At 36.1% G+C, this 52,673-nt stretch overlaps 3 protein-coding genes and 1 long non-coding RNA gene across 4 annotated transcripts; 2 read left to right on the forward strand and 2 right to left on the reverse strand.

The window, feature by feature from the left end:
* Window positions 1–444: 444 nt before the first annotated feature.
* On the reverse strand, window positions 445–13,600 carry LOC127871278 (alpha-glucosidase-like). The gene is made up of 9 exons (XM_052414038.1): window positions 13,045–13,600; window positions 11,953–12,135; window positions 11,520–11,665; window positions 8,774–8,899; window positions 7,899–8,098; window positions 6,057–6,234; window positions 3,718–3,885; window positions 3,160–3,282; window positions 445–1,409 (listed from the first exon to the last, which is right to left on the reverse strand). The coding sequence occupies exons 1-9, from the start codon at window positions 13,463–13,465 to the stop codon at window positions 1,080–1,082; spliced, it is 1,875 nt and encodes a 624-aa protein (XP_052269998.1). The 5' UTR covers window positions 13,466–13,600; the 3' UTR covers window positions 445–1,079.
* LOC127871280 (uncharacterized) lies at window positions 9,724–10,723 on the forward strand. Its single transcript, XR_008045249.1, has 2 exons — window positions 9,724–9,884; window positions 10,304–10,723. It is a non-coding gene; the product is annotated as an uncharacterized LOC127871280 (long non-coding RNA).
* A 4,662-nt stretch (window positions 13,601–18,262) lies between the features above and the next one.
* Window positions 18,263–34,267, reverse strand: LOC127871279 (nucleic acid dioxygenase ALKBH1-like). Its single transcript, XM_052414040.1, has 6 exons — window positions 34,102–34,267; window positions 31,312–31,408; window positions 30,807–30,963; window positions 26,780–26,858; window positions 19,724–19,917; window positions 18,263–19,108 (listed from the first exon to the last, which is right to left on the reverse strand). The coding sequence occupies exons 1-6, from the start codon at window positions 34,231–34,233 to the stop codon at window positions 18,544–18,546; spliced, it is 1,224 nt and encodes a 407-aa protein (XP_052270000.1). The 5' UTR covers window positions 34,234–34,267; the 3' UTR covers window positions 18,263–18,543.
* An 8,495-nt stretch (window positions 34,268–42,762) lies between these two features.
* Window positions 42,763–50,183, forward strand: LOC127871284 (uncharacterized). Its single transcript, XM_052414051.1, has 5 exons — window positions 42,763–42,898; window positions 44,565–44,623; window positions 47,225–47,335; window positions 47,802–47,849; window positions 50,061–50,183. Exons 1-5 carry the CDS (start codon window positions 42,841–42,843, stop codon window positions 50,139–50,141), a joined length of 357 nt encoding a protein of 118 aa, XP_052270011.1. The 5' UTR covers window positions 42,763–42,840; the 3' UTR covers window positions 50,142–50,183.
* The last annotated feature ends 2,490 nt before the right edge of the window (window positions 50,184–52,673 follow it).

Consider the following 52,673-nt stretch of genomic DNA (forward strand, 5'->3'; position numbering starts at 1 on the left):
ACCGAATAGTTTAATAAAGTAATAACAATGCGCACTTTCATAAAGAAAAGTAATTATCCAGTGTGACAAATTGCCAATTACGTCATTATATTTTTTTTACTGTTGGATATTATATTAGGCCGTCATGACCCTCACTCAACTTGAATGTTCGCAGTGGATATGGTGTCCACCTAGCAATCGGGAGGTCACGTGTTCGATCCCCGACCACTGTGGGAGCATTTTGTTTTATTTCCCCAAAATACACAATACAGGTTCTGGTCCTTGTTAACGGAGCCGAGAGCGTTTCAAATAAGCCTTAGGCTTCTATGCAATCCAGCGAACATAAATAGGTTTAAACTAACTAGAACGTTATATAACGACATGCACCTATGTCTGCGCGCCCCTCTTCTTTAAAGTGCTTAGTTCTGGTCAGTTTATATCATTTAGAAATAAATAAACAACAACTTTTGAAAGTTCTACAATTTATTGTTCAAAACGAATTCCTTGCAAGAAAATGTCAGAATTAAGTTTACCAAAGTAAGCCTAAATGGAAATTCGTGCGCACAATTTGTGAATAATTTTGATATGACCGAAGTATTTTGACTATCAGGTCAGATTTCACACCTTGCTGGTATGGGAACCAGGTTATTTTGTTATCGTGACATACTGGCTATCCTCAAATGAAATACATCATACTACACCAGCGACCGAAATGTACATGTATATATCTTCTGTTATGTAAACTTGTAAGCAGGGTTGAAAGATTACATCAACAAAAAACATCAACATACCAATACAAGCATTGAAAACCATTAACAACAAAAGAACAATGTATTTTTTAGGGTTTTTGTAGGAATTTGGCAGGCACCCAAGTTAAATGTTAAAGCTTCCCTAACAAATGTATGTAGATGTTATCTAATCTTCTTCAGTTACAACTAACTATTGAATATACCAAAACAATACAAAGATATAAGAATTTTTGCCAGTGCTATCGTTAGAAAACTGAACTTAACAATTATTGTGTGTTCAAGTCAGTTATTAAGTGTTCTAGTTAAATGTGTTTTCGTCGATGTTTTGCAAGTTAAATTTTGGCGATAAGATTAATATTCAAAGACGTAAATCTCTCCATCATTAAACCCAAGGGGAGCCTCCTTCAAGTTGAAGGTCTCCGGGGTTTTCAGCTGGCGCTTGGAGTCAAACACCAGGGTCAAGGTATCGGCGATGTCATCAAAACCTGTGGTCTTTGCGCCATTGTTCATCACTACCAGGTAGCTGGGGAAGCCCTTGGCCTTGCGGATGAAATAGAGGATGTCCTTGCTGTAGGTTTTGAACTCCACAGAGCCAAACTGGAAGGCCTCTTTCTTTCGCAGGTTCACGAGGTCTTGGAAGGATTCCAGTGTCGAGTAGGGCAGCAGGTGGGCCTTGTTGTACTGGAATTGGAAACATCCACAGTTATGGCCCACTTACATATTAAATAATTGCCTATTAGTACCAGTGAAAATGCTAAAGGACGCATTTTCTGCTCACACTTTTTAAATCATATATGCAGTCTTAAGTGTTCTGCCTCGCCATTTAATGACATTTGCGATTGATAATTTATCAATGTTTCATGTAAAATCATTCACCTTGAGCCAATCTATTGGTATTTTTATCTGTTCTTGTCACTTTTAACAAATGAAGAAAACTTAAATTACTTTTTTCACATATTTAAACAAGAGGGCATTGATGGCCCTGAATCGCTCACCTGACTAACTTGGCTACACCAACTTAAATTCTATCAGACTATGGCTAGCTTTATTATGAAGTACGAATGGGCCAAATAAAATTTCATTAAGACGTGATAAAAAGTGTGACCTCTTTCATCTACACAAGGTTTTACAAGAACTGGCCCGGTGACCTTACTATTGACCCCAGATGACCCATATACGATTCAACATCAGATATTATCAAGATAAACTTTCATTATTCATTAAGATCAGATGAAAACTATTACCTCTATTGTCTACACAAGGTTTTTCTACGATTTGACCTAGTGACCTAGTTTCTGACCCCATGTGACCCAAATACAATCCCAATCCAGATTTCATCAAGATAAACATTCTGATAATATTGCATAAAGATCTGATGGAAAATGTGACCTCTATTGTCTACACAAGGTTTTTCTAAGATTTGACCAAGATTTCATCAAGATTAACATTATGGAATTTTTTTATTAAGATTGGATGAAAACTGTGACCTCTACTGTCTACAAAAGTTTCTTTTTAAACTTTGACCTAGTGACCTAGTTTTTGACCCTAGATGCCCCAAATTCGATCCCAGCCCAGATTTTTAACAAGACAAACATTCTGACCATATTTTTTATAAAGTTCTGATGAAAACTGTGACCTCTATTGTCAACACATGGTATTTCGATGATTTGACCTAGTTTCTCACCCAAAATGACCCAAATACAATCCCAATCCAGATTTCATCAAGCTAAACATTCTGACAAAATTTCATAAAGATTGGATGGAAACTGTAACCTCTATTGTCTACACAAGGTTTTTCTATGATTTGACCTAGTGACCTAGTTTTTGACCCCAGATGACCCAGATACAATCCCAACCCAGATTTCATCAAGATAAACAATCTGACCAAATTTCACCATAAAGATTGGATGAAAACTGTGACCTCTACTGTCTACACAAACAAATTGTTGACGGACGCAGGACATCACACGGTCACATAAGCTCACCATGTCACTTCGTGACAGGTGAGCTAAAAAACAAACAAACTAACTTTAATATTGTGTAGCTTTAAAGGATGAAAACTGTGACCTCTACTGTCTACACAAACAAATTGTTGACGGACGCAGGACATCACACGGTCACATAAGCTCACCATGTCACTTCGTGACAGGTGAGCTAAAAAACAAACAAACTAACTTTAATATTGTGTAGCTTTAAAAAATTATAATTACACAGAAAGAAAAGAAAATATGCACCTTCCCTTGGTCTTGAACCCCGAACCAAAAGCAAAAGAATTCCACATAAAAAAAATTAATATATATGACTTTATTAAAAAAATATTTAGCCGAATTCTGAACAAGTCCCTTTAAGTATGAAGATACTTTTTCACAAATGAAAAACAATGAACTGTGCTTTCATTGATTTCCCCCAGTGGTATACACCCCTCATATACCTCCACACTAGTTGACTGGTAGTCCGCATTCACTGGCAGCCATGGGGCTATATCAGCAGCGCAGAACCCTGCATTCTCCTTCCTGGACCACAACATTGGTGTGCGATACTCATCTCTCTTACCCTGCAGTATAATGGAGGCCGTTGTCTTTATTGATTTTTTTTATACTTTACAACTTTGACAGTAAAATTAATGAAACAAGGTGCAGCTAGCAAAAAATGCAATTGTGATCAAATCAACAATGAACACATACACATATGCAACTGCTAAAACAAACAAACAGTTTGTCCTTAATGGCAGAACTTAGATGACTTCATTATAAACCTTTTCCTTCTACTTGTCACAAATAAATGCATTAAAACTTGTTAACAACTATTGACCACAAATATTTTCATGCATCAAGCATCCTGAACACAAAATTAATACAGGTACTATCTAACAAAGCTGAACACTTACAAAATTACTTTTAACCCTGCATATACCATGTGATATGAGAGTACAAAGTCAAAGTCTACTTTACAAATATGATTTGTTTAAGATTGGCACAACAGTACTCACAAGTGGGTCTTTCTTCTGGTTGGCTGCCACATTGCCGTTGGTCATAGCGATCTCATCACCGTAGTAGACGATGGGAGTGCCTGGCAACAGCAGGTGGAACACTTGCCACGCCTTTTGTTTGGCCTCATTCCACTTAGTGGCATAGCGCTCTGTGTTCTCATTGTCCAGCTGATGAAACCAACATCAGAGCACACATTATATGGAAGGATTATTATTCATACAACTATAAAACTGTTTAGACTGATTAAACAACCATGTAATTATATAGGCATACACACTTTTGTGAACTTGTCAAAAATATTCACTGTTCATTTTGGAACTTAAAGAAAGTAAATGAAAAAGGAAACCACGAGGTTAAGATTTGACTCACAATTTTGTAATTGCATCTTCACAAACTTTCCTGATCGTCTTTTCAGTAAAAATTTTGTTCTTAAGTTAAACAAGAGGGCCATGATGGCCCTGAATCGTTCACCTGACTAACCAAATACAATCCCAACCCAGATTTCATCAAGATAAACATTCTGACCGAATTTCATAAAGATTGGATGAAAACTGTGACCTCTACTGTCTACACAAACAAATTGTTGATGGTTTTTCTATTATTTGACCTAGTGACCTAGTTTTTGACCTCAGATGACCCAAATACAATCTCAACCCAGATTTCATCAAGATAAACATTCTGACCAAATTTCATAAAGATTGGATAAAAACTGCGACCTCTATTGTCTACACAAGGTTTTTCTATTATTTGACCTAATTTTTGGCCTAGTCAGGCTTCCTGAAAAGGCCGGACTTGTCCGGCAAAATTCTTTACGGTCCGGCGAAGTTTCTAATATTGCCGGTCCTTGTGACAGGCCAAACAAAATTTGACTAAATACAGAAAAGTCTAATATTTGCAAAAAGAACGACTACATCCAATTGGAATCACTCTTTTAGTGAATTTCGAGCCTTTTTGTCATTAAGAACACTAATGCGTTACTAGTTCTTAAGAGTACTCTCCCTTTGTTGTTGTTTTTCAAAAACATCAATGTCATTGTTCCGACATATAACCATCTATCCAATTACAAAGGTTGTAACAAAAAACTACAAATGAAAAAAATTCTTATACAAATGATCGAAATTGTCAAATTTGAAGTTGTCATCATCATATATAAGCAAAGTTTTGCTTTATGTATGGTCGGAACGCATGAAATAACACAGAAATGTGCTTATATCAGTGTAATGTTGCATAATGCCATTATCATTTTATTTTTGATAATATAAAACAGATAGTTTTGTAAAATATTGATATTGTACGGAGAATATATAAGAGTATATTTTGTACAAGTTGACTACATAATTACATATTATATTGAATGAATCCCATATTTTAATATTAAAGTGTGTTACATTTGCATAAGAACACATAATGATTTGATGTTATATGTTCCAAAATCAATTACTTATAGTTGTCCAATACTTATACACAGACTGCACATTGCAATAAATATGAGTTAAACATTACTAAATTCTTCAGTTATAAACTCACGCTGTTCGGTCAGGTGAATTTTTGTCCGGACAGGCTTACTTTTCCATCAGCCTGTCTGGTTGACAGGCACTGTTTGGGACTTTTCAGGAAGCCTGCCTAGTGACCTAGTTTTTGACCCCAAATGACCCAAATACAATCCCAACCCAGCTTTTATCAAGATAAACATTCTGACCAAATTTCATAAAGATTGGATGAAAACTGTGACCTCTACTGTCTACCCAAGGTTTTTCTTTTATTTGACCTAGTTTTTGACCTAGTGACCTAGTTTTTGACCCCAGATGACCCAAATACAATACCAACCCAGATTTTATCAAGATAAACATTCTGACCAAATTTCATTAAGATTGGATGAAAACTGACCTCTACTGTCTACACAAGGTTTTTCTATTATTTGACCTAGTTTTTGACCCCAGATGACCCAAATACAATCCCAACCCAGTTTTCATCAAGATAAACATTCTGACCAAATTTCATAGGCTGGATGAAAACTGCGACCTCTATTGTCTACACAAGGTTTTTCTATTATTTGACCTATTATGTGACCTAGTTTTTGACCCCAGATGACCCAAATACAATCCCAACCCAGATTTCATCAAGATAAACATTCTGACCAAATTTCATAAAGATTGGCTGAAAACTGTGACCTCTACTATCTACACAAACAAATTGTTGACGGACGCACACACACACACACAACGGACGCCGGACATCACACGGTCACATAAGCTCACCATGTCACTTCGTGACAGGTGAGCTAAAAACACAGCAAAAATGCTACAAAATATATATGCATCACATTGTATTGCCTTACCATCCAACCCCTCCAGCCATTGCTGTCTTCGGTGGCAGAAACCAGTTTCTCTACGATACAGGTGTTATCACATGAGCTACTGGTGGCAACTAGCACATCCGAAATGGTGATGTGGATACCAGCGTTCTTGTACTCTGTGGTGATGTTGGTGGTACCAGACACCATACCAATCAAAACCCTATGAAGAATGAACACAATTGACTTGCTCATAAAAAACTGTTAAGAGGATTGTTTTGATGCTATGAATTATTTCTCAATTCTTTATTAAGACTTAGCAGATACTTCATGAAAATAATAATCCAGCATAAATCATATTTAACCCTTTACCCCTTAGAAAGATAAAAATAATTAAAGACTTTTCTTACTATATTTAAGTTTTAAAGGCTCCATTTCCAACCCTTAAATTCTGCTGAGCAGCAAACAGCATAAAACCAGAACAGACTGCGAGTTACTCGCTGTTCTGGTTTTATGCGCTTTGCACATACACTGTAACTCCAATATAACGCGCTCCGTTATAACGCTGAATCCAATATAACGCGGGGGGTGCTTGGATACCATTTTTTTCTCCAACCTTCCATTTGATTTCTGATTTAAATCTGTATTATGCAACTTCATGTATTTTCAGACAATTCAAAGATGGCGGCAATCACATGTTGATTGCTTTATTCAACCGTCCGTTGAACCGATTATAATCGCCTCGAGGTTAAACAACACCGACAGCTAATTGGTGTTAATCTGTTGTGTAATGTCAATAAAGGTGTGAAAAACTCGCGTGTCAGTGTTTATTACATGTATTTCTCATCAGAGCGGTTCAGTGCGTTAATTTCCATAAGTTAAGTGCAAGCGGGATAGTTATACAATTAAAGTAATTCAAAACGATTGAAACATTCTTACTTTGATATGGTTGCAGTTTGACTATATTACATGAGCGGCTGTGAAATATACTGCCCACTGTATAAAACAACTTTTTCTGTCATTTCATTATCATTCTAGTATTATGTCATTTAATCTTCCAGTTTGTGTAAAAGAAATTAAATAATGCAGACGATTTATTTACATGCGAACGCAGTGTACCGGTAATTGTTTACAGAGTTTCACTTTCATTTTTGCGCGGTATCAGAAAGTCCTCGGGAAACACGTTTTTTGCATGCGTATGACGCAATAAAACAATTTTTTGTACATGAATCGTATTGCATTCAATCTAAATTTAAAGTCGCTCTGCACCATAATGCACTGTACTCTTTAACACTTCTGAAAATGGCATATATGAATACGGTTGTGTTTACGAATTTCTTAAACATATATCGTCATTAATGTTCAAGATTATTATTTTTTAAGTGATGTTGCAATTTTATTGGATTATCGGATAAATGTGCACATAAGAAAAGCGGTATGTATACTGTTATCGATACGATTCGGTTTATATGCATGTATTTGCGTCAACACAGCATGGCAATATACATGACCTACATTATAGGCTATTCTATACCTGTTTTTTTTTATAGCGCCCTGCAGTAAATGAGCTCAAAACTTATAACGCGGATCCGTTATAACGCTGTTTCGCGGCTTGGATCCCAATGACCGCGCTATATTGGAGTTACAGTGTAGCCATTTTCAATTTGCTTTTAAGTGGGAAAGGGTCAATACAGATTGCCAAACAGTCCAGCTATAGCCTTTTTTGTTGCATGTGCACTGTAAACGCCATGAAGACATTGCCTAAGTATTATCTCAAATATTGAATTACAATAAGTAACATATGTATAACACATTAATACTGTGAACATCATAATTGAAATGTTATCTATTGTTGTTAAATTCTTATACTTGACATCATATATTCACCTTTCTCTGCCTGGTTTATCTGAGAAGGAGTCTGCAATGGCTCTCCACCGCTTGACCAAGTTCAAGTTGTCAGCCTGGTCCATTGTGTGCTGACCGGCTGTGTTCTCATTCAGCAATGTGTCATTGCCCTCAACGAGATGCTGTAGCCCCTGCACTGCAAACCCGTCCACACCTTTCTCAAACCAGAACCTCAGGATACCCTACAGGGAGAATCCTGGTTAAATATTATTGTTTCTAGATAAATATTAATATATATATATATATATATATATATATATATATATATATACATATATATATATATATATATATATATATATATACATGTAAACAAATACATAAATTATAATCTGTCAAAAGATCATGAAGGATGCAATTATCTAAAATTAACCAAGAATAATTCAACATTTTGCTAAGCAAAATTAAACACACATTTATTTACTGAGTGGTGTAATTAAGCTTTTTTCAATTTTCACTTGACTGAATGCGGATGGAAATTAGCAGGTACCAACAAGCCAATGGAGCATATATGGTGTGGGGGAAAAAACTCAAGATTTCTCATAACATGTTTATGAAGTATTGGGAGAACAACAGTAGGATAACATAGAAAATGATAAGCCTAGTTCCCGGAAAACCAGCGAAAAGCATGTGCGTTTAGTGTCGTCCTTGATTAGCCTGTCCAGTTCCTACAGGCAAATCAAGGACGACACCTTCTACCCAGACTGGATTTTCAATTAGAAGAGACTTCCTTTGGAGTATAATGTCTAGAAAAAGCAGAAGTGTCTTCTCTAATCTGGAAAGATTCTTTGCATGTTAAGTTTAGTTTTCCAAGAGAATGCTCAAATGACTGTGCTAATTTCAAGCAATGTACTTACATCAAGTTCAGCCAGGACTGTCTCATTGCGGAGGTTGAGCTCAGGGTACTTGAGGCTGGAGGAGTGGTAGTACCATTGCTTCCTCACATTGGAGTACGTCCATGCTGGCTGATTATCAACAGTCACCTGCAGAACAGTAAAATAACATTGTACATGGGACTTTTTTAAATGCAGATGACATGGACTATCATAAAGGTAATATAACATTTGCTTGAGTATTAATACTTTAACAACATTTGAAACTAGAAATGGCGCGGCAGAGGCCGACGCGTATCACCAAGCCGCATGTTTGACCCAGGGGCGCCCAGGGTTGGTAATGGGGCCATGCATAGTTGAGATTGACCGTATTGTCATAAGAGAAGTTCAGTATCAATTAGAAGTGAGTCGGTGTAGAAATGAAGAAATTATAGTAAAAGGCAATTTTGGGTGGGCGTGGCCTATGTGGGCGGGGTGCCCCAGGGTTGGTAATGGGGCCATACATAGTTGAGATGGACTGTATTGTCATAAAAGAGGTTCAGTATCAATTTGAAGTAAATGGATGTAGAAATGAAGAAATTATACTTAAAGGCAATTTTGGGTGGGCGTGGCCTATGTGGGTGGGGCGCCCCAGGGTTGGTAATGGGGCAATGCATAGTTGAGATTGACTGTATTGTCATAAGAGAGGTTCAGTATCAATTTGAAGTGAATCTATGTAGAAATGAAGAAATTATAGTAAAAGGCTATTTTGGGTGGGTGTGGCCTATGTGGGCGAGGCGCCCCAGGGTTGGTAATGGGGCCATGCATAGTTGAGATAAACCTTATTTTCATAAGAGAGGTTCAGTATCAATTTGAAGTGAATCAGTGTAGAAATGAAGAAATTGTAGTAAAAGGCAATTTTAGTTGGGCGTGGCCTATGAGGGTGGGGCGCCCCAGGGTTGGTAATGGGGACATGCATAGCTGAGACTGACCAGGGTTCGCCAAAACCGTCGGTCCGCCGGTCCTGACCGGCAAATTTTTCTAAGGACCGACAAGTGATTTAAGATAATCGGTCCGACTGACCGACACAATCCGATGAAAAATGGTTTCCAAAAAATCACTCAAAGTGTATAATATGCTATTGGATTAATAGAAGGTAAATGCTTTTTGTTCAACTTCTGTCAAAATCCTTTTTTCTTACCTACATTTTGATGTTTTGATAATTAAAGTTGGATTAAAATTAAATATCACATGCGAGTTCAAAATCAACGGTCTTTGTTAAAAAAAGGACGAGTGCGTCCGCCATTTTATTTGTTCCATTTAATTTATCCACAACAAAAACCGCATGAAAATTTGTTTCAACAGGTATTTGTGAGCATTTCTGTTAAATAATTTCATTATTATATTGTTCTGGGAAGGATATATTTTAATTTACACACCAACAGTTTCTGAAATCAAAATTAGATTTTTCACCTGGTTTACTATATTTCGGATAGTTTAAAATTTGGACATATGGATATTTATGTTTTGATTTGTTGTTGATAGTTTGTAGCAATATGTTTTGTGTTATTTCAGACAACAAGAATGGATGGTGGTAACTATCATGGGCCTTTCTATCAAGAAATAGGTGTGAAAGACATTCATTTAATTGAACCTGGAAATCAACCACCTCAGCTAAGAGAAAATATTTTAACAATAGGTGTTTTTTTAGAACTTGTGAAATCGGCTAATAAACAGAAATTGAAGTTATCCAAAGTGGTGTGAATGGGTGTGTGCAATTAAGTCAAACTTGATTGGATGTCACCCTAACTTTTCGAGAACACGGATTTGTAGAGCTGTGCAGGCTAAAAAACAGTTTTACAACAAGAAGTTTTAAAAGAATACCTTTGGTGAATATGTGGTTTATTATTAATATAATAATTGTTTAATTATATCGACTTTGGGCATGTTTTTATTGTATTTATGTGATTAAAACCAATAAACATAAAAAAGGTACTCTCTTTTGTTGTGTTTTGCTGTTATAGTTTAGTCGGACAGTGGGACTGACAGAAACTGATTCGGACTGACAAAAATTTCAAGTCTGTCAGTCCGAATGACTGACAGATTTTTCAAGTTTTGGCGAACTCTGACTGACCATATTTTCATAAGAGAAGTTCAGTATCAATTTGAAGTGAATCGGTGTAGAAAAAAAGAAATTATAGTAAAATGCAATTTTGGGTGGGTGTGGCCTATGTGGGCGGTGCGCCCCAGGGTTGGTAATGGGGCCATGCATAGTTGAGATTGACCGTATTGTCATAAGAGAGATTCAGTATCAATTTGAAGACAATCAGTGTAGAAATGAAGAAATTATAGTAAAATAACCTTAAAAAAAATGAGTAGAAATCTCTGACCCAGCCCCACCCCAACCCCCATAACTTTTGACCCAGGGGTCAGATCAAAATTCCAAACAGTGTAGGGTCGCTCATATTCTCATAGCTACCATGTATGTAAGTTTCAAGGTTCTAGTGCTAATAGTGTAGGAGGAGATAGTGGCCAGGATGGACAGACAGACAGACGGCGGGGATAACCACAACATCCCCACGCTTTTCAAAAAGCGTGGGGGATAATAAAAGCTAGGAATTAAAAGGATGTCTTAATAAGACTGCTGCCAAATAATAAACGATCAAAGCATTCACTGAATGTAAAGCAAAAAATAATTTAGTTTTCGTCAAGTAACACTTTGAAAACATGGCATTTTTTACTTTTATGAATTATCAAAAATGATGCCAATTTGTAATGCCTCACCACATACCCAGTTGTTTGGTGGAGATGTTGAGCTCTTTCCATCCGCCCAGATGTAGTAGTCGGCATAGTCAGCGTCCCTAGTTTCACTCTTGTTGAACCACTGGTGGGTCTTGCCAGTGTAGTTTGGAATGAAGTCCAAGATCAGTTTCATACCTGCAGAGAACAATCAAAACAGGAGCAATTTTTCAAACAAATCAATACTGGATGTAAAAAAATGGTTTTAAGTTTATAAGCAAGTATTTAAAAGTAAATGTATATAAGGGAACAGACACTAGGGTTAGAATTAGATGTCCTTATTCATAAATGCTACATAGGATCAAGTAAGAAGTATATATTTGCACCAAATTGTTCTAAAATGTGCCAGTATTTCATAAATGATTTGTGTTAAAGAGGTAAGCGCTTTTAATATCAAACAGCGAATATGCAAGTGGATATATTACCCTTCTTCTTCGTGTTCTTTCTAAGATCATCAAATGCAGCCATTCCACCGAGGATCTCAGAGACTTTCTTGTGATCGACAACATCTTGTCCTTCGTATGAGTCTTTACCAGCCTCATAGATGGAGTTGATCCACAGTGCATTTACTCCGATATCCTCGAAGTAGCTAATCTTTGCATTGATACCTTTAATAAACAGATTCTAACAATTATGCAACAAAGACAGAGTAACGAGTAGATAAAAGATCAATTATCATGGACGAACCATCTTTTGAACCTTTTAAATTTTGACACATCAAATATAGTGACAATTTAGATTGAAAATAGTAAAACATATTAATAGGAACTCTTTTTGATAAATAACTTGTTTCCACATGGCTGGCAACTTTAATTGTTATGTTAGTCCTCTTTTGATAACCGATTTTTTTAAGTTTCCAGCACCACCATATCATGTAAAACTTTCAATGCCGCCCAAACAACTAGAACCTTATTTCAAACCCTTCAGTGTACACCATTAAAAATTGATTCGCCCCATGATTTGACTATGGCGACGTGACTTATTACAGCAGCCGATTTGTGTAAATTGTGAAAAGTTAAGAAAGAAAATAAGACCATGTTTTTATAAGTTTTTTTAATGAAAATCATTACATTTGTAAAAAGCATTTAGGAATAATAGGAGTGTTACGTGTTTTATGATAAATCCACCTATTCTACAGGTTTTTGAAGCATTTTCGTTGATTTGCCGCTATGTGAGAGTCAGCATAAACAAATAACTTATTAACAAAAAAAGGTGACGAAGTGCGTGTGCGTAAGAAATGTAAGCAAATGACGGGTTCGAAAAGAGGTGAGGTTCGAGAAGAGATACTTTCACGATATTTCGCAACAGTTTAATTTAAAGCAACCTTTCGGGTGATTGTCTGGCAGTTTGTGGCAGTGGTCTCTGTTTGACAACACTTGACCATCAACAAGTAAAATGGTGCCTGCTTAAGATTTTTTTTTTGCACACATGTTTCTCTCTTATACTTAACATATGTTTACCTTAATTTACAAGTTAAAAACTCCTATTATAAGTAAAGTTGACTGTTAATTGCTTACCATGAAGATCTCCAATTCCAGCGCCGGCGTCGTTCTTGTCGGTTGTGGTGTCGAGGAAGGACTTTGGTTGCACCTGATAGATCACGTCCTTTTGGTACCATTTCAGGTTAGGTCGCTCTGGACACTTGGGCGCGAACACGATGATCAACACCGCGGCCACCAGCATCGCCAGCCAGCCGACCCAGAATAGGATGAACAAGATCTTCCTGGTGCGCACCCAGAACGGGTCGTCGGCATATTTCATTAACTCCTCCTTGCCGAGTCCATTGAACGAAGCCTCTGAACTTGAGCCGACCTCCACCACGACGTGCGAATCGTCGCCATTTTGAATGAACTTCGCTTTCGAATCGTCAAGTTCGGTCGTGTAGAAGTCATCTTTATCTTTCTCTGGCAAAGGATGGTTAGCGTTTTCGTTCGCCATTTTGTAACGTCCAAACTAACTGTTGAATCTTATTTAATACGTGTATGCTTTAATAATTTGCGTTTACCATCTAAGCGTCCGCCTTCTGTTCTGACGCAACACACCTATCATACGGGGACTTGGATCGTTTGGAATAGACTCATATTTATCGCGGGGGTTTAATATCCTATCGAATGAATAATTGTATAAGTCTTTTACATGTTTAGCGTTTTCAACAAAATTTCTACTTTTAATGGACATATTTTATTCAACTGCATAAATAGCTATATAAATTAATAAAATAAACATGTAAAAATGAATTAAATTTACACACACATCGGCCAAATAAAAAGTATTGGTATCGCCCATTTCCAATGGAATCCGGTTTCGTCAGCTGCGGTGCGCATGGTTACTTCTTCTCAACGACCGACTAAGCAAGCACGTGTTACCAATTTGATGTTGCGTCATCGAAGCCTATCTACTTGATCAACTCAAGCGACACAGTGAGCACGTGCTCCCCAAACACACGGGGTACAACCGCATAAATATATCTACATATTTACAATTACACACATGAATAGATCTAATGCTTAATTAACAAAATAGTGTTCTCATATCAATGGCTTGGACAGGATGGATTTCACTCGAACTTTCACATATTAAAGCAAAGACCTATATCTATAGGTCTTTGATTAAAGGGGCCTTTTCACGTTTTGGTAAATTGACAAAATTGAAAAATGTTATTTCAGATTCGAAAATTTTCGTTTTAGTTACATTTGTGAGGAAATAGTAATACTGAACATTTAACATGCTCTAAAATAGCCATTATATGCATCTTCTGACGATTTAAAAACATGAAAATTATAAAGCGTTGCAGCGCGAAACGCGAGAGTTCTGTTGTTGTTGTTATATTTTATGAAACTACGAGGATTGCTTATAAAACTTGTGTCAAGCCGAAATGAATATTTTGGGAAATGTTATGAAGAACAACTATGGCCTTTTTATGGCAACTTCATGTTTGTCATAGTCAGCAAAACCCCAGAAAAACTTGTCAGATATTGTTATATGGGATTGGAGTCTTGTCATAAATTCGGTCAATCAGTCAGACATGCACACATACATGCAATTCATATTTCTGGTCAGACTTTGTGTCAGACACTCATTGTTTTGTGAGATTTAAAATAAATAAATACAATAACTGTAGATCTAATATAAGCTTTTTCTAATTAACGGTAAGCACGTTCATAAATGTAACAATACATAACTTGAGGCTAGCATTTGTAACAATGTCACCTCATAGACATTTGATGTTTACATGTAAAGGACTGCAAATTAATCCTCTGCAACATTTTTACTTGGAGAAACTCTGCGTTTGTTGTCAGTAAAGCTTGTCTAAAGTGCATATACAACAAATAACCGAGAAAACACTAAATATGTATAAAAAAGCAACATTTTCAATCAAAGCAAATTTGGGGAAAATGTCCGAAACTTTCCTGTTGATTTGAGTGTATGTCATATTGTTCTTTTTTCATTTATGTGAAACTTCAACTACTGTTCAATGCAAGATGTTTTAAAAAAGATCATAAAAAGCACGTCTCCCCTTTATTTTACTGTTAAAAGAATGGTTATCAGTGTTCGACACTAACGGGAGTCCGGTATCCGAGCCTCGTGGGAATGAGACTCAGACTCCTTGTTTTTGTGTCAAGGAAGTCCGTCGGACTCCTTCAAAATCATCTTTCAATTATAAAATAATCCCTTCATTTACTTATTCGTTTCGCAAAATCAGAATGCTTGCACAAAGAACATTTTACTCAGAATAGTCATTGTCGATCACTGTCTATAAAAACGTTTAGTTATATTTCTTTCTTGTCACATTAAAATTGTTTTTTTTTTAATATTCACCCTCTACCTATCGCAGAAGGAAGTTTTTAATACCAATACCAAGTCATGACCTCACACTTCAACCACTGCTTGAAAACTGTAAGAGTTCTTCTTAACAAGGAAGATTATAGACCGCTGGTCTATTGTTAGTGAAAAGTGTTCAATAAAAACTAAGTAATATCGGAAGCAGATGCAAAACAAGAAAAATACCATCATTTGGAATATGTACTTTAATAAGTATTTTGCTTTTTTTCCTATGAAAACCGCTGTCTGGTCAACAAGTTTGTTATCAGAGGATGCATTGTGTATACTTAACTATTATTGTATCTTTATGATGAAAATACGTTGTAAATTTTATAGTGAATGTAAGCAAAAAAAAAGAAATTCCATTTACAAGTTTTAGTGAAAAGACTTGGAACGCAAAGGACCCAAGTCTGTTAACAAAATCGTTGAATAAAAACCCTGTTCACAGTGCTCCAGTCCAATATTCACGAAACATTTATGAAATCAGTCTTTAGAAATGACAATTGGGTAAATTACAAAACTGCGTTCAAAAACTAGGTTGCTATGTCAAATTAAATAAAAAAAGTTTCTAAACTTCACAGCAGTTACATGTTTACCCAATCCCCACAAAACTTGATCAGAACGCTTTTTCTAATGGTTATACATTTTTTGTATATCAGCAGAGTTTGAAAGCGGTTCAGGTCTACTGAAAAATATGACTGCCAGTGGGCTAAGAGGTTTTCCTTATTAACAATCAACAAGTCAAATCATAATGAAACTATTAGTACAATTGTAATGTGATGTTTCAACTGAAATTAAAATTGCTTCTGTCTGTTCCAAAATACGACTTATGTAAAAGTAGTTTAGGAAGGGATTATATATAGAAGTCGTTCTTGTTGATCGTTCGGATTGCCCGAAGTTTTAAAGTTTTTCGAAATAATCCCCGAGTTGAAAATTGGCCCCTCCCTGAGGGTAACTTGCTGTTTATGTTTGGAGCAAACACTTTGAAAATGTCATCTCTAAAACCGCAAGGCCAAGAGGTTGTTTTTTTGGCATGTATCATTTTATTCATTTGTTAAATATTGCCCCTTGTGTAAAAAACTGGCCACGCCTTATTATGAAAAAATGTTTGAAGACTGACATATTAAAAATGTTGTCTCTCAAAACGTTAGGGCATTAGTTTTTGTTTGACATCTTATTCTGGTCCTGTTACAACTATGTTAAAATCATCCCTCTGGGGTCAAATTGACCCCGCCCTATGGGTTACCTGTTAAATTATATATTTTTAGTGAAAACTTTGGAAGTATTCTTTTCTGAAACAGCAGTGCCAAGACGCTTGTTAGTTGGCATGCTACGGTAAGTCTTATAGTAGTCCTCTGCTACAGTTGTTCAAATCATGCCCCCATGGGTAAAAACTTGCCACAGCCCGGCAAAAAAATTATTTATAAAGAGTAGTTAATATCGATAACTTCAAAAATCTTTTTTGAAACCGCAAGGGTCAGGGGTTTGATATTTGGTGTGTAACTTAAAATAGTTTTCCTCTTTTATTCTCATAAGTTCTCTCAAATAATGTGTCTGGGTTTAAAACTAACAACACGGAAGTCTGTTGGACTCCTTCACTTCAAAATCATATTTGAATTATAAAACAAACTGAATGCCTGCACTTTTGAACATCTGAAAAATATGGCACTCATTATTCTGCTTAAACACATCGAAAACACAAAACAATCCGAAATTATTTATTTTGGTTTCTTGTCGCAGTGCTTGCGAGTAGTGATAGTGGAAACTTTCGAACCCTGCCGATCTTTGTCGTTTTTTCTCTCAGAGATTTTCGCTTATAAAATAGCTTTCGCTAAACAGTGTCTAATCACTATAAAAATCATCACAATACCTTTATTGTTTACATAATCCTCTTTTTACGGTCCCAATGCACTGAAGATGGGAACGACTGTGAATCAGTTGTGTGTAAATAAACCCATGTCACTAGCAATCGATAATTTCAAGGGCTTTGCTGCAGTTTGTTGGCTTTGTCATATTATGTTAAATATTATGGGGAAAATGTATAAAGCAATGAGCTGTAACGACCAATCCAGAGGATCAACAAGCAAGCATATATATAAATGCATCATAAAAATAATATTTTTTAAACTTAAAATAATTAACTTAAATATAAATGACATCTGGTAAATAATTTTGCAATCTGAGATAACAAATGACAACAAATATTGAACAGCTGTCACTTTGAATTTTGATCTGAAACCAAACATGAAAGAGGATTTATAAATTTATGGTTAACATGTGTTATAATCCCATAAATACGATATATAAAAACTTAAAAAGTGTCATATTTTTGGCCTACATGAAGTATGATTGGGCTCCTAAATTTCAGAAGAGAGTCCAAAGAACTCCTTACCCAGAACAGTTAGTGTCGAACACTGGTAATTCATAGATAGCATTGAGCATAAGAAAATCAGCAAAGTTAAACATTTTTCATTTAAGGCATTAGCAACAAAAACATTCATTTTCTAAAACCAGTATTTATATTTTTTATCTCCATAGATATAGAAGTGTAATAGAATAGTACACTTACACTGTTTTTATTACAGAGGCATTAATCCACTATATAACAGCTTCCTTATATCTTTTAATAATGTTATCTTTAAATGTATACAAGTCAATACAATTTTTCACCAGGGTAAAACAGTTTTAATTCTTAGAAGTCATCTTAAAAATAACAAACATATTTATTCAATTACTGAATAAAACTAGAAACGTGTCCAACAGAAACCAAAGTCCACACCCAGACTTATTTACCATGTACTTTAATGAAGCCATGCAGTGTTTTCTTTAGTCAAACATATTTTGAGGTGATATTGTAACCCTTCTTAAAAATCTAGTGGTAAACACTCATTTGTTTTGAAAACTTACAAATAATGTCAGTCTTAAATGTATTTTATTTAAATATTGAATGGTCTTAACAGGGATTTGGAAAGATGCAGACATATGGTAGTTTTTAAAATGATAAATGAATAAAAGGTCCAAGGTTGACCCATGATTTTGGTTGGCATGGAAACTTTCTTTCTACATTGTGTGTATTTATATTAATGTTCAAATATGCACACTTATATTCAGAGACATGGTAAACTCTAAATGACTCATTTTAATTCTCGATGTAGCATACAAACTGTGCATATCAGTAACAATAAACTGTGTCACTATTTTTGTGTGTAGTTCCTATCACAAGGTTTTATCTCTGCTAAAGAAAGTCCCAGCTCAGCTCCAGCCTTCAATACCTGTCTCACGTTTACATTCACACGAGAAACGTTCAAATATTCATGAAACGGAGCCCAATCCAGCCCTTGTAACACTTCATCCATGATCACACCCAGTTCATCAACACTGCAATTGTTCCCTTTCATGGTTGGTGTTTCAACCACATCCTCCTTGTGAGACGCTGAATCTGATTGGACAATATTTATGTGAGGGGGCTTCTGATTGGCTGTGTCACTGTATGGATCAATTTCATTGGAATCCCCAGAACTTTCCACATATTGCTGAATAGACTTATCCCCCTGTGATTCAGTGATGATGACATCATCATCACCATAGAAACAGTTATGGAGATGTTCCGGATTGCCAGGAAGTATTCTGGGTACTGCGTGGTAGCTCAGTCGGGCCTGTTTCGTCATCAGAACAATGTCCCCACTGTGCAGAAACACTGCTGTCGGTGTTGTCGCCTTTGTTGGTCCTCCAATCAGGAATATACAGGATTGACCAAAGCTGAAAATTATTTTTAAATATTAGAAACTTTTTTTTCCAAGTCACTCATTCACATCTTATATAAATACTTTTCCGTATCAAAAGACTGCTTCTTGTTCATGGGGAATTTAAATAACATCAACTTTGATAACAAACGTTACGCAAAGCTTTGAGCAAGTAATACTTAATTGAAAACAAGAGCACTGCAGAGCGGTTGCCAACGCTCGGATGCGGGTGCAGTTTTGAATTAATGAAAGCTTGTCAGAAGATTTTTTTTAAGAGGTCAGTGACCTTGACCTTTGACCTAGTGACCCAAAAATGGGTATGGCATGTAGAACTCGTCAAGTTGCAGCTACATATGAAGTTTCAAAGTTGAAGGTGGAAGCACTTTGATTTTAGAGCCAATGTTAAGGTTTAAGAACGACACGGACAGCCTGGCTATGACAATACCTCTGGTTTTCTCTGAAAACAGCTGAGCTAATAAAATATGACCAGATAACTAATGTAGATTTTGTAAAAGGCATATATTTCATAAAACTTAGAACATATTGATATGTGTTTAACGTAAAAATATGATAATGATTCACCTAGAAATTAGAATCTACTATGTTACTTATGATAACATTAATGTGTAACCTAAAGGAAATGATAGGTGCAGCATGGTCTAGCTCCGAGACATCAGTGTGACCCATCAACGAGGAGTCCATTCTGTAGAAGTTGACAATTCCTGCCTCAGACGAGTAGCTTGAGTAACCAAGCGTCTCTGCTATGTAGCCACACAAATGACTCAGATCTGTGGGGAACTCTTGCACACGGTCAGAGAAGTATTCCTTAAACAGGAAAGCAATCCATGTAATATTGATTTGAGCCAGACTCTTGGAAAACCAGGCTAATCAGGGACGAGACTTTAGGCACATTTATTAAGGCCGGTTTTCAGAGTGAGGTCCATTTAAAGCCTAGTACACAAAGTATTTAAACACAAATTTATAAACGAGAAAATAATTTGCAATATATTGATTCAAAAGCTTGTTTTAGAAACACTTGTTAAACAACATCTCTGCACAGGAACAATTAAAGAAGGCTTGCTCAGTGTTCTATGAAAAATGGCTGATAAAAATTTCACCGACTTTTTCCTGGCCAAATTTCCCAGACCAAAATCAAATTTCCTAGACCAAAATCAAATTGCCCTGACCAATAATAATGGGCTCAAAGCAGCTAATGCATGTAATCTAATATGCATAGAATGCAAATACAATTACTACTCTTCATATTAGTCAACTCTTACTAAGTTTTTATTGTACAAGAGGAACATGATCGCCCTGAAGTACATGGTTCACTTATGTCGGTGAATTAGCTACCGGTAAATGACCAACTTTTTGGCCAAATGACCCAGATTCAAAATGACCTTTAATATTGTTTAAGTTAAATGTTCTGATACAGTAATGTTTCATCAAGTCATAAATGTGACCTCTAGGTTGGTAATTAGGTTTTTCCTGGATTTGACCTGGTGACTAAATTTGTGGATGAATGTGACCCTGATTCAAACCTGACCTAGATATTTTCAAAATAAACATTACGATTCAGTGTCATCAAAATTGAGTGAAAAATGTGGCCTCTAAAGTGGTACAAAGTTTTCTTAGATTTGAGTTTGTTACCTAGTTTTTGATACAGATTCGCGATCGGGATAGATATTGTTAAAACAAGAGATTGCCTAGCAATATTGTCCCCTACCGGTGAAACTCCACCATTGTCAGATTTATTTTTTATTTGTTGCCAAAACAACCAGAATTCTTGACCTAGGAACAAAATTAAATGACGTGCATAATCTCCATATTGCCATCTATCCATGGTTCAAGTTGCATGAAAAAATATGAAAAAAATATGAAGAACTTTCAAAGTTATCACAGGATCCAAACAAGAGGGCCTGAAAGGCCCAAAGTCGCTCATCTGAGATAACAAGATATTAATGGGATAAATCTTCTGACCAAGTTTCACGAAGATCGGAAAATAAATGTGGCCTCTAGTGTTAACAAGGTTTTACTATAGCCATATAAGAAAAATGCCCTGCCCCCTGGCAGCCATGTTTTTCAACCAACTGGCATTATTTTTGAACTCGTCCAAGATATTATTGGGATGAATCTTCTGACCAAGTTTCATGAAGATCGGACAGTAAATGTGGCCTCTAGAGTGTTAACAAGATTTTACTAAAGCCATATAAGGAAAAATGCCCCACCCCTTGGAAGCCATTTTTTTCAAGCAAACATAATTATTTTCAAACTCATCCAAGATATCATTGAGACCAATCTTCAGACCAAATTTCATGAAAATTGGACAATAAATGTGGCCTCTAGAGTGTTAACAAGGTTTTACAATAGCCATATATAGCCATATTAGGAAAAATGCCCCACCCCTGTTGGCCATGTTTTTAAAACAACCAAATCCATTTTCAAACTCATCCAAGATATCATTGGGACAAATCTTCTGACCAAGTTTCATGATGATCGGAAAATAAATGTGACCTCTAGAGTGTTAACAAGGTTTTACAATAGCCATATAAGGAACATAGCCCCGCCCCCGTGGTTGCCATGTTTTTCAACCGACCGGCATCATTTTTGAACTATTCCAAGATATTATTGGGATGAATCTTCTGACTGAGTTTCATGAAGATCGGACTATAAATGTGGCCTCTAGAGTGTTAACAAGATTTTAATATGGCCTTATATATAGCCATTTAAGGAAAAATGCCCCGCCCCTTGGCGGCCATGTTTTTCAAGCAAACGTTACCATTTCTGAACTCATCCAAGATATCATTAAGACTAATTTTCTGACCAAATTTCATCAAGATTGGACAATAAATGTGGCCTCTAGAGTGTTAACAAGGTTTTACTATAGCCATATAAGGAAAAAGGCCCCGCTCCCTGGCGGCCATGTTTTTCAACCAACCGGCATCATTTTCGAACTCGTCCAAGATATTATTGGGATGAATCTTCTGACCAAGTTTCATGAAGATTGGAGAATAAATGTGGCCTCTAGAGCGTTATCAAGATTTTACTATAGTCATATATAGCCATATAAGGAAAAATGCCCCGCCCCTTGGCAGCCATGTTTTTCAAGCAAAGGTTACCATTTCTGAACTCATCCAAGATATCAGTGGGAAAAATCTTCTGAGCAAGTTTCATGAAGATCGGAAAATATATGTGGCCTCTAGAGAGTTAACAAGGTTTTACTATAGCCATACATGTATAAGGAAAATAGCCCTGCCCCCTGGCGGCCATGTTTTTCAACCAACCGGCATCATTTTTGAACTCGTCCAAGATATTATTGGGACGAATCTTCTGACCAAGTTTCATGAAGATTGGACAATAAATGTGGCCTCTAGAGTGTTAACAAGATTTTACTATAGTCATATATAGCCATATAAGGAACAAGAGCTGTCAGAGGACAGCGCGCTGGACTATTCAAGTGCTTGACAGTATAATGTAAGCCATCATGGGGAAATTGTTCATATTCAATAATTTCTTAGATGATCTTTCAAAAATAAAAAAAGGAAAAAAAAAATTTTTTTGGGGGGGGGGGGGGGGGGGTTTAGAGGGGGTATAATGTGGGGTGTGGTCATTTATTAGACGATCTTTCAAAACTAAAAATAGGAAAAAAAATTGGCGGGGGTAGGGGGTGAGAGGGGGGTATAATGTGGGGTGTGGTAATTTATTAGATGATGTTTAATTTTTTTTTATAAAATTGGGGGAAAGGGAGGTTGGGGGGGGGGAGAAGGGATTCTGGGTAGGGGCGTGGGGTATTGTTTGGGTGGAATTCATTGTGGTATTCAGGTAAGTGTTGTTTTTTCAAAGTAATAATAAAATGTGATCATAAATATAGAAGTTATGGCAATTAAAGCAAAATGTTCAATTATTTAAGTGTTAAAGGGGCAATAATTATGACAAAATGCTTGATACAGTGGTGTGCTCTTGTTTATAGGTTGGGGTCATGTAGGTAAACAAGTATGCAAAATATGAAAGCAATATGTCAAGGGACAAAGAAAATATTTGGGGTTGTATGCAAACTTTAACATTTGCTGCATATTCTAAGTGAAAAAGGGGCCACAATTATGACAAAATGCTTGATAGAGTTGTCTGCTCTTGTTTATAGGTTGGGGTCATGTTGGTAAACAAATATGCAAAATATGAAAGCAATATGTCAAGGGACAATGAAAATAATTGGGGTAGTACGAAAACTTTAACATTTGCACGCTAACGCTAACGCCAACGCAGACAGTCACGCCGACGCCGGGGTGAGTAGGATAGCTCCTCTATATATATTTCATATATAATAGTCGAGCTAAAAATGCCCCGCCCCTTGGCAGCCATGTTTTTCAAGCAAAGGTGACCATTTCTGAACTCATCCAAGATATCAGTGGGACAAATCTTCTGAGCAAGTTTCATGAAGATCGAAAAATAAATGTGGCCTCTAGAGTGTTAACAAGGTTTTACTATAGCCATATAAGGAAAAATGCCCCGCCCCCTGGCGGCCATGTTTTTCAACCAACCGACATTATTTTCGAACTCATCCAAGATATTATTGGGATGAATATTCTGAATAAGTTTTATGAGGATCGGTCAATAAATGTGGCCTCTAGAGTGTTAGCAAGATTTTACTATACACTTCAACACCGTTATTTCGAACACCGATAATCCGAGGTCACCGTTATTTCGAAGTATTTTTCCGGTCCCGACTTTGGTTCTTTTTTATTTAATGTAAAATTTCATTGTTAATCCGAACTTCGTTAAACCGAAAAAATCGTTAATTCGAAGTGATTCTGTCGGTCCCGACAATATAATTCGCACCTAATCATCAATCTTTTATCCGAAGTCAAAGCTGCAAAAGGATAAGCAAAATTTTACACCTTTGTCGACTGGGCGTGGCGCGTCAAAAGCTGATAATTACTCCTTTGTCGTCTGCGCGTAGACGTTAATTTTATAATGTCGTCAAAAGCCGATAAATACTATTTAAGTAGTTTTGCATTCTTCAGTAACAAATAAACGTGTCACGTTAGGTCTAGGTAAATGTGGTCCAATGAAATTCATCTTATATAAACTCTACCTTCTGCGAGCAAACATGGGCGGAATTGAGTGCTTCAATGTCCTTGACACAGTGGAGAAATATGTTACACGCGTCCAGTTTAGTGCTGCTAAGTCCAGTGTTCAGAGAGACATCGCGTCTTATTTTCAAAAAATGTAAATACATTTCCGAAAATGTATTCATCTGTATTAACATGTATGACAATTTGTGCTATTCGTTATATTTTATATGTTCTGATTATAAGTGCATATTCATTATATTTAATATGTTCTGTACTTAGAGAAAACATAACAAGAGTGCCAAACTGTCACAAGATACGCCCGTTTTAAGGCTTTGGACAACTTGATAACTCCGCCCGCCCACCCAACCACCCACCAGCCTGTCAACCAGACTGCCCGCCGCCAAGGTGAAACTAAAGTAAGTCCTGTTTTTTTAAAACGGGCGTATAAAAAGAAAGTGATTGCTTTTTGTTCAAAGGAAAACAGACCAATGCAGTTTTTGTGTCAAACATTGAATTCATCATAATTATTATTGCAAGGAAGAAACCTTAATCAGATATATAAAGTTCTTACAATGCTTAGATCTCTGACATAAAAAACTAGAGCTTTGTCACTGAATGTGACTTATACCCCCATACCACTTTGACGCAGGATAAAAAGTTGTTTAAAAGTTTCGGATGAATACAATTTGAATTAGAGTCCGGACAAAGTGGCGCCGTTGAAAATGCACTAATTGACCCTATGACCTAGTTCTTGACCCGACATGACCCATATTCGAACTTGACCTAGATATCAACTAGATGCAACTACTGACCAAGTTTGGTAAAGATCGGATGAATACAATTTGAATAAGAGTCCGGACAAAGTGGCCCTGTTGAAAATGGACTAATTGACCCTATGACCTAGTTTTTTACCTGGCATGACCCATATTCGAACTTGGCCTAGATATCAACTAGATGCAACTACTGACCAAGTTTGGTGAAGATAAGATTTATACAATTTGAATTAGAGTCCGGACAAAGTAAAATGCACTAATTGACCCTTTGACCTAGTTTTTGACCCAGCATGACCCATATTCGGACTTGACCTAGATATCAACTAGATGCAACTACTGACCAAGTTTGGTGAAGATCGGATGAATACAATTTGAATTAGAGTCCGGACAAAGTGGCGCCGTTGAAAATGCACTAATTGACCCTATGAACTAGTTTTTGACCCGGCATGACCCATATTCGAACTTGGCCTATATATCAACTAGATGCAACTGCTGACCAAGTTTGGTGAAGATCGGATGAATACAATTTGAAATAGAGTCCGGACAAAGTGGCCCCTTTGAAAATGCACTTATTGACCCTATGACCTAGTTTTTGACCCGGCATGACCCATATTCGAACTTGGCCTAGATATCAACTAGATGCAACTGCTGACCAAGTTTGGTGAAGATCGGATGAATACAATTTGAATTAGAGTCCGGACAAAGTGATGCCTTCCGCCCGCCGCCCGCCCGCCGCCCGCCCGCCCGCCAAGGGGTTTCACATAATACGTCCCGTATTTTATACGGGCGTATAAAAAGAGGAACAAGAATCGTTTTATTCCTTCGTTTGTTACAAGTAGAAATCTATTGCCATCTGACTAGTTTACGTTTTTAAGTAAAACAATTATTAATAGTAGCGTGTAACCGAACCATGCGAATTCCACAACGTTTTATTATTACAGAATCAAAGAAGTCGTCTGTCAAATGTTTATTTCGAATTATCGTTAATCCGAAGTTTTTTTAACGGTCCCGACGACTTCAAAAAAACGGTGTTGAAGTGTAGCCATATATAGCCATATAAGGAAAAATGCCCGCCCCTTGGCAGCCATGTTTTTCAAGCAAATGTCACCACTTTCGAACTCATCCAAGATGTCATTGAAACCAATCTTCTGACCAAATTTCATGAAGATTGGACAATTAATGTGGCCTCTAGGGAGTGAACAAGGCAAATGTTGACGTCACACGACGGACGACAGACAAAAGGCGATCACAAAAGCTCACCATGAGCATGTTGTGCTCAGGTGAGCTAAAAAGTGTGACAGACAGACAGACAGACACTGAAAGACAGACAGAAGGAGCGCAAACCAAGTCCCCTCGGGTTTCACTGGTAGGGGACAATAAACTTAGTGACCAAGTTTTATAAGAATTGATTCATAAACATGGCTTCTAGAGAGTTAACAAGGTTTAAGTAAGATTTGACCACGTGACCAAGTTTTTGAAATCATTTGATCTGGAATTGAACTAGATCAAAATTTTGTCAAGATTTCCAATCCTACCAAGTTTCATTAAGACTGAGTAATAAATTTGGCTTCTATGTGGTAACAAGTTTTTTCTAAGATTTTGAACTGTTAACCATGTGTTTGGATCCCTGTGATCCAAATTCCAACCCAGCCTAAATATTGGTAAGATAAACATTCCCATAAGTATTGTCCAGATTAGATAAAAAATGTGTCCTCAATTGTGATAACGAGCTAAAAGTTGATGACACGTGATGGAAACAGGACAGATGTACATCAGGGGACCACAATAGCTCCCCTGACCACTCTGTGATCCACTCTAGGCACTCTTATCTTTTCTTCATACCTTAGTGTTCCACTCGTACTGATAGCCTAGTGTGGCCCATCGGAGTCGCATCAATAAGCTGTCCTTCTTTAAGTCTGGTCTGAAGAGTACAAAATAAGTGTTCACAATAATAAAGCTGTCCTTTTAACTCTAAAGATGCAAAGTGAAAATGGCTATGTGCAAACAGCATAAAAACAGAACAGCCTGCGAGTAACTCGCAGTCTGTTCAGGCTTTATGCTGTTTGCTGCTCATCAGTATCTAAGGGTGGGAAATGAAGCCTTTAAAACTTGAATCTAGTAAGAAAGGTCTTTAATTAACTATAACTTTCTAAGTGACAGCAAATGTGTTAAAATACGTATCTAAGTGGTAAAAGATTCATCTCTCTTTTATGAAAAAACAGAAAGGCCATGAAAGCCCTGAAGCGATCGCCAGAATCAACATTGTGATATATGTACTAGAGTCATTAAACAAATAGCTGGCAGACTTTTCAAGTTGTGTCCATTAAGGAAAACAAGTTACCCACAGGAAAGAGGCAAATGACAAAATTGTCAAGAGTGGATTAAATATATCATGTTTCATACCTAATTATAAACCTCTGGGCCTTATGGCTAAGAGATCTTTCACAAGAGCACCGCCTTGCGGGTGCAGACCGCTCATCTATTTTTCTTTTTAAAGGTGAAGGGACCTATCTCAATTTCAATCACAAAGGAGGGAGGGGTGGAGTGGAGGGGGATGTATAGTGTGGGGTGTGGTCATTTATTACATTATCTTCCAAAAATGCCCCCAAAAAATGCCCCAATTTTTTATTATTTTTTTGGGGGTGGGGGGTCGGGGGGGATTTTTGGGTGGGATGGTTGGACGGTATTTCAAAAATAAAATAATACAAAAAAAATATTTGTGTTTTTTAACCATAATTAAAAAAAAATATTTGTGTTTTTAAACCATGTTTCAAAAAAAATAATTTTTTTTTTTTTTTTGGGGGGGGGGGGGGGGGGGGTATAGTGTTAGGGTGTGGTGGTCATTTATAAGATGATCTTAAAAAAAAGGGCCCATAATTCCGTCAAAATGCCAGTCAGAGTTAGATAACTTTGCCTGCACAGTCCCCTTATGATAGTTAGTAAGTGTTGCAAGTATGAAAGCAATAGCTTTGATACTTTAGGAATAAAGTGGACCTTAAAACAAAACTAACCAAATTTTCTATTTTTTAAGTATAAAAAAGGCACATAATTCTGTCAAAATGCACACCAGAGTTATCTAACTTTGCCTGCCCAGTCCCCGATAGTAAGTAAGTGTACCAAGTTTGAATGCAATAGCATTGATACTTTATGAGAAAAGTGGACCTAAACGCAAAACTTAACCGGACGCCGACGCCAAGGTGATGACAATAGCTCTTTTTTTTTTTCAAAAAATAGATGAGCTAAAAATGTGGTCTATAAACGTCTATATTAAACATGTCACTTTTCACTACCTGTTAACAATTTGTCTTATTGTTTAATTGATAAAAAGGCAAAAAAAGACGAAAACAAAGCACCAAAAACACAAACACCACACAATCTTGCTTTAACAATCTGTTTGAAACTAAATCTTAACAATAATCTTAACAATATGTATGTCAAATTCAAATTTGGTTCAAGTGAGGTCAAAAACTAGGTCACAATGTCAAATATTAAACGCATACTTTACCACTCTAGAAAACATTTATGAGCAAATCTTAAAAAAACTTGGTAAGGATAATATTAGAATATGTATCTTGAGTATAAAGCGCATGTGAAAATTTGGGCCTGTATTCACCATTCTTAGACTTAAGAATAAAGAATAGACTTAAAACCAATTAAAATACGTCCAGCATTTGAATATATACAGGGCAAGCTACCACTGGCGATAATGTCCTTCAAATAATGTTCTACGTGAAAAATGCAGTAGATAGAGCCAAGTTTGACTCAAAATTAAAGCAATTCTTTAAAAATAGAATTCTTTGTTCTTAGACTTAAGTAGAAGAATTTATTTGATGAATATTGGCCCTGGGTAGATTGAAGTAAAGAACTAGGTCACCAGGTCAAAGCTTAAATAACAAACACAGCTACAACTGGACTTAAGACCAAACCGTTATAGATCAGTGATTAAACTAAATCTCGTTACGCAATATTTATATGAATCAATAGCATGATATGACATTCTCATATGGGGGAAATAATCATGTGACCATTTTGATTTACTTTAAGACAAAAATGTAAATATGGGCTGTCAGTTGTAGTGGCAGCCATTGTGTGAATACGTGTTTGTCACTGTGACCTTGACCTTTGACCTAGTGACCTGAAAATCAATAGGGGTCATCTGCCAGTCATGATCAATGTACCTATGAAGTTTCATGATCCTAGGCGTAAGCATTCTTGAGTTATCATCAGGAAACCATTTTACTGTTTCTAGTCACTGTGACATTGACCTTTGACCTAGTGACCTTAAAATCAATAGGGGTCATCTGCCAGTCATGATCAATGTACCTATGAAGTTTTATGATCCTAGGCGTAAGCATTCTTGAATTATCATCCAGAAACCATTTAACTATTTTGAGTCACTGTGACCTCGACCTTTGACCTAGTGACCTGAAAACCAATAGAGGTCATCTGCCAGTCATGATCAATGTACCTATGAAGTTTCATGATCCTAGGCGTAAGCATTCTTGAATTATCATCCGGAAACCATTTTACTATTTTGAGTCACTGTGACCTTGACCTTTGACCTAGTGACCTGAAAATCAATAGGGGTCATCTGCCAGTCATGATCAATGTACCTATGAGGTTTTATGATCCTAGGCGTAAGCATTCTTGAATTATCATCCAGAAACCATTTAACTATTTTGAGTCACTGTGACCTCGACCTTTGACCTAGTGACCTGAAAACCAATAGGGGTCATCTGCCAGTCATGATCAATGTACCTATGAAGTTTCATGATCCTAGGCGTAAGCATTCTTGAATTATCATCCGGAAACCATTTTACTATTTTGAGTCACTGTGACCTTGACCTTTGACCTAGTGACCTGAAAATCAATAGGGGTCATCTGCCAGTCATGATCAATGTACCTGTGAAGTTTCATGATCCTAGGCGTAAGCATTCTTGAATTATCATCCGGAAACCATTTTACTATTTGTAGTCACTGTGACCTTGACCTTTGACCTAGTGACCTAAAAATCAATAGGGGTCATCTGCCAGTAATGATCAATGTACCTATGAAGCTTCATGATTCTAGGCGTAAGCATTCTTGACTTATCATCCTGAAACCATTTTACTATTTTGAGTCACTGTGACCTTGACCTATGACCTAGTGACCTGAAAATCATTAGGGGTCATCTGCCAGTAATGATCAATGTACCTATGAAGTTTCATGATCCTAGGCCTAAGCGTTCTTGAGTCATCATCCGGAAACCATCTGGTGGACGGACAGACGGACGGACCGACTGACATGTGCAAAACAATATACCCCCTCTTCTTCGAAGGGGGGCATAATAAATCAAAGTGAAAAATTAAAAAAGTTGTTGAGTGTATACAAATAAGGGTAAGTCACATCCATAGCCAAGTGAAATGTGACCATGACATGATATGAACAAACTTGCTAGAGGATCAACATAAGAGCATAATTGTGGAAAACTGAGCTTATTGCTTGGGCGTAAAGTGTCGTCCAAGATTAGCCTGTGCAGTCAGTACAGGCTTATTTGGGACCACACTTTCCACTTTTATTGGTTTTTCATACAAAGAAAGTTTTTTCTAAACAAAAATCCAGTTAATGTGGAAAGTTTCGTTCCTGATAAGCATGTGCTAAATGAACAGTCTCATCTGACTTTACGCAAATACATTTTGCCCAGTTTATCAGAATGCAGCTCACATGATTAAATACGTATCCAAGTGGTAAAGGGTTAATGACGCCAGAGAGACGTCACAGAAGAGGTTCCCTAAACAAAAAGCTCACTGAGAAATGCTAAAGTGAGCTAAACAGCTGATCACCTGTTATTATCAATACAGGAATGCCATATCTGTGATGGTCTGATCACCTGTTATTATCAATACAGGAATTCCATATCTGTGATGGTCTATCTGTATGTGCATCTACGTTGGTTTTATTAGGCTTCATAGGGAAGTCAAGCAAACATCTAGCCACCCAGTAGCGCTGGTACTTCCGCTTGAACGCATTCGATATGACGATAAAACCTGAAACGCAAAACGGCAAATATCTATGCACATTAAATATCCTTAATATGTACACATCACCAAAACAATTGATCTTAAATGTGGAAAAGTAATCCCATTTGTTCAGAAATTCACCCTTAGTATGTTTGCAATAATTTACCACTTGAATTAGTGATTTTTATGCATCTTTTATCTGCATTTTTTAACTTCTCTTAACAGTACAAAGCATAAAATTTAGATAAAGAAAATTTTAATCCATTCATTTCAATGGAAGATGCAAAGGCTAATTAATTTTTTTTGAAAAAAAAATCTTCTTAAATGAGTGTACAAACCCTATGCAAACAGGCAAGCCATACGGTGGCAGCTTACCCTCACAATTCTGTATCTGGTAGGCCCTCCATTCTGCAACAGGTTTCAGGCCTGGAAACGACTTGTGTGCTGGTTCATGAAGATCAAACGGTATAGCCTGCAACAGAGGGTAAGTGAATTATTTAAAGCCAATATGGGGTTGAATTTCTGCCCCATTCCCCTACTCAAAAAGTACATGTTTCTCCACAATGATATTTTTGTAAAAAACCTGAGGGCAATAGTTTGTTTGCAATGAATGACATTACACTGCGGCTGTTCTCTTTTATCAATGATAACAATGTAGAACACAGTCAAATCCATATTTACTAATTAGCGTTATTTTACATTAGTATTGAAAATAGTCTAAGGAGCATTATTATTTGTATAATATGGTCTTGCTAAATATCAATTAAAAATATCTTTGTAATAATTGAGTTGCTACTGGGGGTACTGTCTGAATCTGTGGCTGTCTCACATTTTCCATGTATATCTTGGTGAGTGACCCCATTGACCAGGTTGCCCCCTCCCATTGAAGTGAAGTTGATACCTTTTATAGTTACATGAGATGCCAATGACAATAAAGCAAACAGCTCAATGTATGTACAGACTGGCTGCTGCCAGTATATCCGCCCTCTTTAAAATTTTGTTGTGCTGTGTATGTCTTTTAAGGTGCGCAGTGAATATTGGAATGTATCTATACCAGTGCTTTCCACAGGCCATTTAATTGTCCCTCGCCGGGGCGCTTGAAAGTCGAAATCAGAGTCCGCGGGGCGCATGAAATTTTCTGATCAGTGTGTTTTTTTCATACTGCAACTAGGCATTCTTAAGATCAAAGCGATATTGACTTCACCGAAAATTGTTGGAGCCGATTTATGATCCTCTGTCAATTACGTCATGTATCTCTTAACCCACAAAGGGGTTGTTGTTGTAATGGAAAATCGATATTTGCCAATGAGAGCGCACGCTTTGAATGAGCGACAACACTCGTAGGCAGTAATACCTGCATTAAGATCATGCATACGACTAGTATCGGGCACTTACTAAGAAGACTGATGGCAACCGGGTGTAATCCTCGTGAATATTGTGCATTTCATGCATAATATGGTCAAAACATTTATTGGACTCGTAATGCGCTTTAACAAATTATCGTTGAATTTATTATGCACAACTGTGAATGTTTCTGTCAATTCTCAAATGAGCATTATTAAATGTGTAATCCCAAACACGCTTCCTAATTTTAATGCTAACATGACATTAAACTATGATTAACAAATTCTAGCGTAAAATAAACAGTGCTTTATCCTTTGTCTCAATAAAAAGCGCGCAAAAATTTTGCAGACATGTGGAACATCGCATGGAAAGTGTGGGTGTATTTTGTGTTGTATAAAAAGGAGAACATCACGTCAGGCGATTAATGCGTGCTCAGAGGAAAAAAACCCCGCCCGATTGGACATCACATCACATCACATCTTTAAATAGTAACATATGCAAAAATTTATTTGATACTTAAGTAAAATGGTGAATGTTTGTGTTTCTTGAAATTCTTGAGCACTTTTATCGTAAATATTAACCAGAGTTTGCTTTTTAAACTGGAATATACGATATTATCATGTAATGTGTATCTACAGGAAAAGTAATAAGTATCTTACCCCAAAACGGCCCCGGGGCGTCTGAAACAAATCCTGTGGAAAGCACTGTATACATGCAATATGATATTATGTAACTGACATGTTACTGAAAAGGGGTATTCTCAACATGTAACACAATACATGCGAATCTGGTTCATATTAAATAATAACAACCAATTAACAAGTGAATTTAAATTGAATGAGCACAATATTAACCAAAAAACTGGCAAAATAGAAAATAATTTACTTCTTTAAGTTGGGTGACAGAAGTAAAGAAATATTGTTTGCTTAAAATGGGAAAGAGCACCTTTTGGGAAAATTGATAACATGGAAATAGGAAAAAATAAAGACTGTTTTGATATTGGGAAGACGCTTACAAATAATTGAGAGTTTCAATGTCAGAGCATAATAATTAGTGCTTTCCACAGGAATTTTTTACGACGCACCAGGGCTGCTAGGGGTAGGTTAGTGAGGGCAGCCCCATTCGTACAATTATTTGTTAAATTTGTAGAGTCAAATGATGTCATTTTGTGCTTTATGACTTTTAAAGAAAAATCAGCTATTAAGGCATTAAAAATGAATCATTCCTTACCAATTGTTTAACTTAATTTTGTCTGCCATGGTGATCTCCAGAAAAAAAACATCAGCGCCCATAGTGTGTATTGGCTGTTGTTGTACAGAAAGAGGGAGGTTCCCGGTCAAAACAAATGGTAAGGAATGATTCATGTGTATGCAATTTACATTGTATTTTGTTGAATACCCCATTAAGTGAGTGAAACAATAGTTACAGGGATTTATCACACGGTCTGTGGAGGTTTCTATTTGCACTGAAAGTAAATAGAGAAAGAGCAAGGTTCCCGGACTCTGTGCGCATTTCAATAAGCGAGCAGGTTGACAGCGATTTAATTATGGGTAATGACGCACTTACATAGGTTGAGAAAATGGCGAGTGGCTTACCTTGTCAATATCTATGTACATAGTCGAACTATTTCTTTTTTTAACAAGACGTTATGTTGGAAGATTTTAATTGATTTAATATGTGTATGCATTATAATAAACAACGGGTAACTAAAAAACACATAAAATATAATAAAATAAAAACATTGTCATCGAGCGCCTATGGTTTTGCATCATTTCACAAAAAAATCTTAAATTACGAACAATGTATCACATCTAAACTTACGTTGGGAATATTTATTCCTGTGTGGATGTCAATAACATCTTCAACTACTAATGGTTTGTCTCGTCTTTTGTACCTTTTATAAATATCCTTAAAATTATCAATATCCGTACACGATTCAATGGGCGCTGACATTTTATTTGACGTGACTGTTTGTCCTACAAAGTTAAACCGGCTCAAAAAAAACTTCCTAAAACGGTTACACACCACAAATACAATAATACAGAACAATTCAACACAAACGTGCAAATATTATTGTTTTTAGTTGTTCGCTTGCGAACACCTAAGGTTAATACCCCGCGTTTCAAGCCACTTTTGTTAGGTACGATTAACCCTTATAACTGCCGCATCCGCGCCGAGAAAGAGTTATATAATTTATGCCAGAGGTTTCAGTTATTCAACTATATTCATTCACCAATGGACACATAATGTGAATATCGTGTTAAATCATAGGAGTTTGAAATTCTATCAATATAGCTAATCTAATGGCTAAATAAAAAAGTATACGCCTATATAGTATAAAGTCTTTATACTATATAGGGTATAATTTGTATATTAAGCCATTAGATTAGCTATATTGATAGAATTTCAAACTCTTGTGGTTAAATGAAATATTTTTGAACGGAGAGTATACACACACAATCTTGAATTTTAGCGTCGCGGAAGAGAATGTTTATGAATGATTAAAAAAGTCCACTACTTGCTGCGTCTTAATCAAAAGTTAATTTTTGCAAAGCATATGTCATTCAAAATCTGAGGCTATTAATAGATAGGAGAAAATAAAACTTCTTCTGATCAACAAGTATAGTTGGATATCGAGAGTCCAGTACACTATCACGCGTCTGTTGCGTTTAACCTCGTTGATAGTGCTTGCTAGTACAGCGAGGTTAAATTTGGGAAACGTTCTTTTGTTCTCAATAGGTAGCGGCGATATCTCATATGTATTCTCAATGGCACGGGTGATAACAACGCAATAGTATAAGGTAAAGTTTGTTTATATTCACACTTATCAATTCATCAAACGTTGATCATGAGTCCACCAAAAACTACAAGCATACTATAGACAACGAAAAAAATGCTGTTTAATCGCTAAAACCCAATGTAAAAACAACTAAATATAACAAAAAATATCTTTAAAAGTTTCCGGCGTGAATGCTGACTTTGAAATAAAGTTTGAAATATATATGATTAAATTGAAACAAAAGTTTAACTATTGTGTTTTTTTTTCACCTGTTAGTCACATATTCATCGCATGAAATGTGTGTTATTATAGTAAAACCACACATAACTACTCAGTGTAAGTAGATACAAATTATACTACGGGAGTTCCAATCATATGTGTCCTCACATGGCTTATTATGATTTTATTCATTGAACAACAAAATATATCATATGTTAATATTTGATTAACACGCAGTTTTATTTCGACACATTTTAATCACACTTTTATAGCCGTGTCATACGAAAAATCAGTCTTATGGCGTTTCGGCCAACCTGTGCATTTGAGCATTCTGGCCAGAGGCGATGCTGTCCGCTATAAAATAACTCCAGGTGTTATGGTCTCGTGTATCTTCTTACCCGGCTGAGAGATGCGCAGGCTGGGTGGGCTATAGATATGATGGGCGATTATGGCATAAGACCCATTTTCGCATGACGCGGGTCCTTACAAATCTCATTGCGAATTGTAAATGGCACATTTTACCATTATTCTTTTCGATTCCAAATTGATTTCAAAATAGCAAATATAGCAAACTGGTAAATAAGAGTAGCATATCCAGGCGTTCAGGAACGATTCCCAAACGTGCTCATCGAGTACGGCAAACATTTGTGGTTAGATAATTAACGAGTTTCCGCTTATCGTGACACTATTCTATTTCGGTAGTGTTTGTTTTCTCGTTTTCAAAGCAATACTGTGTTTATCGATAGACAATTATGTCTTCCTCTGACGATTTATTGACAGAATACAGACCCTGAATATCTGCGAGATGGATTTTAAGGCGTTATTGTAACTTGGACACACTTTGTGTCTATGCGTCGTTTGAACATGCAGAGAGTAGTCCGGAATTCCTTCCATTATACAGTGCTACATCCTTTACGCTGTGCACAAACGCAGTGATGTAGCCAAAGTTCAGCGGATGTCACTCAAATCAGCCAATGAAATATAAACGAATATATTCATTTGCGTCTGCTGGCGTTATGTAAAGGTCGAGCTTGGTAAAACAGCTATGCCGAAAAGCGCATTTGTGTTCTATAGCGATGTTTACATCAGAGACTGGTTGACACCGTGTTAACTGCTTATTGCTCGGAGATAATTTATTTATTTATTTTCATCCATGATCTTATTTAATATTTTGAATTCGTATATGGTGTCAAAAATCAAAAGATGTGTACAGGGAATTTCCATCTTCAAAAATTATATTCTTAGTTTGATAGGTATTCGATATTCCAACAATATTCATTTAATATGATGGTGATTGCAAATATTCTTTTATATTTGGTTCTCATGATACCATTTCATCATACTTTCAATGTTTCCGAAACGTTAATAAAATGGGACATGTTGTTGTTATTTTGTTTAATATCTCTATAACATAAACAGGATGATAAACAGTGCACACACATCTCGACCGGTGCTTTAAGACACACTTTTGATACATTTTGAATGGCTTGTGTTCTTTTCAAACTTGAAATGTAAAAAGCTATAACCTAATTTTGAAAAATGAGCTGCGTCTAAGATTATGCAATAGTGAACAACTTTATCGCCTTAAGCGCTTTGATTTTAAAAAAGCAAAAGTTTTGCCGTTGTTGTGTTGCAAATCTAATTATATGAATGCAATACTAGCATTAATTGATTGTAAGCATTGGCGGTCGGATAGTAGTTGAAGTTTGATAGTGTTTATGTGTAGGCCGTCGAGTGAGACATGGATGTGTGACTCGCAGTAAAAGTTGGTTTTACTGTTTTTGATTTCATTAAGCTTTTCTCAGATATGGCAATCGCCTCAAGAAATGTGTTAATTGGGAATACGGGTTATAGTGCAACATACAGGAACCCCCAGTCCAGGCTAATGGGGGAACGTATTCAATAAAGGAAACTCGGTTAACTGTTCTTACGTAATAATATTAGAAGATGACGTGTGGCTGTGATTTGAACTTCGATACTTCATTGTGAAACCAGTGCTCTATCCCTAGACAATTTGCCATACGTTACGTCAACATGAAATGGAATCTGAAGGTGAAGCCCAATTGCCGCTTAGATATTCATCCTTTCGGAAATCGAGTTAAAATGGGGACTCTTATCATGTTCAAGGTAGAGGGCATAAAGACGAACGCTTAGAAAAAGAACAGTGACAACAAATCAAGAACATTCGTCTCTTTTTTCTTTGATTTGGTTTTATGATTAAAACTTATTATAAATTTGATTTACCTATTTCATTCAGGATTTGCAACTAAACAAATCATTATATTTTGGTTTCTTACCAAATATAATAGGCCGAATGATACACATAATGTGAGAGGCCAAATGTAAAGTGTTCAGTATCCATACATATTCAAGTAGTGTTGTCAAATGAAACGGTAAGTTTTCGGGCCTTACAACATAAATCAAGGAGTGCGTCAGGGAGGGTTGTTTGGTACTGAACTATAATATAAAGTTTACACAGACCCACTTTTACACCGTTTGGAATCCGCAGATCTCGGGTGCTCGATAGGATCTATTAAGTACAATGCAAGTGCTTGTGCAGAAGATATTACTTTTATCGCTGAATACCCAGGAGGCGACGAAATTCTTATAAAAAATATAAGTATCGCTGAGGATTTTTCAAACTGCGAGACATATATTCTACAGTCGAATAAAACTTATGTTCTTTTAGTGCTCTCAACTGGAAAAACAAAACATAAAGAAAGTAAGCTCTTTATTTATGACAATACAATCACAAAGTCTTCCTGGAGCACATATCTTGGACTTTAGCAAGCAACTACATTCAAAGGAACTGCTTAACATAATGTCAAAAACAACATTCTAAAGACAAGAAAAGCTGTGCACAGTTTCATGTCAAGTGGACTCCATGTTGTGGGAGGATAGATGCACGATCAGCTCTACAAGATATCAAAATATTCGTTAGTTTCATTATGCTTTGCGGTTTGGAAGTAGTGCTTCCAAGTCGTAGACTCTTAGACAAGTTACCGATAGAGCTGGCGCAGAAACGGTTAATCAAACAATTGTTTATGCTTAACATAAATAACATGAGGCAGCCATGTATTTGTTGAGTGGACTTTTCCAGCTTTTATCCATAAAAACGCAATTGTTTCAGTCAACTCAGTGTGTCTACAGAAAGACGACGCGGTTGAAATGCGTCAAGCCCTGCGACAAGTTAAAGCGAGACTATACGATTTTTATATGTTTTAAATTGTTATATATTGATAAAAATATGTTACAATAACACAAAATAGGCAAGAACAATTATACATTGAAGACGAATTTCATAAAATGAGGCAAAGAAAAATTAGCGCCCCGAGCCGATTGTGACGAATATATTTCGTACATATTTTCCTACAATAACCGAAGCATTCGTCTTTTTAGTTAGTGTTCGTGTGACGTATGAATAGATATCATTGCGGGAAATTGAATTGATCCGTTAAACACAATTTAGATTCACATCGTACATGCATGATATACATGCTGGCGAATTCGACTGTACAGACATTTTCGATTTCAGAATTAAATATCTGGCTTATTTCGCATTTTTCGACACATTTTGTTCAAAACTTTTATTTTAATTTATATTGAAATATACGTATAATAAGTTTTTACACGTGTTATATAAATTCATAAATATTTGACAAAATCGTATAGTCTCGCTTTAATGTAAATACTGAAAAAAGCACGTTGATTTATCAAAGTACAGAAATTGTTTACAAATCTGACCTAGAAGAAATATTAGAAACCCTTTGGAAAAAGAGAGTTACAATCGCCAAATATAGATTTGATATTCATAAAAGCATTTAACACGAGTAAATAAATATCCAAATCCAAATCTTTAACACATATTCATAGGAAGATCACACCTTTTGCTAAAGATACCTGCAAAGTGCAAGATCATCATGGGATGCCAATCGATCCCTTGTAAAGCTATAATTAATGACGGGAACATACATTCTTCAGCGTTCAAGAGCACGTGTAAATAAAAGTAAGGCTTAACCCACTTGTCGCATATTTAACTATACATATGAGACGATGCTCGAGTTCATTGCCATGGAGATTGTGGGAAAATCAAACGTGAGTGATATTTAACATGAAGAGAAGCCCCTATCATTTAAAGCTACAAAGCTATGGATTGAATTCTCCTTATAGAAACAGGTTGACATACCGGTAATCATTGATTGTACCTCACTTTACCATAGTTACAGAATGCAGGCAGGGAGGCTACACGGTGTTGAAATTCAATGTAAAAGACTCATATTCTCTTACATAACGAACGTTATAAAAATGTATAGTTATCTGATCAAAATCTTTTAACGTTCTACCGTTCAAACACAACTGCACCCACGAACCTTCCTAACAAAAAGGCGTATGAACAAGTGCGAAGTGTATGTGTGCACATTTTTACGATAGTTCTTATTAACATTTGGTGTTGGAAACGCCTCTATCGAAGTGACGAGCTATTGTGACGACTCATACACAGAGATAACAGATAACAGAAGTATAATTCATTTTTAGCTCGACTTTTTGAAGAAAAATGAGAGCAATACCACTCGCCCCGGCGTCGGCGTTGGTTAAAGTTTTTTTTATAAAGTCAAATAACTTCAACACTATCAAAGATAATTAACTCAAACTGCGAATACTTCTATATGGCAACAACACAATTGTGAATGTCAAGTTGCATAACTCTGTCAGCATTATTTTTAGAGTTATGCCCCTTTTTATACTTACAAAATAGAAAATTTGGTTAAGTTTTGTGTTTGGGTCCATTTTATTCCTAAAGTATCAAAGCTATTGCTTTCATACTTGCAACACTTACTAACTATCATAAGGGAACTGTGCAGGCAAAGTTATGTAACTCTGACTGGCATTTTTACAGAATTATGGCCCCTTTTACACTTAGAAAATTGAAAATTTGGTTAAGTTTTGTGTTTTGGTCCATTTTACTCCTAAAGTATCATAGCTATTGCTTTTAGACTTGGAACACTCGCTAGCTATTATAAGGGGACTGTACAGGACAAGTTGCATAACTCTGGTTGGCATTTTGACGGAATTATGGCCCTTTTTGAATTAGTAACTTTGAATATTTTGTTATTTTTTTTGTTTAATTCTAAAGTATCAATGCTTTTGCTTTCAAACTTCAAATTCTTTCTTACTATCATGAAGGTACTGTACCTGGCAAGTTGAATTTGACCTTGACCTTTGAATGACCTTGAATCTCAATGTCAAATAAGTAAATGTTGCTTAAATTGCCATATTTTTTCCTCCCGGTAGGGTGGCATATAGCAGTTGGACTATCTGTCAGTCTGTGCGTCCGTTGGAAAACTTTAACATTGGTCATAACTTTTGCAATATTGAAGATAGCAACTTTATATTTGGCATGCATGTGTATCTCATGGAGCTGCACATTTTGAGTGGTGAAAGGTCAATGTCAAGGTCATCGTTCAAGGTCAATGTCAAAGGTCAAATTTTGCAATATTGAAGATAGCAACTCTATATTTTGCATTCATGCATATCTCATTGAGCTGCACATCTTGAGTGGTTTAAGGTCAAGGTCATCCTTCAAGGTCAAAGGTCAAGGGTCAAATTTTGCAATATTGAAGATAGCAACTTGATATTTTGCATGCATGCATATCTCATGGAGCTGCACATTTTTAGTGAAATAAAGGTCAAGTTCATCCTTCAAGGTCAAGGTCAAATTTTGCAATATTGAAGATAGCAACTCTATATTTTGCATTCATGCATATCTCATTGAGCTGCACATTTTGAGTGGTTTAAGGTCAAGGTCATCCCCTTCAAGGTTAAAGCTCAAGGGTCAAATTTTGCAATATTGAAGATAGCAACTCGATAGTTGGCATACGTGCGTATCTTATGGAGCTGCACATTTGAGTGATGAAAGTCAATGTCATCCTTCAAGGTCAAAGGTCAAATTTTGCAATATTGAAGATAGCAACTGATATTTGGCATGCACATTTTGAGTGGTGAAAGGGTAAGGTCAATGTCATCCTTCAAGGCCAAAGGTCAAGGTCAAAGGTCAAATTTTGCATTTTTGAAGGTAGCAACTCGATATTTGGCATGCATGAGTATCTCATGGAGATGCACATTTTGAGTGGTGAAAGGTCAAGGTTATCTTTCAAGGTCAAAGGTCAAGGTAAAATTTTGCAATATTTAAGATAGCAACTCCATATTTGGCATGCGTGCGTATCTCATGGAGCTGCAAATTTTGAGTGATGAAAGGTCAAGGTCATCCTTCAAGGTCAAAGGTCTAATATATGGCTTCAAAGCGGCGCAGTAGGGTGCATTGTGTTTCACGAACACAGCTCTTGTTTTTTTCTTATTTTTGAAATATCATCTAACAAGAAACCGTCGGAGACGGGTGATGCTCCCCAAAGTTTTTTTTTGTCACAATATTGCACTATATATTCAGATAAAAGAAAACGTCTTGAGGGTCATTACTTTGGACAAAATAATACAAAGGAAGGTTTAGCAACTTAAAAATTTCAAAAGGCCATAACTCTCTAAATTAAGCATTTAACCAGAACCCACAAATAACATGAGCATCTCCTCAAGGTAGTTAAGCTTCCCATAAAGCTTCATTGAATTCCAGTCAGTAGTTGGGGGAACAAGAATTGTACTATATGTACAGTTAATGGAAAATTTCAAAGGGCCATAACTCTGTGAAAAATCATTCGACCAGAACCGGCTGATAATATGCACATCTCCTGGTAGTGAAGCTTCCCATAAAGTTTAATTAAATTCCGGTCATTAATTGCTGAGAAATATCCCGGACAAAAATTGCGCACGGACGGACGGACACACGGACAGACGAAGCGGCGACTATATGCTTCCCCCAAAAATTTCGGGGGAGCATAATAAATGACCACGCCCCCACATCATTCCCCATCTCAATCCCCCCCCCCCACACACACACACAAATATTTTATTTAAACATGGTAAAAAACAACACATTTTTATTATTTCATTTTTGAAAGACTGTTCAACCATCCCACCCAAGCTATTGCTATCAAATTTGAAATATAATCTTATTTGTTTGTTTTATGTCTTTACAAATGTTCAACAGATTGTGGAAAATATACCTGATCTCAGAATCGTCTATAATGTCCCACTTCTTTAAAACATTAGCGATCATTATGTTTCAATTATGGTCCTCTTCCAGTTAGAATATGAATATATTACCTTGACCTTATTGAATATGAAGAATTTCCCCATGATAGCTTACGTTATACTGGCAAACACTCGAAAAGTCGAGCGTGCTGTCTTCTGACAGCTCTTGTTCAGACTTTAAAATCAATTGGTTATTCTTTCAGATATATCAGATTGTTTGTATATATTCTTTTTAATTGATGAAAAAATGGTTTAAAATTGTATTTGTGCTAGGCTCACAAAATCTGATCTCATCGGCCATATCTGACAACCTGAAAATGTATCTTGACTTTCTCGTAGTTAAGTTTGTTTGAATCTTACTTAGTGGATGTCAACCTTGAAATGTTTGTAATCGATTAATTTCGGTCTTCTCATAAGAAATGGCTTCGAAAGTGTTGAGATTGTATGTTAAAGGTTTGCCATGGCATATTTCGAGAGGTTGGTAATTGTTTACGTAGTTATATTATGATTTTACTATAAAGTATGTATAAAGAAATTAAACTCAATGTCCTTTATGCTTAACATTGTGGAAAATCACGTGTCCGAAATTTTATTTCCGAATATGAGATTTCAGCCACAAACTGAAGGTTATTTTATCGATAATTGTGGCATTTACAGCAACTTTTGTTTTTCAGGTTTTGAACAATGGTTAAAAAAGATTCAACTTCTTTAAATATTACTGACGTTGTTTTTAAGAATCAATAATACCCAGAAAAATATCAATGTCATAAGGCACAGGTACTTGAAAAAAATCTTTGGTCCGTATATATATAATAAGAGTAAAGGTATCCAACGATGATTTCACAGGTGTATTGAATAACACAATGCAACATGAAAGATCAAACAATGCACACATTGAAACTATAGCAAAGTTCTTGTTTTATTGTGAAAAATCGAACGAATCGCTTTCATTCATTAGTGACAGCTGGACGTCCGGAATTACACACTACGATGTTGGGGTCATATTTGTAAAACTTTTAGCTGTTTGGACATACTTGATGGATTTTCATCAAATAAAAGATGTTTTATCATAGATGGACACTTCCTGCTGGCAACCACAACGACATATGTGTGCATTGTTTGATCTTTCATGTTGTTGCATTGTGTTATTCAATACATCTGTGAAATCATTGTTGGATACCTTTACTCGTATTATATATATATATATAAGGACCAATTTTTTTTTTCAAGTACCTGTGTCTTAAGACTTAGAGAAAAGTTAGAAGGTAAGTTAGGCTGAATTGGTCAAGTTACCCCCGGGTACTACTTCCCCGTACCCTGGATACTTTGAAGTATACTTCACCGTACACCTATTTTCAAATGATACTTTTGGGTACCCTGGTATACTTATTGGTTTCCCCATCTTTCCTAAAAAACATAAAATTGTACCCAATTTTTTTGCTTCATTGGAAAAGTAGGGTTAACCAGTACTGTATAAAGAAAAAAAAAGCTGCTCTTTATTATAGACACACTTTAAACACTGAAAGAAAAATGCAAAATATCCATGTCTCTCTGTAAGAAAAGTTGAGCACATTGTCTTTGGACAGCTCTTTATGATGTTTGATTGTATTTTATGTTTGATTGTATTTTATGTCATTTTTGTGTCTACAGAAAAGAAATAACACCCCATTTGATAAAGTTGTATATAAACCTTGTTTAAAAACTATTAACACATCCAACCTTTTTACTTTGTTTGAACTTCGTTTGATGGTATGAAAAGAATGCCAGGAACAAGACGAAATAGAACAAGTTTATTTGCATGGCACAAAACCTGACATTTTCGCCAAGCCTCATGGATAAGGTTTTCTTAACCTAAATGTAGTATAATAAACTGTTCTGCAATAACCCATTTATGCCTAGCCTCTAGAAAAAAGGCCTTGGCAAACAGCGTAGGCCCAGATGAGACGCCGCATGATGCGGCGTCTCATCTGGGTCTGCGCTGTTTGCTATAAGGAATTTCTGTAAGAAATATTCTGAATAAAGAAATAAATATACTAGACATCCCTAATTATGGAAATAAAATGATCCAATTTAGAAGGATGGGAGAGTCCACTAGGCATAATGGGTTAAACACTAACATAATATTCTCTATTTATGATTGCAGAGGAGCTAATGAGGCACTTCTACAAATTTGGAGGTGTTACTGACGCCATGGTTATAAGGGTATGGTGTTTCATTTTTTGAACTTAAAAAAAAATACCAGTATACCAGTACTGTATATTGTATTACACGTATAGTTTGAAGAATTTCACTCATTTAACTTTTAAGCTCACCTGAGAATAATTTTTCATGGTGAGCTTTTGTTAGCGCTTTTTGTACCGTTTGCATTGTCCACCGTCAATATTTAACTTGTTAACCCTTTGCATGCTGGGAAATTTGTCTTTGCTAAAATGTCGTCTGCTGAGTTTCTTAAATTAGCATTTCTTCCATTTTTTTCAAAAAATACTATCAGAATAGCAAACAGTTTGGATCCTGATGACATACCCATAGCCAGGGGGTGTGTTTGGTGCATTTGGACCCAATGTTTTTTGATGAGTAAAAAATATATTTGAACTATAAGATGCACCAAACTTTATTCGACGCAAAAACAATTATTTATCTTTTCCCAGAACCCAGTGAGTCTTCGTATTTAAGCGTTACAATAATGTTGAATTTAATATGCTACCGACAGGAAAGAGAGAACATTTTAGATTATTATTAACGGAATGGTATGCCAGCTTCCGAAAATGACGGAAATCAAAAGACACCCGTTGACTATTGCCGAAGGCTAATCAGTCACTGGTTAATAATGTTGCATTGTACCACGATTTGTATGTATGTATGTACATGTATTTATTTTGACCTTGCGGTCAAGGATGACCCATGAAAGTGCAAGCACTTATTTCCAATGGGGTCCTTTGGTTTTGCTGAAGAGACAGCAAGCAGAAGAGACAGTATTGGGATACAAGGAATCCGGGTGCAATACCCTAGCTCTTTGCGAATAGATACCTTGGTTCTTTTACGTGCTCAGTGTATAGCACCGATACACGCGAGAATTACCTGGGTTTCATACCAGTACATCTCTAGTTGGGTGGGAAACACTTGAAGCATTTCTGAAATTTCCAGTGCCCCGGCCAGGATTTGAACCGGGGACCTCTGGAATGGTAGACCAGAGTGTTACCACTCGACCACCGCATCACCATTTATAACAATTAACGATTGTACACAGCATTTTCGATAGACTGCGTTGTCTTTTGTCTTTTTGTTATATCCCCGTACAACCATTCACCTTAAGACAGGATAATTTTTTTGTTGTTGTATGGCAAGAAAACAAATCATTTTTTCAAAGCAATGTAGCTTTTTTGTAGTTTACCAATTTCTTATGGCATCTGTTCTGCTCCACATACAGAACTGCCTACAATGTTTTAATTATGTCAAACTTGACACTAGGAAATAGGCCATACTCTGAAACAGTTGTTATAATGAATTTAAAACGTTATAACATATATTATTAGGTGGACGTTAACGTTAAATATTCATTAACTGTGACGCATTTCTGAACATACGGCCAAATTTTTTTTTTCAAAGTCCTGTTATACATTTATAAGGGCTTTGAGACGATAGGACCAGTAGTTTGTGATTAAAGGGTCTTTATAAGCCTTAATTGTTGTATTTTTAAATTCGTTTGGAAAATGATAACTAATTTGTTAAAAATAATTTCAAAAAATACAAGTTACCAGTTATAAACTTTTTATTTATGTTTAGTATTGATGCAGATTAGAGAAGACCCAGTTTTGTTAATCAGTGTTTGTTGTACAAAACACTATTCGCACGTTTAGAGCAATGCTAGGCTCGGGTACTATCCATAGTAGCAGACAAACAGTTGTTTTGAAAAAAGTCAAATTTTTCCTTTTAATTTGCTTGATTTAGGAATGGTAGAATTTTGGAATGGTAAAATACACCAATGTTATCAAGATTCCAATAAATAATGATATTGTATACCATTCTTATTGTTGATTTTATAAAAAAAAATGTGTCTAGAAATTGAAATATTTATGTTTCATTTATCATTACATGTCATGTACTTTCATGATTTTGATCTCTACCTTATCAGAATAGTTAGGTTTCTTAAGGTCACAGGTGAGCGGCTTAGGGCACATGGTCTTCTTGTGTTATTTAGTACTTGTACATTTCAAATTAAAAATTGTTTTGTCAAGAGATCACAATATAAAACAAATATGACAATTTATTTTCTGGACCAAATGAACATAATTGAGCCGTGTCTTTCGAAAATGAGTTTTAAATGGGACATACGTATTTAGTGTTTAGACCATTTTGCACTTCGCACATGCTGGTAAAGAGCTACCCTGTCTGTTATCCCTTTCCCACTAAGAAGCAACATGAAAATGGCTTTGTGCAAACAGCATAAAATCAAAACAGCCTGCCAGTAACTCGCAGTCTGTTCTGGTGTTATGCTGTTTGCTGCTCATCAGTATCTTAGGTTTGGAGATGAAGCCTTTAAAACTTGAATCTAGTAAGAAAGGTCTTTAATTAAATTTAACTTTCTAAGGGACTACAAATGCGTTAAAATACGTATCTAAGTGTTAAAGGGTTATAAAGTCAAGCAAGGTGTCATGGTCTCATAAGTGGCCATCATGATGCAGAAGAATATCTGGAACTGCACTGTTCTGATATGTCATGATAAGACCCATTTTAGCATGACACATGTCATAAAGAGCTCTAGTTGATTTACAAAATGGTTGTGCACATTTCATGGTCTTCCAGGACTCATACACAGGGATGCCCAAAGGTTTTGGGTTTGTGTACTTCAGAGACGAGTCTTGCATGAATAAAGCACTTGCGGAGGCTAAACAGCGGGCAGCAGACGGCTCTATGGTAATGCTGGATAAGGTGTAGTCATCCCATGCTATTTTTAACAATTTTGGGAATAGGCCGAGTCCCTTTTTATTCGGAAAAATTGCATCGATTTGGCTAAAATTGGGACATTGTTGTTGATTTTTTGTAAGAAAATACCTTTAAATTGAGACTTGAAGTGATTTCAATATTACATTGACCAAGGTTCAACTAATAGCGCTTGATTTGAGATAAATTAAATGTTGAGACTTATTTAAAAAAAAATGCCCACATATATTGCATGGATTAAATGTGGAATCAAATTTAACAACCAAACATGTCTGTTTCTCTGCTAAATATCTCAATACCAGATTTACCTAAATAAGTTTTTTATTGAACATGAAACAAGATTACATGTAAAATGTGAAAATTATTGATATGAACTAAGGTCATCAATATTTGCTTTTCTTTAAAGTGGATACTAATAACATGTATTGTCTTTTTGCAGTGGACAGTCGCTAAAAGGACTGGAGTAATTACAAATAAAAAAAATAAGGTAAAATGGAAATTATGGGTAAATGTTTTGGCTTAATAGTACACATATATACATATATATATATATATATATATATATATATATATATATATATATATATATATATATATATAATGAAAAAACTGTTATTAAAAATTTCATAGTTGCATAATATATAACAGAACATGCCTTTCAGTATTAGCTCTACTTTGTACCAAATAGTCTCTGTTTTACTACTCATTCAAATGTCGGTGTTGAAGTCTTTTTAATGTTCTGGCTAAGATAAACTGCACAGTCTTGAATTTCTTTCCAAGTCACTGTTTCTACTACAGGTATTCAATTGAAACTTCTTAAATGGTTGAGGTCACTGACTAATACATATAGTTCTGACCTGCAATTTAGCAGAATTATCCCTATTTTGTAGAGAAGGTTTATGCATTTTCGACTTTAAATTTACATTTAAATACTATTAATATATTCAAATAAAAAATGCCTTTATTATCATTTTATCAGATGAGTGACAGAAAATGAAAATAATACTATGGAAGTGGAAGAATAGCAGAGCACCCTGTCTTAGGAAAGCTCTTGTTTTAATCCATCTTACATTTGTAACTACCTTCTGACTACATTATTTGATAAGTGCTAAATCAGGAGTCAGGATCATGTGCCTGTTGGGTTTTCCCAATTAAACGTTAATGGATATAACACACCGATAAGTGCTGCTTTTTTTCAAATTACTATTTAAAACAATTGTTAGCCTGACTTTTTCAGAGAAAATCTGAGGTATTGTCATAGCCATCTCGTCGTGGTCATAGCCATCTCGTCGTGTCTTCCGAGTCATGCTAAAACCTGAACATTTTGTTAAGGTTTTGAACATGGGCTCTAAAATCAAATTGCTTCCATCTACAACTTTGAAACTTCATATGTAGATGCACCTTGATGAGTTTTACACGCCACACCCATTTTTGGGTCACTATGTCAAAAGTAAAGGTCACTGTGACCTTTAAAAAACAAACAAATTCTGACAAGCTTTCATTTATTCAAAACTGCACCCGTAGCCGAGCGTGGCACCAGTATTGCGGTGCTCTTGTTAATAAGAATTTAAACAAGTGCATAAAAGAAAGATTTTTATGCTGCTCATGGCAATGTGAAATACATGAGAATTCTTTTATTTAAAAAGCCTGTGTTCTTGTTAAAAAATTCCACATACTGCACAACTATTCGTCATGCAACGTGAAATTTTGTCACCAATTTTAGACATATTCAAGGATTTTTTTTTATACCTTAATATATTGGCACAAACTGCAAGAAAAACTGTTTTTTAATGCACTAAAGATTTTTGCAAATTTATTTCAATAAGTTGAGATATTTGCAAAAATAAAGTACTTAATGATGTGTTCACATTCTGTCCAGCCCGTGTGTAATCCCTTGAAAACCCTGTTTATTCTGCACCCTGTAATATTAAAAGCTATCTTTTCTGGAAAAATACTGTCAAGGAATAATATTGTCCTCGGGGTCATATACTTAAAATTCATTTGAGTAGTCCTTATGTTAACATAAATATAATATTTTAACAGAAAAAAAGACATTTATGCAAATAATTGAGTCGTGTTCTGAGGAAACTGGGCATAATGCCTGTGCGTAAAGTGTCGTCCCAGATTAGCCTGTGCAGTCCGCACAAGCTAATCAGGGACGACACATTCCGCCTAAACAAGATTTTCCGTAAGAAGGGACATCCTTTAAACGAAAAATACCATAAAAGTGGAAAGTGTCGTCCCTGATTAGCATGTGCGGACTGCACATGAATTAAGCCCGGTTTTCACAGAATGCGACATAATTGTGGAACCAAGTTCTCTGTATACTCGGAACTCGATTGTTATGCTTGTTGCACCATCATAAAGCTCATACATAATGTAAGGTTGCTTTTCTTTGAAGTGAAATGATTAAATCATGCAGCCCTGTGCACCATTATTTAAGCCTCTTTCTGGGAAAACTGGGCTTAATGCATGTGCATGAGGTGTTGTCCCAGATAAGCCTGTGCATTCCATACAGGCTATAAGGGAAGATAATGTCTGCTTCTAAATGAAAAACCGGTTTGGGCTGAAATTGTGTCCATGATTAGCCTGTGGGGACTACACAGGCTTATCTGGGACAACAAGTTACCCTTATGCATTAGGCCCAGTTTCCTCAAAAGACGGCACAATTTATGTCACCGTCTTTTGCAATTTTCAGACAGGGGACAAAGAAGAGGCAGAATCCCACTTGGAGGATTTGCCTGAAGAAGAATTGCATACGAAACCTATATCATCTTGAAACTTTTGTGTTACTTTTATTTTAATAAATGTTTGTATACTTGTCGATTTTTTTTCGTTACTTTAAAAATCATGATCTGATGTGTTATTTATTGGGCAACTTTTGACAGGTATCTCTTACATCTCTTCAATAATTTAGAAACAGTAAACATCACAATGAACTCTCTGGCTTTGTGTAAACGGACCAGTCAACCTTTAACCCTTTCATACTCAGAGGCAAAGTGATAATGGCTATGTGCAAACAGCACAAAACCAGAACAGCCTGCAAGTAAATCGCAGTCTGTTCAGGTTTTATGCTGTTTCCTGCTCATCAGTGTCTAAGGGTTGGAAATGAAGCCTTTAAAGCTGGAATCTAGTAAGAAAGGTATTTAATTAAAAATAACTTTCTAAGGGACTACAAATGCATCAAAATACGTATCCGAGTGGTAAAGGGTTAAACAACAGGACACTTTCTAGCCTTGTATTAAAGGACCAGTCAGCCCTCAAACATACAGGAAACTGAAGCTGTATGCAAATCTCTGAAATAAGAAAAAAATTACACTGCATATCTGATACATAATAAGCCAAGTCACAACATGTGGCATATGCCTCCGAAGAATAAGTTAAAACAGTCAAAACATGGTTGATCTATACTTTACAGCGAGGCAGTACATTACTGAACAAGGAACTGGATAAAAAATTAATCATGTAAAGTTGAAAAGCAAAGAAGAAAATTAATGAATTGACCTTGAATTGTGATTTTGAGCTTTATCAAAGGGGAATTGAAGTTGTACGCCACACATTTTCTGGTCAAGAGTTATTTAAAAATGAGCCCTGGTCTTTGAAAAAGGGTTTAATTCATGTGCTTAAAGTGTTGTCCCAGATTAGCCTGTGCATTCCGCACAGGCTAATCAGGGACAACAATTTCCGTGTTTATGATATTTTCTGTTTAAAGAAAGTGTCTTCTTAGCAAAAATCCAGATTTGGCCGAAAGTGTCGTCCCTGATTGGCCTGTGCGGACTGCACAGGCTTATCTGGGACGACACTTTACGCACATGCATTAAACCCATTTTTCACAGAGCATGGTTTAAATGCTTACAGGCATTTAAGTTACAGAGCATAAATGAAAATTAATGACCATTGACCTAATGACCTTGAATTGTGACCTTGCCCTTCATTGAGGAGTGTGAGCTATACACTTCTAAATGTCAAGTGATGAGCAATTAATCAAACTTCAAATGCTTTGGCTTTGCATTATTTGTTTTAAGGAATTGAACACATAATTGATACACCAGATTAAAGCATGAAAGTGTTTTCATTTATCATAAAGCAAGATGTCCTGACAAAAAATCTTGGTATATAAATGTATCAATAGTTGCAATTTGAACAACTAATACTTGCAAGCAGTTGTTAATTTGCAGTAGACAGTTTCAAATGATCACATGTATCATTTCGAGTCAAAATCTTGACTCCTAACTCAAACTGAGGTATTCTAGTTTGAAAAAGTGTTGCATTAGAAAAGTCTCCATGTGAGAAGCAAATTTTTCCTTTCCTTTTGAGCAAGGTCAATTTCACAAAAATGATGTCAAATGGTGAATACATACTGTCATGCATACGGTATTAAAAAGCCTTGAGGTGTTTTGTATACAAGTTTGGACAAAACCCCCACTACAAAATGGCCTGACAAAACAATTTCATTTTTGTGTGTGCAAAAAAAGGGAAAACACATGGATTACTTGCTGGTAGTAAAATGCACTTCTTTATGGACAAGTACCGACTTTAATATTGCCATAACTGGGAATAATGTGTAGTGTCCTAGGGACATGTTTAATCATGGCCAATTATGCAATTTAGCCACACTTTTGGAAAAATGGGCTTATGCATGTGCATAAAATATCATCCCAGATTAGCCTGTACAGCCTGCACAGGCTAATCAGGGACAACACTTCCTAGAATGGGTTTTCGTTTAAAAGAGACATCCTTTGAACAAATTTGGACCAGCAGACTGCACAGGCTAATTTGGGACAACACTACGCATATACATTAACCCTTTCCCATTCAGAAGCAAAGTGAAAATGGCTATGTGCAAACAGCATAAAACCAGAACAGCCTGCGAGTATCTCGCAGTCTGTTCAGGTTTTAAGCTCTTTGCTGCTCATCAGTATCTAAGGGTTTGAAATGAAGCCTTAAAAACTTGAATCGAGTAAAATACGTTTTTGATTAAATTCAACATTCTAAGGGACTACAAATGTGTCAAAATACGTATCAAAGTGGGAAAGGGTTTAGCTTGGTTTTCACAGAGCGAGGCTGCATGTTAACCCATTTATGCCTAGCGTCAAGAAAAAAGGCCTTGGCAAACAGCGTAGACCCACATGAGACGCCGCATGATGCGGTGTCTCATCTGGGTCTGCGCTGTTTGCTTCAAGGAATTTCTGTAAGAAATATTCTAAATATAAAAATAAATATACTAGACATCCCTAATTTTGGAAATAAATTGATCCAATTGAGAAGGATGGGAGAGTCCACTAGGCATAAACGAGTTAATACAAACTGT

This window comes from Dreissena polymorpha, chromosome 3, assembly GCF_020536995.1.
Source record: "Dreissena polymorpha isolate Duluth1 chromosome 3, UMN_Dpol_1.0, whole genome shotgun sequence".
Lineage (NCBI taxonomy): Eukaryota > Metazoa > Mollusca > Bivalvia > Myida > Dreissenidae > Dreissena > Dreissena polymorpha.

Bases quoted from the DNA above. Each gene is read 5' to 3' on its own strand.
- LOC127871279 (XM_052414040.1), bottom strand. From the start codon at position 34,233: ATGTCAGCGCCCATTGAATCGTGTACGGATATTGATAATTTTAAGGAT. The intron at 31,409-34,101 runs GTAAGTTTAGAT...CCTCTGTTGCAG, and splicing joins CAGGAATAAATATTCCCAAC to GCTATACCGTTTGATCTTCA. The intron at 19,109-19,723 runs GTTACACATTAA...AATAATTTTCAG, and splicing joins GCACCTATCATTTCCTTTAG to CTTTGGTCAATCCTGTATAT.
- LOC127871284 (XM_052414051.1), top strand. From the start codon at position 42,841: ATGGCTTCGAAAGTGTTGAGATTGTATGTTAAAGGTTTGCCATGGCAT. The intron at 44,624-47,224 runs GTATGGTGTTTC...ATGGTCTTCCAG, and splicing joins CTGACGCCATGGTTATAAGG to GACTCATACACAGGGATGCC. The intron at 47,850-50,060 runs GTAAAATGGAAA...TGCAATTTTCAG, and splicing joins TTACAAATAAAAAAAATAAG to ACAGGGGACAAAGAAGAGGC.
- LOC127871278 (XM_052414038.1), bottom strand. From the start codon at position 13,465: ATGGCGAACGAAAACGCTAACCATCCTTTGCCAGAGAAAGATAAAGAT. The intron at 12,136-13,044 runs GTAAGCAATTAA...TGTTTATTAAAG, and splicing joins TGGAATTGGAGATCTTCATG to GTATCAATGCAAAGATTAGC. The intron at 3,886-6,056 runs GTAAGGCAATAC...TGGTTTCATCAG, and splicing joins ATGGCTGGAGGGGTTGGATG to CTGGACAATGAGAACACAGA.